The 69,870-nt window shown below is 52.6% G+C and overlaps 3 protein-coding genes and 2 pseudogenes across 5 annotated transcripts; 2 read left to right on the top strand and 3 right to left on the bottom strand.

Moving 5' to 3' along the window:
* Positions 1-9,396: 9,396 nt before the first annotated feature.
* On the bottom strand, positions 9,397-10,326 carry LOC309603663 (olfactory receptor 14A16-like; the record flags this gene model as incomplete). Its single annotated transcript, XM_082338606.1, has 1 exon — positions 9,397-10,326. The coding sequence occupies one exon, from the start codon at positions 10,324-10,326 to the stop codon at positions 9,397-9,399; it is 930 nt and encodes a 309-aa protein (XP_082194732.1).
* A 30,713-nt stretch (positions 10,327-41,039) lies between these two features.
* LOC309603662 (olfactory receptor 14J1-like) lies at positions 41,040-41,975 on the bottom strand (annotated as a pseudogene). The gene has a single exon. The product of its transcript is annotated as an olfactory receptor 14J1-like (transcript).
* A 9,398-nt stretch (positions 41,976-51,373) lies between these two features.
* Positions 51,374-52,309, top strand: LOC309603661 (olfactory receptor 14J1-like; the record flags this gene model as incomplete). Its single annotated transcript, XM_082338605.1, has 1 exon — positions 51,374-52,309. One exon carries the CDS (start codon positions 51,374-51,376, stop codon positions 52,307-52,309), a length of 936 nt encoding a protein of 311 aa, XP_082194731.1.
* A 7,356-nt stretch (positions 52,310-59,665) lies between these two features.
* On the bottom strand, positions 59,666-60,612 carry LOC309603660 (olfactory receptor 6T1-like; annotated as a pseudogene). Its single transcript has one exon. The product of its transcript is annotated as an olfactory receptor 6T1-like (transcript).
* Positions 60,613-67,222: 6,610 nt separating this feature from the next.
* Positions 67,223-68,152, top strand: LOC309603659 (olfactory receptor 14A16-like; the record flags this gene model as incomplete). Its single annotated transcript, XM_082338604.1, has 1 exon — positions 67,223-68,152. The coding sequence occupies one exon, from the start codon at positions 67,223-67,225 to the stop codon at positions 68,150-68,152; it is 930 nt and encodes a 309-aa protein (XP_082194730.1).
* Between the last annotated feature and the right edge of the window lie 1,718 nt (positions 68,153-69,870).

Below are 69,870 nucleotides of genomic sequence, written 5' to 3'. Positions count from 1 at the left end.
GGGATATGTGCTTCTAAACTCACCTCTGCCGGTGTCTCTGACAGGCCAGCAGAAGGCACCTGGTTGGCACATTGGCTGGGAGACCCCCTCTGCCGAAGGACCTAGGCTCAGTGCAGGAAGGGGGCTTCTATTTTGGCTGTCCTGTCTCTTCTGCCTGAGTACAGGATGGGACAGCCACAGGCACGCAGCTTGGTCGTGTCTATCCGAGAAGCTGAAAGGCTCTCAGACTTGGAAGTTCATGGTGAGGTTACTTCTGTCTGGTCAGATGAAGGGCTGCAAGAAGGCTGATGGGTTTGGATGCCTGTTTACAAGGGTGGTTTCCCAGATGCTGGAACTTTCCCTGGATGTAGGAAAGAGCAGGAGAGAGAAACAGTGCCACACAGTGCAGCTTGGATGGTGGAGATTGGACATGAGGAGGAAGAAATGCCACTCAGAGGGTGGTGCTGTGGTAGATGAAGTCCTCCAGAAGGAGTATGAGATCAGTCCATCTCCTGGTGTTCGAAGGAACAAAGTGTGAGGGTGGACAGCCATCGGTGAATGTATGGAAATGGCAGGGTGAGAGCAAGGTGAGGAAGCGAGATGGGTGAATGCAGCCTGCAGGGCAAAAGAAGCAGCTGTGGGACAGCGTAGGACAAGCTGTGGTGGAGATGGCAAAGAGCACTAGCAAGGCTGGAAGTGGCCAAGAGAAGCCAAGGCTGTTCCCTTTAACTATGGCAATCGTCTCTGCCACCAAGGCCTATGAGGAGACATGTTGTCCTAAGGCACTGGGGGGGCCTCGTTGCCTCCTTGCACACCCCCAGTAAGGCTGGGAGCTGTCATAGCCTTGTCCTGCACTCAGCATCACCCCCCCACACACATCCCACTGCCCCAGGAAGAGCCCTGAGCAATGCGTGAGGGACAGGACCTGCCTTCCCCGCGGCTGGGGGTCAGAGCTTGGCCTTGCTGCTTCATAAAACAAAGGCAGGGTTTCCTCAGCATCTGAGCTGCCTGCACATTCCCTTTGCCTGCCTGCAATCATGGCCTCCAATTCTCTGCTCTAACGAGTCCCTGGGGAGGCTTTGCCAGTAATGGCCCTCAGTGGGGCTTATGAATACTTCAAGGTACTTTGGGTTTTGCTTTTGATGTTGACTCTTGGAGAGGTTTGTGCAATCTCCTCTCAGTGCCTGAGGTTCAAGGACTTGGCACAAAATACACCATGGGGCTCATTAAAATAAAGCAAGCCCTAACGAGCTATGTCTCTTCCTGTCATTTTCTTCAAGTCTTCAAGAGTTGTACAGATAATTAGAGCTGTTTCCTAGCATAGTTAGGCGGAAAGATTTCAAAGAGCTTCTAACAAAAATGAGGTTTTATTTCCAAGGGTGTAGTTTATTACTTTTCAGTTTAGAGAAGAGGTGACGGCAGCATTCTCCAATAGATATTGATGCAGGGTGTCTCCTCAGGAGGTCTGGACTGCTAGGAGAAGCTGTCCCTTGAGCTCTGACAACCTCCCACCTCACCTCCCCAACCCCACCATTACTCTCCTTGCCCACCTGGGACTTTTCCTTACAGCAGACTTCTTCACTGATCTCTGCAGCTGGATGGTACAGCTCCTTTGCACCATCTCCCCCCTGCTCTCCTTAGAGACCTGGCTGCACACAGGCACAGGAGGGTTTTTCCTATTTGCAAGCAAAGGAAAAGTCAAGCATGGTCAAGTTCCATAAAGAAAACCGACTCTGCAAGCATCTGCGAAGTGCAAGCTGCCTCTAATGAGGTTGCCTTTCTACAGGGGATAATCTTAGGAGAACTATTTCTAGGTAGGGAGATACAAAGAAGAGAGATATAAACATAATTAAAGAGTTGGCTAAGGAGACAATTAGACTGCTGCAAGACAGGCAAACTTTTAAACCCCTGATGTCAAAGCAGCAACTGGATGGGTGAGAGGAATCTGAATGAACCAAGAGTAAGGGGAGCAGAACACTGGAGAATAAGGGAAAGGGCTTTTGTCTAGGCAGTCTGCCCGTGAAAAGATGACGTTAGAAATGGTTCTTCTACCAAGAGAGGTGAAAAGATATAACAGATAAAAATTAAATTAATATAAATCATTTTAATTTCTTTTAATAATGTAAATTTAAACTTAATTTAAATATAAATTCAATACACTGTATAACAGGCAGAACAGTGGTAATGAAGTGACACTGGAAGATCGATATTTCATTGGAATATCCCTTTTGAAAGGTCATGGGATTGGTAGAGGTCTCTTGGGAGTGAGGACAAGCCAATGTTTCACCCATCATTGAAAGAGGCCAAAAGTGCAACCCCGGGAACGCCAGGCTGTACAAGCTCACTTGGGGGAGGAGCGAGCCTTCCCATGAGTGCTCTTGGGTGACATTGCTGGGCACCTCAAAGAGCAGAAGGTGTCCAAATGCAGTCAGCATGGATTAGCCAAGGGTAAATCCTGCCTCACCAACCTGATGGCCTTCCTGATGAAGGAACTGCTTTTATGCACGAGGGGAGAACAGTGGATGTCCTTTACCTCCGCTCCAGCAAGACTTTTGGCATGGTCTCCCTCAATAGCCTTGTACCCACATTGGGCCATTACAGTCTGGATGGGTCAACAAACAGATGGGTGAAACCCCATTGGAGGATGAGGCTGAGAGAGCAGTGGAGAAGGGGTCATGCCCTACCTGGAGGCCGGTGGGACATACTGGGGCATTGTGGGGCAGCACAGGGAACTCTCCTGAGCCCTGTGCAGTTTAACACCTGTATCCATGACCCAGAGGAGGCAACTGTCACCACGTTTGTGGATGGCACTAAATTGGGAGGACCGTTCCTGTGCCCTAGGGATGCCATTCAGGGCAAACCTGACAGGCAGAAGGACTGTCCTGTCAGGAACTTCAGGAGACAGAAGACGGACAAAGGCCAGGTCTTACACCTGGGACAGCCTAACAGCCTGCAGTTGCAGGGCCTGGGGACAGCCTGGCTGGGGAGCAGCTCTGCAGAAAAGGCCCTGGTGGTGGTGGGGGACAGAAGGCAAAACATGACCCAGCAGTGAGGCCTGGTAGCCAAGGCAGCCAGCAGAGTCCTGGAGTCTCAGCAAAAGAGCGAGGGCAGTGATTGTCTCCCCCTGCTCATCGCTCCTTAGACCACCTGTACACAACCGTGTCCATTTTTCGGCCCCCACTGGGGAAGGGGAGGAGGGAGGGAGCGCCTGTGGGGCTGCTGGGCTTTTGGCCAGAGATCACCACCACAGCGAGGGAGGTGTTGGTAACTGGCAGGGAGTTGAGTGGAGAGTCATCGAGCTGCTGAGGGGCTGGAGCACTTGCCTGGGAGGAGAAAGTGGAGGAAAGGGCCTCGTTCAGCCTGCAGAAGGGAAGGCATTGAGAACCTTACAGTGACCTGCCAGTCCCCATGGGGAGGTTTTCAGGAATATGAAACTGGTCTTGTACCCATATTGCTTGGCAGGAGAATAATAGGCAATCGTCAGATGCTGAAATGAGGAAGTTTCTGGATAGAGATAAGGCAATGAGATATCTGCAGAGCATGGGGTGCTTTGGGTTGTAAACAGAAGTTAAACCAGTCCTCTGACTTTGGATCTCACTCAATGGAAATGTTCAATATTTGTCATAACTAGGCCATGAGCACGTGATCTAGCTGGAGCTGTCTGAGAATGGGCTTGGCTGAGAGACCAACTGTGGCAAGAGCTGTGGGACTTGGTGTGTAATGAGTGTCAGGAGGTAACTCGTTTCCTTTTGATAAATAATGCCAGTGGAGCTGGGTATCACTGAGCCCCAGAGGACGATGTCAGTGACCATGCAGCAAAGCTCCTTCCTCAGAGCTGGGATGTATGGCCAGAGATGGAAATGGCTGGTGGGTGGGACTGGTCTGGGACAAATTTTCCTGGGGTAGCTTCCCTGGGGTGTTCAGGGAACATGGCGCAGGACTCAGTCCCTACAGCAGTAGGTAAATAGGAAGAGTACATAGCTGACAAGACCAGCTTGGGTGAAGAGGGAACTCATGAGGAAGCTCCATAGGTAATGGAATCAGAGAGGAGGAGGGTGCAGAGAGTCACTTCAGAAGGAGGAATTTAGAAATAGGAGTGCCTTTTTTTTTTCTTTTTTTTAAGAACAATTTTGGAAAGCAGGGTGGGTTGAGTTGCAGGAGCACAGATGCCCGGTGTCACCCTCCATCTGCAGTTTTCATTGGAGGGTCCAGGTCTCTCACAGTCCCTGGTGGTCACTCCCAGTCCCAGGTGAGTGTATCAGGCACACCAGGACCTCCTGAAGTGGCACTGGAGGCTTCTGGTCAGGAACTGAGCTCGGCCTGCAAAGAATTTTTCTCAACATGTATGTAGGACGGGCATATTTTCATCAGCTGAAATGTTTGAATACTTTTCAGAGAGAGAGAATGTTTTCCTGTGCTGCCATCATGAAACTCTCCAGGATGTGTACTGCTCTCGGGAGAAGAAACCTTGATCTTCCCGGCACTTGCTTGACCACTGCTCTGTGCAGTATGGAGTGTACTGAATCTCACTAATCTTCTAGGTATTCCCACATGTCTTGATTCAACTGACCATTTCTCAAGTCATCTTCTCCAGCAGACTGTCTGCACAGATGCCTTTTTGAGTGTTCATCTGGTTTTCCTCCTCCCATTACTCTCCATTCCCTCAGACCCTTCCCAAGTACCCAGGTGCTGCTTGGAGCTTCAGGCAGTTGAAAGCTTGCTGCTCCTGTCTCCTGACTGTCTCTGTAGCCAACGCCTTCATTGCCTTTCTCTCTGCCCTTTCCTACTAATCTCACTGCAGATTTTCCCCTCAAAAGTACAAGTGGGATTTAGTGGAGGCAACTTGGACTTCATGGACAGCTGATGAATATATTTTATTCTTTACTGAACTACTCTTGTTTTTTCTTTCTTTTTGCTTTTGTTCTTGTTAACTAAGAGAAATGCTGTGTGTCTGTGCAGCCACTTCTCCAAGGAAAGCAGAAGGAAATGGAGGCTGAGACATTCAGCTCCAGCCTGAGTGGGAAAAGCTTCAATTTTAACATGAGTGATGTGAGTTTCAGGTGACCGGTGAGAGAAATGGCAGGTTGGTGTTGGGTGGGTGGGATGAAGAGTGTCTGACAGAAAGGGTCTTGCTTTGCCCGCATGTTCATACTTCATCATGAGACCCTCGGGATCTATATGACTTGGAGATTGTCTATATTGTTTATTCTGTAAGCAGGAAAATAATGAAAATGCATAAATCTTTTACAAATGTTATTTCTTTTTGACATCTTCTCATTTAGACTATACTCCTGAACTCTCCCTAATGAACCACACAAGAAGGGAGGCATTAAAGAAAACTGCAGAGGGCCATGGCATGTTAGGGTATCTGCATTTCCATGAGCCCTCTGCTGCCAAGTTCCTGAACTGCAGATACTGCAAGGAGATTGAACAAGCCGCTGAAGAAGCCTTTAAAATGTGATTCAAATCTCCAGGACTCTGAGGGTGTCAGTGGGCCCCCTGAGAGCCATCACAGCTGAAGCCATGAAGGGAAGCACAGGTGGAGGTACCCCTCCCTGGGGGCTGCCTTAAACTGGCAAGAGGTCAGCACTGGTTCCAGGTGACCAAGGCAATGTGCAGGTGGCTCTGCTGCCACGTCAGCCCTTGATGGGTTTCATCCAGAAGGATGGGCAAGCTCTGATCCCTGGCACCTGGGAAGGGTGATCCTTTTCCTCCTGCATTGCTCAGGGCTCTTGATGGAGCAGTGTGATGTGGGGGTGTGTGATGACGAGTTCAGGACAGCCCTAGGACTGCCTCGACTCTAGGGGGGGATGAGGAGGCACCAAGGCCATGGGGCTGTAAGAAATGGTGTCCCCTCGTGGCTCTTGGTGGCAGTGATTATATTCACAGCTGAGAGGAGAGAGGCCTTGGTTGTGTTGGGCAAGTCCCAGACCCACTAAGGCCCTCAGTCATCCCCAGCATGGGCTCTCCCATGCTGCCCCATGCCTGCAGCAGTTCTCCTGCAGACTTTGGCCACCCCCCAGACTCCCCACCTTACTCTGAACCCAGGATCTCCCAGGCTTTACAAATGTCTTTTTGTGCTGCCTGCCTTTTGCTTCTAACACAAAGCTGTGGTTTTGTGGGGATTTGCCAAAGCTGTGAATCCCCAAGCAACACATCCAGCTGCTTTCAAAGCTAATGCTCCTCAGTCACCTAAGATATCCCAGCACTGTATTTACTTATCACAGAATCATAGAAAGAATCGTAGAATGGTTTGGGTTGGAAGGAATTGTTAAAGGTCATCTAATCCAACCCCCCCTTCAGTGAGCAGGGCCATCTTCAACTAGATCAGGTTGCTCAGAGGCCCGTCTAACCTGACCTTGAATGGTTCCAGGGATGGGACATCTACCACCTCTCTGGGCAACCTGTGCCAGTGTTTCACCACCCTCATTGTAAAAAAGTTCTTCCTTATATCTAGTCTGAATCTACCCTCCCTTAGTTTGAAACCATTACCCCTTGTCCTATCACTACAGGCCCTACTAAAAAGTCTGTTCCCATCTTGCTTCTAAGCCCCCTTTAATTACCGAAAGGCAGCAATAAGTCCTTCCCAGAGCCTTTTGTTCTCCAGGCTGAACAACCCCAACTCTCTCAGCCTTTCCTCACAGCAGAGGTGTTCCATCCCTCTGATCATATTTATGGCGCTCCCTAGATTCACTCCAACAGCTCCATGTCTATCCTCTACTGAGCGCTCCAGAGAAAACTTAGAAAAAAACCCATATTTTTTTTCACTAATTTTCCAGGAGAAAACATTGCTTGGCGGGTATTACGAATGTGCATAAATAGCTGAAGGGAAGGAATGAAGACAAGGGAGCCAAACTCTTCTCAGTAGTTCCCACTGACAAGACAAAGGCTGATGGACACAGATAAAAACACATGTCATTCTATTTGAATGCAAGAAGACACTTTTTCACGGTGAGGGTGGTCAAGCACTGGAACAGGTTGCCCAGAGAGGCTGAGGAGCCTCCATCCATGATGGTATTTCAAACCCACCTAGACAAGATCCTGAGCAACCTGCTCTAGCTGACCGTGTCTCAGCTGGGGAGTTGCACTTGATGAACTCCAGAGGTGCCTTCCAATCTCAACATCTCTGTCATTCTGTGAGTGTGAAGGAGAAAAGTAAGATGGAAAGAAAGGAACAACACACAGCCTTGATGGCAAACACAGTGGGATCCTGTGGAGAGGACCCACGCTGGAGCAGGGGAGAAGTGTGAGGAGGAAGGAGTGGCAGAGATGTTCTGTGCTGACCGTAAGCCCCATTCACCATCCCCCCTGCTCCTCTTGGGGTTGGGGTGGGTAGAAGAACTGGTAGCAATAGAATAATTTGAGCCTGGGAAGAAGGAGTGGGGTGGGGAAGTGGTCTTGAATATTTTTCCTATCCTTTATATGAATCTCTTTTAATTGGCAATAAATTCAATTGATCTTCCCCAAGTCAACTCTTCTTTGCCCATGACAGTAATGAGTAAGTGATCTCCCTGTCTTTATCTTGACGCATGAGCTAGTCCACCTTATGTTCTCCCTTTGTCCTTTTGAGCTGGGGGTGTGAGTGAGCAGCTGGGTGGGTGTCTGGCTGCTGGCCAAGGCTAACCCACTACAGGACCACCACAGCAGGACTGCTGTGTCCAGCCTGGGGCTCAGCAGCACAAGGAAGATCCTGACAGACTGAAGCAAGTCCTGCAGAGGCCGGAAGGATGGCTGGGGCCTGGATCACATAATGGACAAGGAGAGGCTGAGAAAGCTGGGTTTATACGAACTCTCTCAGAGCCAAACACCGGAGCAAAGACCCAGGCCAGCTGGTAAAAACTCAGTTAATGGAGATTTTAAAAATCAGTCGAGACAAGCACCTGATTGAGCTGGACCTGCCTGAGAAGAGGCTTGGCTGAGAGACCAGCTGTGGCAAGAGCTGTGGGACTTGGTGTGTAATGGCTGTCAGTAGGAAAATGGTTCCCTTTTTATTAATAATGGCACTGGAGCTGGGTATGATTGAGCCCCATAGGAGGATGGTGGTGACCATGCAGCAAAGGTCCCTCCTCAGGGCTGGGGTGTATGACCGCAGATGGAAATGGCCGGTGGGTGGGACTGGTCTGCGACAATTTTCCTGGGGCAGCTTCCCCAGGGCATCCTGGAAACATGGCACAGACCAGGCCCCTCTCTTCTACACCTTTGGTGCCTTGCTTTCTTCACCATGACACCTGGCTCTGCACTGGGAGTGCTGGCTGCCCCTGCCCTGCACACTCACACACCTTAGCTCTACACTGGCCTTTTTCTCTCCCGGGCTCTTTCCAGCCCAGCCCAGACCCTCCCCACCTCTCCCCACCTCCCCTGCCCTCTCCCCAGCCCAGCGCAGCCCAGCAGAGCAGCCCAGCCTGGGCTGGCTCCATGGCACTGCCCAGCGCAGGCTGCTGCAGAGCTCTGGGCACTCACCCCACAGCCCCAGCCCCTCTGAAGGCCACAGCAGCTGCTGGGGGGCAGACAGCGGGGTTCAGGCTCCCCATCAGCCCCAGGGCTGGTGCTGGCCACAAGGGCATGAGGAAACAGAGGCTAGGCACTCTCTGGCTCTCCTCAATTCATCTTGTAAGTGATCCCCAACCCTGACTGAATTTGCCCCCTCCTCTGCACCCACCAGCCCCACTCCCCAGGACAGCCCCAGAGTCCTGGCCCTGGGGGTCCTCAGGCAGCTCCTGCAGCTCTCCACTCTCCCTTCCCTGTGCCTGTCGAGTCCCCTCTGACTCCCATGGCACTGCAGAGTCTTCCTTAGTGAATATGTCAGTTTAGTGCTTTACTTTTGGGGGACTTCACCTTTGAGGGTGTTCCATCTTCCGCATTTCCATTCATTCCAATCCCACATCAGTTATGTGGTGAGGCCCCATCCTCTCCTGTCCCCTCCAAATTCATTTCCAGAGAGTCTGGTACATGCCATCAGTCCTCTCATACATGAAGCAAACTGAGGAAACAACGGGGAGCTCATGGACCATCTCCCCTGCCACTGGACACCAAGAAGAGAGCCTTTAAAACCAGAACACTGGGTCCAGTGGAACCCAACATTACCATGACCTTATTCCCAAAACCACTGAGAACAAAAGCAGAACAGAAACTTTAAAAGACCAATTCCTTGGACATTTTCTTGGAATGAACTTTGGAAGAAGAGCCCAGCCTTCAGGCACTTCACCCAGGAGGTGCCCTTTTATTGAAGAGCTACAATTTGATGGGCCACATCTTACACAGTGTTGTGCAAGGGTCAGACACAACAGAATCAAACTTCCACAGGAGTATAAAACCAGAAAACTATCCCTAAGTAGAATTATCACAGGATAAAAAAAGGAAACTTGTGGCTTAAGATAAACTTGGGGAAACATGCAGAGGAGGGGAGGCAGGTTATTGTCAGTGAAACGGCATCCATTGGATCAGTTTCCATAAGGCATCCCTGAGCTCCTTGTTCCTCATGCTGTAGATGAGGGGGTTCACTGCTGGAGGCACCACTGAGTACAGCACTGCCACCACCAGATCCAGGGATGGAGAGGAGATGGAGGGGGGCTTCAGGTAGGCAAACATGCCAGTGCTGAGAAACAGGGAGACCACAGCCAGGTGAGGGAGGCACGTGGAAAAGGCTTTGTGGCGTCCCTGCTCAGAGGGGATTCTCAGCACAGACCTGAAGATCTGCACGTAGGACAGCACAATGAAAACAAAACACCCAAAGTCCACAAAGACACTAACCACAATAAGCCCAACTTCCCTGAGGTAGGAGTGTGAGCAGGAGAGCTTGAGGATCTGGGGGATTTCACAAAAAAAGTGATCTACAGCATTGCCTCTGCAGAGGGGTAGTGAAAATGTATTCACAGTGTGAAGGAGAGAATAGAAGAATCCACTGCCCCAGGCAGCTGCTGCCATGTGGACACAAGCTCTGCTGCCCAGGAGGGTCCCATAGTGCAGGGGTTTGCAGATGGCAATGTAGCGGTCATAGGCCATGACAGTGAGAAGATACAACTCAGCTGCAATAAAAAAGAGAAACAGAAAGACTTGTGCAGTGCAACCATAGTACGGAATGGCCCTGTTGTTCCAGAAGGAATTGGCCATGGATTTGGGGACAGTGGTGGAGATGCAGCCCAGGTCGAGGAGAGAGAGGTTGAGGAGGAAGAAGTACATGGGGGTGTGGAGGCGATGGTCGCAGGCGATGGCAGTGATGATGAGGCCGTTGCCCAGGAGGGCAGCCAGGTAGATGGCCAGGAAGAGCCAGAAGTGCAAGAGCTGCAGCTCCCGCGTGTCTCTGAATGCCAGGAGGAGGAACTGGGTGATGGAGCTGCTGTTGGACATCTGCTGCCTCGGGGCATGGGGCACTGCCAAGGAGGAAAGGACAGCGACAAGTTAGGGGAGACTTCTCTGAGGATAATCAAAGCCAGTTCTCATGGAAACCCCTCTGCACACTGTCTCACTCCATTCAGGAAGACCTTTGGCAGCTCCCTGTCACAAGCTCTGGTTGGTGCTGGCTGAGGGTGCCCCAGGGAGCAGGAGGCTCTGCTGGGGGCTCTGCAGGATTCAGCCCTGCCCTACGGCAATAGGTAAATAGGAACACGGGGTGATCTCAGATTAAATCCGCTCGTGATATCAAAGAGCTTTTCAGCATTGTCACTCCCAATTCACCTGACTGCAGAGCAGAGCTGTGGGGGTTTTGGTCTGTGCCTTCTGCTCTAGTTGCCCCAGCACAGCTGAGGAGTGGTTTGAATGCAGCAATGCCTGGCATTTCTGCTGCACTGCAAGGGAAACCTTGTGGGTGCTGAGATTGAGCACAGGGACTGTCCCTTAGTGCAGAGTGAGGACAGCCGCTCTGTGCATCAGCCCTGCTCTCAGCTGCCCTGTGCTGGCAGCTCTTCCACCTGGAGGACTATCGCACTCGGGTGTTGCCCCCAAAAGAAAGAGGCCACTGCTGGGAGCAGAGGAATGCAATTTCCCAGTGCACATCTCCAAACCCCTCACCCCATCTCATCGCACCTGAGGAGCATCTCAGCTCTGCCCTCCCAGCCAGGGGCACAGAGGGCTCATTACAGCTGCCCACATGCAGCCACCCAGCAGCATTTCAATGGCCTTAGCACCAAGGTCTTTTCCATTGCACTCCTGCAAAACACAGAGATGCCCTGGGAGGGCTGTGCCTTACGGGAGGGCAGCCTGCAGCCCAGCAGGACCTCCCAAGGACAGAGTCAACTCTCCTGAATTTGTTACGTCCTGAAGGGAGGGTGAGATCCCTGCCAGCCGCACACACTGCAGTACCCAGAGCCCCACATGTGAACAGGGTGTGAGCTGGATGCTTTTCCTCCGTGGCCATATGTGCATGACAGCACATGCAGCGTTGGTGTCTGAGCTGCACTTGAATCCTCACCCCCCCACATCTGTCTCCCTTCCTGCCCATGTCTCTGCTGCCTGGAGCTCTTCTTTGCCACGACCTCTTTCTCTGTCCCCACGTCTCCTCCCTCTCCATGCTCACAGACCCCATCCCTACTGCTGTGTGCTCAGCTCTGATCTGCAGGCACCTCCTGGCAGCAGGGCACTGCCCAGGGGCATCTCTGTGTGTGCAGGGGCTAAGGAGCAGCTCAGACAAGTCCTAGTGAGAACTGGGGTCTCATTGCCTTCTGCAGAGCAGAGAAATAAATTCCCATCTCCCACTACCCACCCAGCCAACCAAGAGGAGAAAACTCAAAACACGTACTCCTTCCCTTTCAGACAATCCCCTACCTTGACAACCATCTTAAAATGACCCTCTTCAAATGTCCTCTGGGTGATGTAGAAGTCTGAGCAGCCCTGACCCACACAGCAGCATCTCAACAGCAGAAGGACCCTGCCTTGCTGGGGATCACTCTTTCCACCCACAGCTTTTCCCTGCAGAACCATGGGGAGCTCCGTGGTCTGGCTGAATGCTGACTCTGGCAGGCAGCAGGGTCCCTGCCCCAGGACACAGTGCCCTGCTGAGCAGGGACCCTGCTCTGAAGGACAGCCCTGGGCACCCCTGGATGCACACCCAGCATCACATCCCTGCAGCTGAGAGAAGGCACCCATCATGTCCTGTCCTCTGAGAGTGTGGCAGGGTATCCCTCTTTTGGAGCATGTTCCTGAGAGCAGTCCTGCCAATTGCTGTCTGCAGCACGATGTGCCATGTCTAGGAGACACCTCCAAGACACTCATGTGCATTTCCCTACTGCCAGAGACTTACTGTGTTAAGGGCTGTGAAGATTTCTCCCATAGTGAGCTCTCAGCATCATTCCACCTCATGCAGCCTGTAACATCCCTCTTACTTCTCCCATCTCCCCTCGCTGCCTGCAGGCAGTGCCCTCAGCCCTGCTGCACTTCGCAGAGGAGCTGCTCCTGGGCAGAGCTGTCTCTCTGCAGTGCTGCCCACATGCCAGCAGCTCCCTCCATCCCAGGAGCCCAGCCCAGCTCAGCAGCAGAGGACCAGCCCAAGACACCACTTTCTCTGCCCCTCTGGGCTCCCTCCAGGTGTCCCTGGGGCTCCAGGGGAACCTGCTCTGACACAGCTGAAGGCATCACTGATGTTCCCTCTCTCAGCTGGGGAGAGATGCTTACTTGCATCAGAGGCACTTCCCGCAGTGTCATTTCTCCTATCAGGAAAAGACTTGGCATGAACATCCCCTTCTTTCTGTCCCATCATTAGACGGGGCACCCAAGAAGGTGACAAGGAAAGATCTAATTTCTTCAAGATGGGGACAGGAGGGGCAGCATCGCAGGGAGCTGAGTGAGCAGAACAATGTCACAGCGAGGCCACTCTCCAGCATCTTTCAAAGGTCATGGAATCTGTGGGAACGCCCTGACAATGGGGAAAATGTAAACGTTGCAGGCACCTTTCAAAATGCCCAAAGGGTGCGCAGAGGAGCAAATGGCTGTGCCCCAGAATGTGTTCACTCGGATCCCATTTCTGGGTGTCTGAAAGAGAAGGGGACTGGATTTACCCAGGGGAGCTTGTCTCTCGCCATCCCCTTTGCTTTCTGCACTGAAAGGACAGGATTGCTGGACCCAGGGAGGGCAGTGGTTGTCTTTTGACCTAGAAGTCAGTGAACTTTTCAACATTACCCCTCCACAATATTCTCATGCCCAAATTAGGATATTCTTGTCTGCCTGGCTGGATAAGTAGATGCATAAATAACCAGATGGATGGTCAGGCTCAGAGGGACGTGGTCACTGTGTGGTACTCTGCCTGGAGTCATCTAGCTAGTAGAGTCCTGCAGGGGTCTGTGCTGCCACCTGCCCTGTTTAACATGTATTAATGACCCGGAGGAGATGAGAGAGTGCTTTTTCATAACATTTGTAGAAGAAACCACATTGAGGAGAGCAGACCACTGGAGGGCAGGGTGGCCATCTCAAAGGACAAAGACAAGCTGGAGTGATGGGCCAATAGGAACCTCAGGATAGGCAGTAAGTTGTGCCCTTGAGGTCAACTAAGCCCATGCAGTGACACGGACCAGGGACTGCCCAGGTGGGCAGCAGCTCTGTGGAAAGGCTTTGGTGGTCCTTGGGTTCCATTAGGCAAAAGAGGAGCAATCAGGAAAGAAGGCCAACAGCATCCTGGGCTGTATGAGCCTGAGCACAGACAGTCTGCTCAGCACTTTTCACACCATAGCCAGAATATTCTCCTATTTCCATCCCACAATTCCAGAGAGACCTGGGCAAACTGGAGCCAGTTCAGTGGAGGGCCACCAAGGTCAGTGGTGTGGGGGAACTTGTACTGTGAGAAGAGGCTTAGAGAGCTGGGCTTGTTCAGACAGGAGTAGAGAAGATCTTGTGGGAAACATGTAGCAGCATTGCAGGGTCCCCAGGAAGATGGAGTCAGGCTCATGTCCATGACACAAGGACAAGAGGCAATGGGCTGAAACAAGAGAGGGTCAGGCTAGAGAGAGGGAGAAACTTTCCCAGCATAAGGACGGTCAAGTGCTGGAAGCTGTTTCCCAGGGAGCGTGCACTGGCTCTATCCTGGACTGTGACCAATATGTGTTTGGATAAAGGCCTGAGTACTCTGTCTGACCCTGCTTTGAGCAGGAGGTTGGTCCAGACACCTCCCGAGGTCCCCTCCAGCCTGAATGATGCTGTCCTTCCTTCGCCTTCATGTTTTCCAATTTGGGAGAGCTCTCAGGTTCTCCCTGACCCCAGAAGTCATTCACATCAGGTTGAGGGCTGCTTCACAGGTGTCCCCAAACAGCCCTCACCACATCCTTTGCTTCCCCTTTCCTTTGCCCAAAGCCAGCTTCTTCTCTTTTCCTATCCTTATACCCTCCAAAAATATCAGCCTACTGTGTTAATCCTTTCAGAGCCAGTTGCTCAAGAAATGACGGCATCCACATACAGAGTATACAAATGAGCCAGGCATTGAAGCCAACATTGTGGAAAAAGAGGAGAGACATTTGACCAGCTCTCTGAATCCAGGAATCGGTATGTGATGCCTCCTGAGAGTCCTGGGAACACCTGAACTTTAAGTGTAGAGAAGTGTACGTCTTTTTGCTTTTGCTACCCATCCCTGCAACTCTCAAGCCTATGGGAGCTTTCACTTATATACAAGGGTAAAGGCTTCTAAATAGCAAATCTATGAAGGTAGATGGTTTTTGTGAACTCACATGCATTGGGACATCTCCAGAAAACCACAGCTTTGTCATTCAAGAAACAGAATCTGCCACCAACCTGCCTCTGGCCCCTGCCACAGCCCCCACTCAAGTCCAGAGAATCGGCCACCAGGGAAGCCGTCCGAACTCCATACATTACCCCCAGAGCATGAGGTGTCTTTCAGCCATACCCAATGTTTCTTTTGGCTCTTTCCAGCAAGCTCTTGATTCAGAACATTGGCTTACATCACTGCTCTCCAATAGTTTAATTTTCTTCATTGATAGCACCAGCCATCCATCCAGGTGACTCATTAGGTGGTCTTACTCATCCTGTGTCATGTGTCATGTGGATCTATGACATCCATAACAGCATGTAGGTGCCTCAGTCTCCTTATGTTAATTTGAGGGTTTGCACCGCTTGGTTAATAATCTTCATGAGTAAAATTCACCTCTTCTTCACAGATGTCCGTAGGACAGCTGTTTATGTTGGATGATGCCTTTCTAGACTCCCTATTCCTTAAAAAGAGAGGCACATGGTATCTGAACACTTTCAAAAAATCCTGCTTGGTAGCAAAACTAACCTGGATTAAACTTTTGATAGTAGGACAAAATGCAGCTGTGTGTGGACTGCAAAAGCAGTGACAAACCCTCTCCTTTCTTCCTTTCTCCCCATCACTTGCTCAGGTCTTGGGAGGAGAAGAAATGAATAAAGGTGACATTCCTGGCTGCCAGTGACTGAATTCTGCTCCCATGAGTGCCTGATGTCGAGACTCTCAGCTTCAGCTGAATCTCTTCTCTTTGGGAATACTGCAAGGCAGTGGCTCCGATGTCATGGTATGTGTGCAGATGCCTGACACTCTGACAAGATAGCAACATGAGCAATTGCAGGACAGTAAAGGTAATGTAAGGGGTGACCTGTTTCATGGATTTGCTGCCCAAGGTAGAAAGTGGCACAGCAACCATCTCAGCAACACCACAGGAGGATCTAAAAGAAGACAAGCATGGCCAATGTGGAAAGGATTAACTAGCATGGTGGATTGACCCCAGCAAGAAACTAATCAGCCACCCAGTCACTCGGTCACTCCCCCAACAGCAGCCTGGGGAAGAGAATTGGAAAGGTAAAAGTGAGAAAAACTCATGGGTTGGAATTAAGGAAGTTTCATAAGTGAAGCAAAGCTGCCTTCACAAGCAAAGCAAAAAACGAATTCAGGCCATTGGCAGGGAAATGTTCAGCCATTTCCAGGAAACCTTCCAGGCCTTCATCTCATGTAAAAGTGACTTGGGAAGGCAAATGTCATAACCACAAATGTCCCCCCTTCCTGCTCCTTTCCCTGGGCTTTTATTGCTGAGCGTGATATCCTGTGATATGGAATATCCCTTTGGTCATTTGAGGTCAGCTGTCCTGGCTGCGTCCCCTCACAGCTTCTTGCCCAGCCCACTCATTGGAAGGGCAGCATGAAAAACAGAGAAGGCCTTCCTGTTGTTTAAGCACTGTTCAGCAATAGCTAAAAGAGTTTTGGTCACAAATCCGAAACATGGAACCCTATGGAATGCTATGAAGACAATGAACTCCCTCCCAGCCAGCCAGGGTAGGCTGGCCTTTTTGGTGTGAGAATGAGAACAGTGAAGAATTTGAGAGGGGGAAAAGGGAAGCAGTAACTTAAAGATGAGGCCAGGAATGGCATCAGGACTGCTTGGGGTGCCTGTGCTGCTGCCTTGTACCTGATGTGAATTATTTCCACAGTCAGAGGGAACCTGAGGGCTTTCCCTCATGCTGAGGATGTGAAGGGTGAGGAATGAGAGTGTCATTCAGGCTGGTAGGGACCCGGCTAGGTATCTGTAGAAAACATCCTCCTCAAAGCAGGGTCACACCAGGTTGCTCATGGTTTTACCCAGATGGGTCTGAGAAACTTCCAGGGATGGAGGCAGCGCACAGTCTCTGGGGAATGGCTTCCCATGTCTGGCTGTCCTCACCTTGCAAAAGTTTCTCCCTATATTGAGCCTGACCCCCTCGTGTTTCAGCTCATTGTCTCCTGTGTTCCTGCCTTGCACCACAGTGTCTTCTTGGGAACCTCACTATAGGCAATGCAAGTCTCTTCCATCCTCCCCACAAAGCCCTCCATTCTCCAGGGTGAACAAGCGCAGCTCCCTCGGCCTCTCCTAACAGGACAAGTGCTCCAACCTTGGCCATCTCTGTGACCCTCCACTGAAATTTGTGGACCCTCCACCTTGCCAATGTCTCTCTGGCACTGTGGGGAAAGAAAACCTGGGAAAGTATTCTGGATGCAGTGCAGAAGTGCTGAGCAGAGGGAGAGAATCACTTGCCCTGGCTTTGCTCCTGCTCACACAGCCCAGGCTGTTTTTGGCCATCTTTGCTGATGGCTCATCTTTTGCCTAATGGAACCCAAAGACCAGCAGACCCTTTCCTGCGGAGCTGCTACCCGCCTAGACACTCCCTGTCCTAGGACATTTCAGAGCCTACATCCACTTTAGGAGCAGGACTTTGAATCTTTACTGGATATCATGAGTATCCTATTGGCCCATCCCCCTAGACTGTCTGTGTCCTTTGGGATGGCAGCCCTGCCCTCCAGCCCTGCCCTCCAGCCCTGCCCTGCTCTCCTCAATGGGATGTCTTCTACAAATGGTATCAAAAAGTACTCTCTCCTATCCTCCAGGTCACTCAAAAGATGTGAAACAGGGCAGGTTGCAAGCTAGACCCCTGCAGGACCCTACTAGCTAGATGCCTCCACATGCACCACGCATGTACTACACTCCTCCAAGCCCAACTGCTCTCCAGCAGGTTTTCTACTGAATGACTTATCCAACTGTGCCGCCCATACTGTCCTGACTTGGACACAAGAAATTTCTGGAGGGATGATGCTGAAAGCCTTGATGACTTCCAGGTAAAAGACCATCTCTGCTCTCCCTGCATCCAGCAATCCTGTCCTTTCATCACAGAAAGCAAAAAGGATGGCCAGGAACAACCTACCCTGGGTAAATCCAGTCGCCTTCTGTTTCAGACACCCAGAAAAGGGATCCGAGTGGACATGCTATGAGGCACAGCCTTTCATTTCCCTGCTTATAATTTGGGCATTTTGGAAAGGTGCATGTAATGTGTGGGTGCTGCCTGTCATCAGGGAGTCCCCAGAGTCTCCTTTCAAAAATGATGGAGAGTGGCCTCACTGTGACATTGGCCTGCTCACTCAGCTCCCTGGGATGCCACTGCTCCAGTCCCATGCACTGGTAAAAGATGGTTTGGTCAAGTGACCCCTGACTTGATCCCCATCCACCGCTGGCTGTTCACCTCCAGAGTCCTGCCCTGAGTCACAGACGCCTGAAGACCTTGCTGGTGAAGTCTGAGGCAAAGAGGACACCGAGAATCTCACATCTATCTACACCTGCTCTTATTAAATTCAGCACTGGCCACACAGGATCTTTGTTTCTTCTTTAACTGTTCCTGAAGCAGTAAACACTCCTTATGGTGCCCTTCAATTGCCTTTCAAGTTTAGACTGAGTTTCCATCTGGACCCTTGCTGAGCTTGGAGGATGCTGTCCTTGAAGACCAGCTGTCCTGAACTCTGCCACCACACCTTGGCAGTTTATTCCATCAGTATCACAGCTCTGTCTCTAACATTAACGGCTCCCACTCATCCTGTCTGTGCCCCTGGCTGACGACACTGTCACGCATTTGGGCTGAAGCAACACAGCTGTGGAAACAGGCAAGCTCATATTTGCCATAAGAAACCCTGGTACCAAGTGTCCAAGACCCCGTGTGTGCAAAAGCAGAGATATGGCATGGGCAAAAGAGAGCTGCATGTCTTACTAGCCCCAGGTCCAAGGACCCAGGATGAAATACCTAAATTCACTCAACAGAACATATCCTCCCAGCCTGAAGAAATTAGATCCTTCCCTGTCACCTTCCATGTGTCCTGTCTAAGGATGGGACAAAAAAAAAAAAAAAAAAGTAATTCTCATGCCCAACTATTTTTCTAATAGAAGTAATGACACTGCAGGGGAGAAGTTGAGGGAGGGAACATCAGAGGACATCAGGAACATCAGCCTGTTTCACAGCAGGTTCCCCTGGAGCCCCAGGGACACCTGGAGGGAGCCCAGAGGGGCAGAGAAAGTGGTGCCTTGGGCTGGGCCTCTGCTGCTGAGCTGGGCTGGGCTCCTGGGATGGAGGGAGCTCCTGGCAAGTGGGCAGCCCTGCAGAGAGACAGCTCTGCCCAGGAGCAGCTCCTCTCATAATACATGAAGTCCTCCAGAAGGAATATGTGGTCTGTCCATCTCCTTGTGTTTCAAGGAACAGAGTGTGAGGATGGAGAGCCGTCGATGTATGTATGGAAATGGCAGGGTGAGAGCAAGGTGAGGAAGCGAAATGGGTGTCTGCCGCCTGCAGGGCAAAAGAAGCAGCTGTGGGACAGCGTAGGACAAGCTGTGGTGGAGACGGCAAAGATCATTAGCAAGGCTGGAAGCGGCCAAGAGAACCCAAGGCTTTGTCCCCCTGGGTACAGCAGTCATCCCTGCCACCAAGGCCTATGAGGAGACATGTTGTCCTAAGGCATTGGTGGCCTCATTGCCTCCTTGCACACCCCCAGTAAGGCTGGGAGCTGTCATAGCCTTGTCCTGCACTCAGCATCACCCCCCCACATCCCACTGCCCCGGGAAGAGCCCTGAGCAATGCGTGAGGGACAGGACCTGCCTTCCCTCCGGCTTGGGGTCAGAGCTTGGCCTTTCTGCTTCATAAAACAAAGGCAGGGTTTTCTCAGCATCTGAGCTGCCTGCACATTCCCTTTGCCTGCCTGCAATCAGCGCCTCCAATTCTCTGCTCCCTTGAGCTCTGACAACCTCCCACCTCACCTCCCCAACCCCACCATTACTCTCCTTGCCCACCTGGGACTTTTCCTTACAGCAGACTTCTCCACTGATCTCTGCAGCTGGATGGTACAGCTCCTTTGCACCATCTCCCCCCTGCTCTCCTTAGAGACCTGGCTGCACACAGGCACAGAAGGGTTTCTCCTATTTGCAAGCAAAGGAAAAGTCAAGCATGGTCAAGTTCCATAAAGAAAACAGACTCTGCAAGCATCTGCTAAGTACAAGCTGCCTCTAATGAGGTTGCCTTTCTACAGGGGATAATCTTAGGAGAGCTATTTCAGGTAGGGAGATACAAAGAAGAGATATGTAAACATAATTAAAGAGTTGGCTAAGGAGACAATTAGACTGCTGCAAGACAGGCAAACTTTTAACTCCCTGATGTCAGAGCAGCAACTGGATGGGTGAGAGGAATCTGAATGAACCAAGAGTAAGGGGAGGAGAACACTGGAGAATAAGGGAAAGGGCTTTTGTCTAGGCAGTCTGCCCGTGAAAACATGACGTTAGAAATGGCTCTTCTATCAAGAGAGCTGAAAACATGTGAAAGATAAAACTTATATTTATATAAATACTATTAATTTCTTTTAATAATTTAAATTTAATTGTAATTTAAATTTAAATTCCATACACGGTATAACAGGCAGAATAGTGGTGGTAATGAAGTTACAGGGGAAGATTGATATTTCTTTGGAATATCCCTTTTGAAAGGTCACGGGATTGGCAGAGCTCTCTTGGGAGTGAGGGCAAGCCAATGTTGCAGCCATCTTTGAAGAGGCCAAAAGTGCAGCCCTGGGAACCCCAGGCTGTACACGCTCACTTGGGCGAGGAGTGAGCCTTCCCACGAGTGCTCTTGGGTGACATTGCTGGGCACCTCAAAGAGCAGAAGGTGTCCAAATGCAGTCAGCATGGATTAGCCAAGGGTAAATCATGCCTCACCAACCTGATGGCCTTCCTGATGAAGGAACTGCTTTTATGCACGAGGGGAGAACAGTGGATGGCATGGTCTCCCTTGATAGCCTTGTACCCACATTACGCCATTACAGTCTGGATGGGTCGACAAACAGATGGGTAAAACAGCAGTTGGAGGATGAGGCTGAGAGAGCAGTGGAGAAGGGGTCATACCCCACCTGGAGGCCAGTGGGCCATACTGGGGCATTGTGGGGCAGCGCAGGGGACTCAGCTGGGCCCTGTGCAGTTTAACACCTGTATCCATGACCCGGAGGAGGCAACTGTCACCACGTTTGTCGATGGCACTAAATTGGGAGGACCATTCCTGTGCCCTAGGGATGCCATTCAGGGCAAACCTGACAGGCAGAAGGACTGTCCTGTCAGGAACTTCATGAGACAGAAGACGGACAAAGGCCAGGTCTTACACCTGGGACAGCCTAACAGCCTGCAGTTGCAGGGCCTGGGGACAGCCTGGCTGGGGAGCAGCTCTGCAGAAAAGGCCCTGGTGGTGGTGGGGGACAGAAGGCAAAACATGACCCAGCAGCGAGACCTGGTAGCCAAGGCAGCCAGCAGAGTCCTGGAGTCTCAGCAAAAGAGCGAGGGCAGTGATTGTCTCCCCCTGCTCATCGCTCCTTAGACCACCTGTACACAACCGTGTCCATTTTTGGGCCCCCACTGGGGAAGGGGAGGAGGGAGTGAGCACCTGTGGGGCTGCTGGGCTCTTGGCCAGAGATCACCACCACAGCGAGGGAGGTGTTGGTAACTGGCAGGGAGTTGAGTGGAGAGTCATCGAGCTGCTGAGGGGCTGGAGCACTTGCCTGGGAGGAGAAAGTGGAGGAAAGAGCCTTGTTCAACCTGCAGAAGGGAAGGTCTTGGGAACTTCATAGTGACCTGCCAGTCCATGTGGGGAGGTTTTCAGGAAGGTGAAACTTCTATTATAACTGTATTGCTTGGCAGGAGAATAATAGGCAATCGTCAGATGCTGAAATGAGGAAGTTTCTGGCCAGAGATAAGGCAATGAGATATCTGCAGAGCATGGGGTGCTTTGGGCTGTAAACAGAATGTAAACAAATCCCCTGACTTGGGATCTCACTCAATGGAAATGTTCAATATTTGTCATAACCAGGCCATGAGCAGCTGATCTAGCTGGAGCTGTCTGAGAACAGGCTTGGCTGAGAGACCACCTGTGGCAAGAGCTGTGGGATTTGGTATTTACTGAGTGTCAGTAGGAAATTGGTTCCCTTTTTATTAATAATGGCAATGGATTTGGGTATGACTGAGACCCAGAGGAGGATGGTGGTGACCATGCAGCAAAGGTTCCTCCTCAGGGCTGGGGTGTATGGCCAGAGATGGAAATGGCCGGTGGGTGGGACTGGTCGGGGACAGTTTTCCTGCGGCAGCTTTCCCAGCCTGTTCAGGGCACATGGCACAGACCAGGCCCCTCTCTTCTGCCCATTTGATGCCTTGCTTCCTTCACCATGACACCTGGCTCTGCACTGGGAGTGCTGGCTACCCCGACCCTGCACACTCACACACCTTAGCTCTGCACTGGCCTTTTTCTCTCCCGGGCTCTTTCCAGCCCAGCCCAGCTCCTCCCCAGTACTCCCAAACTCCCCTGCTCTCTCTCCAGCCCAGGCCAGGCATGAGGGCATGAGGAAACAGAGGCTAGGCACTCTCTGGCTCTCCTGAATTCATCCTGTAGCTGATTCCCAAGCCCAACTGAATTTGTCCCCTCCTCTGCTGCCACCAGCCCCACTCCCCAGGACAGCACCAGAGTCCTGGCCCTGGGGGTCCTCAGGCAGCTCCTGCAGCTCTCCACTCTCCCTCCCTGTGCCTGCTGAGTCCCCTCTGACTCCCAAGGCACTGCAGAGTCCTTCTTCGTGGATATGTTGATTTAGTGCTTTACTTTTGTGGGACTTCACCTCTGAGTCTCCATTCATTCCAAACCCAGGGCATGTGGTGATTTGCTATCCTCTCCTGTCCCCTCCAAATTCGTTTCCAGAGAGTCTGGTACATGCCATCAGACCTGTCAGACATGAAGCAACCGAAGAAATAATAGTAGTCACGGACCATCTCCCCTGCCATTGGACACCAAGAAGAGAGTCTTTAAAACCTGAACACTTGATCCAATGGAATAATGTTGGGATGTTACCATGAGCTTAACACTCTCAGCGAGGCATCGGGCACGCAGGCGAGCTGTACGTAGGAGCTGCGTTGGAGAGGCTGGTCTGATTCCAGCAAGGCGCTGTCGTTCCTCTCCAAGATATTTCTATAGTGTTGGTGAACCAGGAGCCGCTTAATATGGCGCACGTGGGCCTCAGGGCCCAGCTGGGTGGCTCCCATCACCACGTGGTGATGTGCCTGGAAGGCAGATGGAGAGAGGCATCAGAGTGCCTATTCCCTAGGGATCCTGGCTGGGCATCTCTGCCCCCCACGCCACGCCACGCCACATGCCGTGGTGAGCAGCCATGGACCGCAGCCCGCAGGTCCCTCTGCAACCAGAAACTCCTTACTGTCCTGCTCGATGTCTTGCTGCTGTTGAGGCTGAAGGTCGGGCGTCTTCCCTCCCCACATGGCGCTGCATGGACAGCAGGGCCAGGGAGCCCCATGGGGTGTGCGTCCGTCCGTCTCTGTTTCTGCTTGAACCCTGTAGATGAGTTGTGCCAGCAGCCTGGGTGCTGGCAGGGAACTGAGGCTCCCACATGGGGTTTGGGAAGCTGTGGCGTGGCCACGTGGGACAAGCGGGCACCCTCCAGTGAACCCCATAATGGTTGCCCCAGCTCCCTCCCAGAGCCTTGGGCCACTTACCCACAGCTGTCCCATGTGCTGTGCGCAGGCCAGCACGTGGCCAGCAGGATGAGGAGGGGGAGCGAATTCATGGCTGCCATCGGCATGTGGCAATGGAGGGCTTGTCGCCACCGGTGCAGCAGCCGACGTAGCGCCCGCAGTAGTCACATTGCCTGCGATGGCCTCGGCCCCGGGGCTGATGTCACGGAGTCGCTGGGCATGGTGGCCTCTTGGGGTGGGGCAACGTGGTGGGGTTCCAAGCAGGAGGGGAGGCAGAAGCTGGGATCGGACACCCCCAACAGCCCCCCGCTGAGTGCTCCGCTTGCGGGATGAGGTGCGATGGATGCGCTCGACCCCTTGACCAGGCTGCTGGTGGTTTGGTGCGGGCTCCAGAAGACGTTAAGGCCTGAGCCGTAGCCGGGCCGTGAACTCCTCATGTTTCAATCCGTTCTCTGAAACCCCACCAAGGAGCAGAGCGACACCGTGAGTGTCGATGCACACGGGCTTGGAACACCGACCGTGCAGTTGACGCATGGCTTTTCCAAGACTCATTTATCAAGGAACAAAGAAAGTTGAGGGTACAAGGAGCCTCCTGCAGACTTTTTCCGTCGCCTGTAATTTGACCACGAGCCAACCACTTTATCCTATAAATACGGCAGCCTCAGTGAGCCACCTTCGAGCTCTCCCTGCTCGGCAGCGTGGCGGCACGGCGGTGATCTCCCCTGGAGCTGGGACACCTCGCAAGGTTGCTCGTCGAGGCAGAGAGACCCTTTGCCAACGACAGATCTTTGGTGAGCAACCGATACCATGCCTAACCTTGTAGTACGGTAACTTTGATTTTGTCTTGGTGACTTTGCACGCTGAACTGATGCTAATGAACCATTACATAAACTTTGCATGTACAATCCCTTAGACATAAACCGTTCTCCAAGTCTGAGACTAAGACTGGACCTAGCCACACTTAAGCTCCTTCAGGAGTTTAGAAAGCAAGGGGGTCTACTCTGAACCTCATCACTCAACGGGAGGGTCTTCCTCACTCTTTGCATCTCCGATCTCTCTAACTCGAGCATAACTCAGTTTTCTTTTCTATGATTCTTCCCGGCAGTCATTAATAGAGGGAACCTTGCCATCGATCTCTAAGTCTGCTTTTACAGCGTCGTATTAAACCCACTTTTGCTCTCTGCTTTTGGAGAGGGACTTTTTACAAGGGCGCGTAGTGACAGGACAAGGGGTAATGGCTTTAAAGCAGAAAAGGGGAGATTTAGATTAGATCTAAGGAAGAAATTCTGTACGATGAGGGCGGTGAGGCACAGGTTGCCTGGAGAAGCTGTGGATGCCCCATCCGTGGAAGTGTCCAAGGCCAGGTTGGATGGGGCTTCAAGCAACCTGGGCTGGTGGAAGGTGTCCGTGCCCGTGGCAAAGGGTTGGAACCAGATCATCTTTAAGGTCCCTTCCAACCCAACCCATTCTTGGATTCGATGATAATACCTTGGTCGGTGATTCCTTAAGCGTTCTAAATCACCCATTCATCACGCTCTGTGCCACTGAACTATTTTCTCCTCTCTTCATTTAAAACCTAGATCTCATCGAATGCTTCCCGGCTGTCGAGTCCTGGGCCAGTAAAGCCCTGTGGCAAGTCGGCACTCTTCCAGTTGGCCAAGGTTACACCCATTAGCATCACGATGGGAAGATGTGTGTATCTTTTCCCCCCCAAAAAATATGAACTGTGTAAGGGTTGCTCTAGTATCAAATTTAGAGTTTCTAGAAGTGTAAATTAGTAAATAATGGAAGAATAAGAGAATCAGGCAGTAGCGATGGCCCCGGGGACCTAGCTTTTCTTTATACACTTGTTCATGTGCAGTTGAAGACCGCACAGAAAAAGTTATGATTCTTTTTAGAAAAATAAGCCTTATAATAAAAACAACGCTCTGCAAAGACAAGAGACAACGGCATTCTTCTTCTGGAGGAGCTGGATAGCAGGGTTCAAAAAATAAAGGCAGTCCCGGGCAGTTTGTGGGCGCGTGCTGGATGTCAGCAGTGCCTCTGCAAGGGTGATGACACCCAGCTAGGATCAGCGATCCATAAGGGCATTTGACTCCTGCAGCCCTGGGACAGCAGAAAGGCCGGTAACACTTTGGGACGCCAGAAGCTTCCGAGGTGTCCTCTTGCAGGATGGCAGCAGGCTTTGCGTAGTGCTGTTAAAGCTGTTGCTGAGTCCAGCCTGACTTTTGGAAGCCAGGATGAAAAGTTGCAACGGGACCGTGAAGCTTGCGGAGGTCTCGTTTGGGGGAAGGAGAGGTGCTTGTCCACAGGAGCGCGGAGTTTGCGCTGCTGTTGGCGGAAAAGGCGAAGCCGAGTCTGTTGGCCTGACGTTGGCGTGTTGGGCAGGTTTCCAGAATCTCTCTCTCAGTGATTGCTCAAATGGCTTCCTACAAGCCTAATTTAATATGCAAAATGAATGTTAAAGGCTCTGATTCAAACTGAGAAAAGCATGGCAGACATGCTGAGAATGTCCTCCTTATCTCTAGCTCTAGTAGTACCCGAGTGCCGTTGATTTTTTTCCAATTTTGGAGACCGCTGTAATGTGGGATTGGAATCGGATACAAGCTGGATGAAAAGGACCACCTTCATCAGGGTTACCCCAGGCTTGAGCAGGCCTGCCCGTCGCTCTTGGTGGAACCGCGACACAACAGGCACCCAGTTCCCAGAACACCGCCATGATGCTGTGCTGAAGAATCTTCCCCTTTCCTCTTTCTAGAGGATCTTGCTGAGAAGCATCTCCTTCGTCAAGCAAGGCTTTCTCCAGAGTGGTCACCAGCAATGACTGTGAAGTCGGAGCAGCGTCGGAGAGCTGAGAGGAGTGAGCCTCCTACCAGGATCAGGGTGACCCCGTGCTCTTGTCGCCGTGGGAGTGAGATGTTTCTCGGGAACACAGAGGCTAGACGAACTCTAAGTGCTGTTATCCACGTCCCACTAACCAATGGTTTCTTGGTGGACAGCACGTTTCTTGTAGCTTCTTGGGAGGCTCTGCTGGCAGCATCATTTCTTTCTTTGCTCCTGCTGTGCAGATGTGCTGAGTAACTAACTGCAAATGCTCCTTGCGGGAGCGGAAGGTCTTTTTGGCTTTCCTTCAGATTGAAACGACCCCGACCTTTCTCTTGGCTGAGGACAGCGTTCTGCTGTTAGGTACTGCAGAGGATTCCTCTGATTAACCCGAAGCCTCTTCTATGCCAACGCCCATCTTATGGCCTGGAAAAGAGAAAAGCCAAAGAGAGCTCAGTGGCAGGATTGCTTTTCGCATGGGGTCGCATCCTCCTCCTTTTGACACCATGTCCCCAGTGCCCAACCTACTCGTAGAGCCCGTGAGCACTCTCTATTTCTGACCGCTGAGGAGGCAGACTTCAGTGCGCTAACCTGGAGGGCGCAGTGGTATCTCCGGGCGTAGGCCCCCGTTGCTCTCGTTGCTGCAGCAAGAGAAGGCCTAGACCTGGGCGTCCTGAGTCTTCGGGGGGCTGTTGGGCACATCCGAGTCTGACGGCTTGGGGTCTTCGCTGTCTCCGTGGACTTGATCCCAAGGAGGCAAGCAGAGCGCATTCTGCTGCAGAAGCAAGCGCGCCACTTGGAAGCACGAGATGCAGAACCAGCTGCTCCTGCCCACGCACCCTGTTGCATCTTTGCAAGCAGCTACCAGCCAGCCAGGGGAGCTCCTTGAAGGCAAAGGAGGGAAAAGAGAACCTAATTCCTCTGGAGAAACCCAGAACAGTAGACTTCATTGCCAGAACCATTGAGAGGAGACAGAAGGTACCTGACACGGGCTGCCGCAGCAAGCGTGTCGGACAGGACCGTAGAGAAGCATCGCTCCGTGCATGCCGATTCTCACAAGATTCGTCACCGTGTGTTCACGGGACCACTGCCGAGTTGCTTTGGTGCTTACTTGAAGAGAGGCGGGTTACTCTGTCCTTTGAGAATAGACTTTTCACTTCCATTGGCCTCATGAAACACACCCGAAGACCTTGTGGATGTTTCTGTCGGCAACTGACTGCAAGGCTTGTCGGGGATAACCAGGGGCCCGGCGGTCGCTTAACTGCCTGGTCATTAGAGCCTGGGTCTTTGGTGGAGCCTGCAGGAACCTGGGAGCAAAGCAGCGTGGAGAGAAAGGCAGAGGAGAAGGGGCAGAAGGGAGGGTAGGCATGAAACCAGGTCAGCCCTCTGCAGGGGCTGTTGTCTTTTGGTCTCCCTGTAGAATAAACGCTCAAAGAGGAAGGAGAAGCTTCCAGAAACACGTCCAGAAATACTGGGAGAAAGAGAAAAAGAAGCTGGCAGAAGAGAAAAAAAGGCCAGTGCAGGAGCCTTTCCCCACGGACACACCAGGCCCTGCGGGAGGTGGCGACGTGCATCCTGGGGCAGGTCGCCCACTTGGGAGCCCCCATTGCAGAGCGGTCTCCCTGTGCTCACACCGCCTCCTCCCGCCGTGTGTCTGCAGCGAGCTGGCAGTGCTGCAGCGGCATCGGTCGGGGAAAGGGGCACGCAGCAGCCACCAACTGCGGGAAGCTGGACCCCAACCCGCACCCCCTGCTAGGCCAGGGAAGAGGAGGGCAGGACCGGTACGTGGCACGGGCTCCTGGGGGCACTGTGTCGTATCCACCTGTAGAAAAGCATATACACATGCGACTTGTTTCAAGCGTGTGCTTAGCTGACAGCTGAAGCACTTCTCCTGAGGCTTTCTGGAGAAGCAGCAGATTGTTTTTTCCATTCAGAAGGCAGCCTTCGCTTCTGTCACCTCCCGAAACACCCACAGACTTGATGTGGTGGTGTTTGCAATGCCGATGGCACCTCCAGGCTTATCTGGGGTAGCAAGCAGCTGGGTTGCTTTCAGCCCCGCGGTCGCTTGGCTCAGGGCTCGTCGCAGAAGCGGGTCTGTGAGGGCTGCGAGCAAAGCAGGGCTGATGGAGAGGCTGAAAAGAAGGGGCAGGAGGGAGGGGGAGAGCTCAAACCCCCCCAGCCCTCCGCCGGGGAGACTAACGCTGCCAGCTGCTGCATTGTCGTGGCCCTGCAGGCGCAGCCCTGCACGTGCACGGAGGAGGAAGGACGCAAGCGCAAGAAGTTGCAGCAGAAGGCGAGGGCAAAAATGGCAGCCCCGAAGGCTTGGAAAGAAGAGCGAGAGCAACAGCAGGCCCAGGCGGTGAAAAATGCTTAGGAAAAGGGCATTCCTCTCCTGCCGGGGAGCCAAGGTGGGAAGGTCCCTAAGCCTTAGGAGCATGGGGGCTGACTGTCCTGCGTGGGGCCGTACCAGCTCGAGGCGCCTTCCCCGCTGCCCAGCGGCATCTCCTGTGCTCACCCCTCTCTGTGCAGGGATCCTGCGTTCGCGGCACTGCAGAGTGGTGGGGAGAGGGATGAAAAGAGTCCTCCGTGGAGGATGAGGAGAGCCCAGAGGATGAGTTGAGTCTTTGCCTTTTGGAGCCCTCACCTCTGAAAAGGTTAGTGTGGGCCAGCTTGAGGCCAGATCGGGCCAGCTGGGGGCTGGTGGCCCAGCTGGGGGTGAGGGAAGAAAATCCCAGCGCCACGGGGCTGGACACGGACAGCATCCCCTCCTTTCTCATGCCATGGGAATGGCGGGGGTCAGTCCTCGGTGCCAGGTGCCTCTCTGCAGCCCTGAGCACAACCAGCACTGGGTTGGGGCAATTGGGAGAGGAGAGAGGCAGGAGGGTCTCGGTCGAGATGTGGGACTTTGTCCTTGCCGCGGTAGGAGCCTTTCCCCAAGGACGCAGTGGGCTTTGCGAGGAGCAGCGACCCGCCTCCTCGAGAAGGCAGAGGGAAGAGCCCATTGCTGTGGTGGTGAGGAGCAGATCTAGTCCACATCGGCGAGTGCCGGGAGAGCCTGTCCCGAGGGAGATGTCCAGCAAGAGCCTCCTCCAGCAGGGCGAGGGCCAGGCTGTTAACACCAAGGCTTCGTTCTCTCCAGTAAAGCCCCGTCTGCAAACGACGGGGTCTGGCACTGGGGGTCTTTCCTCGGTGGCTGTGAAATCTGCGCTTGGCAGTGGGTGAGCTTTGGTGGGGCGGGAGAAGGAGGAGGGAAGAAGAGGAGGAGGAAGGAGAAAGAGGAAGAGGAGGAGAAGGAGGAGGAGGGAGGCGGGAGGAGGAGGAAGGAGGGAGGAGGAGGGAAGAAGAGGAGGAAGAGGAAGGAGGAGGGAGGAGGAAGGAGGAAGGAGGAGGTGGAGGAGGAGGAGGAGGAGGAGGGAGGTAGAAGGAAGAGGAGGAGGAGGAGGAGGAGGAGAAGGAGGAGGAGGAGGAGGAGGGAGGTAGAAGGAAGAGGAGGAGGAGGAGGAGGAGGAGAAGGAGGAGGAGGAGGAGGAGGGAGGTAGAAGGAAGAGGAGGAGGAGGAGGAGGAGAAGGAGGAGGAGGAGGAGGAGGGAGGTAGAAGGAAGAGGAGGAGGAGGAGGAGGAGGAGAAGGAGGAGGAGGAGGAGGAGGAGGAAGAGGAGGAGGAGGAGGAAGAGGAGGAGGAGGAGGAGGAGACGGAGGAGGAGGAGAAGGAGGGAGGAGGAGAACGAGGAGGAGGAGGAAGAGGAGGAGGAGGAGGAGGGAGAAAGAGGAGGAGGAAGAGCAGGAGGAGGAGGAGGGAAGAGGGAGAAAGAAGAGGAGGAGGAGGAGGAAGAGGAGGATGAGAAGGATGAGGAGGGAGGAGGGAGGAGGGAGGAGGAGGAGGAGGAGGAGGAGGAGGAGGAGGAGGAGGGGGAGAAGGAGAAGGAGAAGGAGGAGAAGGAGGAGGAGGAGGGGGAGGAAGGAGGAAGAGGAGGAGGAAGAGGAGGAAGAGAAGGAGGAGGAGTAGGAGGAGGGAGGAGGAGGATTTCTTCCATGTGATGCCAGGGACCTCAGACTCCCATTTTAGTCTGTTTTGACACAGAGGATCCCATTTCTTTGGGTCACCAAGAGACAGAAAACTGCAGTCGTTAAAACGTTCTCCTGCCCCAGCCGCTGCCCTACGTCGGGAGCTGGGGTTGGGGGCAGCAGGGGGCCGGGCCAGCACCGGGTCCCCATGGTCCAGCCTGGGCCATGGCAGCTCTCTGGGGACTGCGGGGCCATGGGGATGCTCGAACCACCCCAGGATGGACTTCAGGAAGAGTGGCCTCTGCAGCAGCAGCTCGTTTTGGAGGCAGAGGACACGGGCAGCCTGGTCGCTATCAGTCTCCAGCTCCCGTGCATTCTGGGCCTCACACCTTTGCTGCTCTTTGGTCACCACTTCTGCCAGTTTTGGTGCTGCCCGAGCTTCCTCCCAAGCTCCGTCGCCAAATGCTCTCTCCCCTGATGGTTAACTTGGTCTTTCCTTCAAGTTGTGTTCTCAGACTTCATGGGCGCTGGGTTTTTCAACTGGTCCCACTCTGTCTTTTGCCAACGTGGTAGCTTCTTCTTTCTCCTCCTCCTTCACGGTAGATGAGCCACCATATTTTACATCCCATTTGCTGGAAGTAAAGATTGAAAAAATCCACGTGTAAGGTTGACAAGTGGTGAAAAAGAACGGCTTGCACTCTGTTAGATGAATCTAAGCAGGTAAGGAATATATTGAATGTTGACCCTTGATAAACTACAATCTTCTCAGGAAATTGTATAGCGTCTGTTACGAAGATGGGTTTTGATCAATTCTCTAGTGAGAGCAGGGATTTTAAATCCTTTTCACCATTCCTCTGTAGCTTGACGATCTTTTTTTACACTATAAATGCAATGAGGAAAGCTTTTAAAAAAGTCTTAGCAAAGGGCAAGCAAGAATAGTGAGAGCTGTTAGCAGGTAAACCGAAATAAGAGGTTCCAACTTTTTCTCGTGCCATGGATTGGGGTTTTTCCGAGGGAGCGGTGTGGGTGTGGGTTTTTTGTCGTGATTGTTGCTGGGTTTGGGAGGTTTTATAGTCCAGACATTACGCGAGGTGTTACCACGCTCCCCGAAGGAGATGCATCTGTAAGAGACTGAAGTGTTAAGAACAATTGTCTCAAAGCTTGCTTGTGTGTGTTTATCTGAAAAGACCAGACAGTAGACCACTCTTTTGTCTGACAAGACCCGAGGGCAGACCACTCTTTGGCTTATCAAGTACCACCATCTGGCAAGGAAACTTTTGCAAACTTGCTGAAGCAGCAGGCCATTCTTTGGCTTATCGGGCACCACCAAGAATAGGACACCAACTGGTATCCGGTCAGGCCACTTGCCCCACCAGTAGATGTGCATGTGTTGGGTACGTGATGTTGCCCTGGGTAACCAAACGGAAACGAGAGGGCAAACTCCCTCTCCAACACCAGATAAAAGATGGCACAAGGAAACCTGAGTGGCCATCCACCACCGAAAAACTGAAGACAGGACCAACGGGACGCTGCTGGATCCATGGTGGTGACTATCCTTTGCTTCTCTCTGGATGCTTGCTTAATTTCCTCCTAATATTTCCTGCCTTTCCTATCGCTTTACTCTTTTATATTTACCCAATAAAACTTGGTTTTGATTGGTGGCATATGACCTCGTTTGTGTCTTAATTTCGCCCTTGGGATCATTACAAACCTTCCCCGAGCCTGACAATCAGACCGGGACTTAACAGCATCAGACTTCGGTGGCTGGGCAGGCAGGCTTCAGCCAGGAGGTGAAGGGTGGGGGTCCGCTGCCGCGTGTGCCGGGCTTATCTGAAGCCTTGAGCACTGGGTCTGGTTCTAGGCTCCCCATACCTGCTAGGGAGAGTCCATCAAAGGGCCCCAAAGATGATGAAGGGACTGGAGCATCTGTCCCATGAGGACGCTGAGAGAGCTGGGACTGCTCAGCCTGGAGAAGAGGAGGCTCAGGGGGTACCTCCTCAATGTGTCTCAACCCAAGGGTGCAAAGTGGATGGAGACAGGCTCTTTCCAGTGCTCCCCAGTGCAGGACCAGAGGCAACAGGCACAAACCCAAACACAGGAGGTTCCCTCTGAACATCAGAACACACTTCTTTGACCGTGTGGGTGACTGAGCCCTTCCAACCTCAACCATTCTGTGGTTTGGTGATCCATGAGAGGAGACATCATCAAATAGCGTTTGTCCTCTCTGCTGCCCACCTTAGGAACCTCTAGAAATCTCTCAGGGTGCAGATAAGGAGCAGCTGAGATGCTGTTCAAATCAGCCAACTTTTATTTGGATGCCAGTGAGATCCGTATGTTTAAAGAAGACATTTCTGAGCTGCCCTTCAAGCTCTCTGCCTCTTGGGCTGTAGATGAGGGGATGGATTGCAAATGCCAAGACAGTTTAGAAAAGAGAGCATATTTTGCTCAGGTTTCCTATTCTGACAGCATCTGCATCGTGGTTGAACCCCAGCCAGCGACTAAGCCCCGCGCAGCTGCTCCACAACGGGATGGGGAGAGAATCGGAAGGGTCAAAGTGAGAAAATTCATGGGTTGAGATAAAGACAGTTTAATAGGTAAAGCAAAAGCCGCACACGCAAGCAAAGCAAGGGATTCATTGACTCCTTCCCATGGGCAGACGGGGGTTCAGCCATCCCCAGGAAAGCAGGGCTCCGTCATGCCCAATGCTTAGCGATTCCACGATTCTGTGATTCTACGTTAACGTTCTGTCGACAGTTGTAATACCCAACACCGTTCGGAGGAGAGAGGCAAGTGGAAACATCTTTGTGCTGAAAGAGATTTTCAGAATGGCGGGGAAGGCGTGAATTGTAAGATGCCAGAAATTGCAGAAATGTGAAGAGAGCATCTCGTCCCGTCTGTGGTGAACTCTGCATGGCAGGCAGTGTCGTGTCCTCACGGGAATGATGAAAGCTTAGCATGAGATTGCCAAAGAATTGGTAAATGTCATTAGCAACATCAAAAGGCAGTTGGGAGAGAAACACTCGGTCAGGATACTCGCCTTCCCTTTTGTTATCTGGCTCCGAGCTTAAAGCAGGAGGGGTTCTCGATCACGGACCAAAACCAGACCAAGAAAAAACCAGCAATCTCCATTTCTGAAAGGTTCCCTCAAAGGGCAAATGCAGGGGAAGATGCTTCATTTTCCTCTTCACTGCATGAGCTCTTGTGTTTGGTAGGAGGAAGAGAAGAGCTGAAGCAACAAAACCTCGGACTTGTGTGAAGCTTGACTGAATGTCAGACGTAATATTGCCAGGGGGAGAGGCAGGGCTCTGGAGCGGCCTGAAGGGAAGGGAAGGTCCTGGGGACGTGTGAAGACGGGGCTCTGGGAGAGCTGGAGAGCAAGAGGGAGGTCTGCAGGGAGCAGGAGGGCAACTGTGGGGCTTGGGGCACCCCAAGAGGACCCAAGTGCCCTGGGGCAAGTGGGCCTGGTGACCCCCTAAGAGGATACCCTGCCCCTCCTGGCCTGGGTGGCGGGTTTGGAAAATACCTGCAGCCTTCTGAGAAGAGAGACGTCGTCCTGGTGGCCATTGCGGCCATGAGAGACTCCAGTGTCTATGACAAGAGGGAGGCGAGCAGCATCCTGGATGTGGCCACGAGAGAACCTGCCTCCTGGCTGACAGAGGTAAGCGGCCTGTGGCTGCCCTGCCCTTGAGCCTTTGCAGGCGATGTTCTTCCATTACGTCCCTCCATAACCCAGGTGCCTCAGGCACCTTGAAGCCATTTGAAGCCAGCAGAGGAGGATGGGAAGGGCAGCAGGTTGAGAGGCAGCTGAGGACATGGCTGCAGCCCAGTGGCAGCACCATCCTCACCTGTGTGCCCTCCAGGTGCCAAGCATCGTGAGGTGCATCCATGAAAACATGGCGTGCGTCTGCACAGCGTCCGCCCGGCAGAGCCTGGACTTGCTGCTTCTCCTGATGATGGAGCAGTGCCCTGGGGAAGTGGTCACGAGCGTCTTGAAGCTTGAAGTGACAGGTACTGACCCCAGCAGCCCCCAGGGGCTTGGGCCGTGTGGGGAGAGGGGCCTGGAGACCTTCTGGCTGCCAGACCCATGGGCAACTGCAGGACAGACTGGGTCCTGCAGGGCTGGCCCGGGCACACAGTGTGGTGGCCGAGATAGCCCTGCTGACAGAGCGCTCTGGGCCTGGTCAAGGGAAGCCATGTTGGCTTGTTTGTTGCACGAGCCGTGGGGGTCTGCAGAGCGCTGCCTGGTGGTGGCCACCTGCGGAGATTTCCAAGCCCAGAGGGTTACCAAGCCTTCTGCCCATTCGGGCCAGTCAGGAAAGGGGGTGGCTGAGCAGGGCACACGTGCTCTCCCCGTGTCTCCATCAGCGTGCCCAGGGTCACCGCCTGTCAGGAGGCTGCTGCAGGGATTCCTGTGCCACCTGGGTGAGCATTTTTGCCAGGGTGATCATTCGCCTCTTCACAAAAAGGCAATTCTCTGCTTCCTACAGGCAAGAAAAATGCTGGTCCTGCTGCCGGACATCATGGTGACCCAGGAGAACGCCAACACGGACAACAAGATGAAGGCCCTGCTGGTCTTCAGAAATGTGCTGGGTCATACGAGGAGGGAGGAAGCCAGCCTCACTGCTCTGCAGCTGGTGGAGAAGCTCCTGACGCTCTTTGATGATGGGAGGCCGCTGTGGGAGCATCTCCCCTCACATCAGCCCCGCTGACGCCCTTGCTCAGAGAAGTCCTCCTGTCCTCCTCCCTGCCAGGAGTCCAGCCAGCTGCGAGAGCTCTCCATCTGCCTCTTCCAAGACATGCTAGAGATGGTGGTGGGGAAGGACAAGCGGCAGGTGAAGGAGAACGTGCAGAGAAGCCTGCTCCCGCTCTTCTTCTGCATGAGGGACCAGATGGAGAGCGTGGCCAAGGTACAGATTTCCAACGCGACCAGTGATGCGGGGAAGGGCGTGCTGCCAGCCCAGGGGTGGGCTGGACATCAGGGAGGGCAAGGGCTGCTGGCAGTTGGCCTCTTGGTGTCTGTCTCCCCCCATGCTCCAACTGTCCGAGTCACTGAGGACAGGGCAGAGCTGCCCTCCTTCCCCGCCCCGGTCCCACCACTGCTGTGGAGGGCAACTGGGGAGGGTCTGGGCCAGCCCCCTGCCCTTGCGCTCTCTCCAGCTGGTGCAGGACAGGAGCAGAGTTGAAGACTACCTGAGTCAGGGCCTGCCATATTTGAAGGATGCTCAGGTCCCCTTGCGAGAGGCGGCCATGAGGTTCATCGGTGAGCCACAGCCCCTGGGGTCCCTCTTTTGGCAGCCTGGCCCCAGTCCCAGCCGCTGCACTGGCAGCGAGGGGCAACCGTGTGGCTACCAGAGCACCCAGCTGCCCCGTGCCTCCCTCTCCCAGCCCTGCCCACGCAGGAGGGCTTGGTAGCCACCTTGCTCAGTCCTGAGCAGCAGCTTCCAGCTGATCCCCTTGTCCCACCTGCTCCTCCTGGCCAGGGAAAGGAACCGGTGGGGCTGGCATGGTGGAGGGGATCCCTGGGGGTCTCTGCAGATCGGTGGGTTTCAGCTCTGTCCTCTTTCCTCCTCTTGCAGCGCTCCAGCTTTTGGAGAAAGACACCGAGCTCTCGGTCTCGTCCCTGGCAGCTCAGACCATGCTGATCCCGAGAGCTCCCAGGAAGAAGCCAACATGGGGATGGACCCTGTGGGCGCTCTGCTGGTGGCCCTGCAAAGCCAGGCAGAAGTGAAGCTCTCTCCAAGACAATAGATTAAAGCTGGAAGCACAAGCCCAAGGCCAGGGTGTCCTTCAGCCGGAAAGCACCCTGAGCATGCTGAGGTGTGCTTCTGCCCCCGACACGTCCCTCTCGCCACTGCAACAGCATTGGCCAGACCCCTAATCCCAGCCTGCATCAGCCCCAGACCAAGGTGGGACCCAACGCGAGGCACAAGAGGTTCAAGACAGCGATAGATTTGATGTGGTGGTAGCCCTTGGGCTCAGGAACATGGGTGCTGCCTCTGGCCCTGGAGGAGGTTTTGAGCCTGCGCTCTCTGGAGCAGCGCAGCCTGGGCTGTGGGGATGGGGGTAGCTGGAGGGCTGCAGGCTGCACCCTCTGCCGCCGGCGTTTTCCATGGGCTGTCCTCGGCTCTTGCAGCAGAAGGATGAAGCCTGTGAGCTGCAGGCGTAGCCCGATAGTACGTTCCCCCGACAGCTTTCATTTCGGAGATGTTGCGGTGGTTGGGGAACTGCTTCTGGTTCTTCTGGTGAGGGTAGAGGGCGTTGAAAATGCCTTGGGCAGAACTGAGCTCTGTTATGGACGGTCTCTCGGCCAGGGCTGCAGTGACCGATGCGTGTTGGCTCCCACCAGAGGAGAGAACCAACTGTGTTTGGTTTCTGTGGGTTTGGTCGGGTTTTCCCTGATTTTTTGTGTTGAATTCAGCATGCGATTAAGAGTTGCTCGTTGCGACATGCGGCTGATGCAGCTTCCAAGTCCCAGCGCACTCTGCCTGGCGTAAAGGCATCATTGTGGCAGAGCACCTGCCTAAAACAGTCCTCGCAGCTGCAGGGGTTTAATTTTTCCTTGTCCCTTGGCTAATTTTGTGGGTGTAAAAGTGAAATGTCGTAGACGTTCTGCTCCCGCTCTTTTTAATCTATTTGGTTTGGCATGAATAGCTCTTTCCAAGTGAGCTCCGTGGTGAAACACGGTCTTCGACACAGACGAAGCAGAGACGCTGAATGCTTTCTTCGCCTCGCTCTTCAACACCGATGATGGGCTCTGGGCTGGAGAACCACGACTGCGAGAAGGACAAAATCCCAGCCAACCCCGAACTTGTGCGGGATTTGCTGCTCCAGCTGGATCCCGGTAAGTCAATGGGGCCCGATGGGATTCATCTGAGGGTTCTTCAAGAGCTGGCTGATGTCATAGCGAGACCTCTCTCAATGATTTGTCAATGCTCTTGGGAAGCTGGGGAGGTCCCAGTTGACTGGAAGCTGGCAAATGTTGTCCCAGTCTTCAAGAAAAGCAACAGGGATGACCCCGGGAACCACAGGCCTGTCAGTCTCACCTCTGGGCCCGGCAAAATCATGGAGAAGATTCTTCTGGTAGTTATTGAGAAACACCTGGAAGACAACACAGCCATTGGCCCCAGCCAGCACGGCTTCATGAGGGGAAAGTCCTGCTTCACAACCTTAATTTCCTTCTATGACAAGGTTACCCACCGAGTTTACCAAGGGAATCCAGTCGAAGTCATCTTTTTGGACTTCAGGAAAGACTTCCATACCGTCTCTTACAGAATCCTCCTGGACAAAATGTCCAGCATCCAGCTAGATAAACCCATAATGACATGGATGAGCAATTGGCTGATGGGTCGGGCACAAAGGGTTGTAGAAAATGGGGTTACATCGGGCTGGCGACCAGTCACTAGCAGGGTTCCCCAGGGATCCATCTTGGGGCCAGTGTTCTTCAATATCTTCATAAAGGACTTGGATGCAGGACTGGAAGGTTCGTTATCCAAGTTTGCCGATGACTCAAAACTAGGAGGAGCCGTTGACGCTCTTGGGGGCAGAGAGGCCCTGCAGAGAGATGTGGACAAATCAGAGAGCTGGGCAACCACCAACCGTATGAAGTTGAACAAGGGCAAGTGCCAGGTTTTGCACCTGAGACATGGCAACCCTGGATGTACCTACAGCCTGGGGAACGAGAGATCTGGGGGTCTTGGTCAACAGCAAGTTGAAGATGAGCCAACAGTGAGCCCTGGTAGCCAAGAGGACCAACCGTGTCCTGGGGCGCATCAAGCACTGGATTGCTCGCCAGGCGGGGGAGGGGATTGTCCAGCTCTACACTGCACTGGTGCGGCCTCATCTGAGCATGGTGTGCAGTTCTGGGCACCGCGGTACAAAAAGGACACGAAGCTACTGGAGAGCGTCCAGAGGAGAGCCACGAAGATGGCGAAGGGTTTAGGGATGAAGCCATACAAAGAGTGGCTGAAGGCACTTGGTCAGTTCAGCCTGGAGAAGGGGAGACTGAGGGGAGACCTCGTCATGGTCTGCAGCTTCCTCATGAGGGAAGGAGGAGGAGCAGGCGCTGATCTGTTCTCCCTGAGGACCAACGACAGGACCCGAGGGAACGGCAGGAAGATCTGCCAGGGGAGGGTTAGGTTGGACATTAGGAAAAGGTTCTTCAGCCCGAGGGTGGTGGAGCACTGGAACGGGCTCCCCCTGTGGTCGTCACAACGCCATGCCTGAGAGCATTTAAGAAGCATTTGGACAACGCCCTCAGCCACGTGGTGTGAATTTTGGTGTTGTCCTACGCAGGGAGAGGAGTTGGACTCGATGATCCTTGTGGGTCCCTTCCAACTCAAGACATTCTGTGATTCTATGAACTCCCTGAAGCCTAAAGCAGAAACCAGAAAGTTGAGAGGCATCTGGATGACCCAAGCATAGGAGGAAACCTGATAAGAATGGGAAGGGCGTACATCCAGAGAATCTGCTGAGAAGATGTCCTTAGGCATGGCCACTTACTCAGGAGAGGTGGAAACACATGACTGATGAGGGAGATGAGATACTAGACAGAGCAGTGGTAAGACAAGTCCAGGGGAAGATCAATAATTCTTCTCCTGCCATTAGGCCACTTCCAGGAAATTCCTATTCTGTCATGGTGGGAAAACATTGCCCTTTCTTGAAAGTACCCCAACAATTCAGCTGGATTTTTTCTCTCTTTTGATATAAACACACAGAGATCAGTCCCTTGGTCTATGGGCCATCCCTCTAAAATGTCTGCTGAGTTCCTTTGGTCCATGACTTTGGGCTCGACCTGGCATAACAGTCCTTCAGGGCAGGAGAGATGGTGAGTGGTGTTGGATTGTTGCATGCTGAAGCCAGTTCTGGTTCCGTTATCGCTGTCAAGTTAAACCACAACAGACTGAAAAAAAGCTGAGAAATGTGTTGACACCTTTCTTTTTGCTTTGGATCTTTCTCTTCAGTTCTTCTTGCTTCCATTTTCATTGACATGAACTGACATCTGACAGGCCTACAGGCATTAAAACAAGATCCTTTTGTGTCTTGCACAGAGCCCCATGTCCCCAGAACCTTCCCTGCCCAGGACTCCTCAGTCTTTGCACAGAGCGAGTCACACTGAGGTGTCGACCTCTCTTCACTGCTCTAGATGTTGGGTTAGATGGTCACTTACAGTGTGGGAGGATTCATGTCCCATAAACATCTGCTCTGCTCCAGTTAGAAACAGGGCCCAGCTTCATAGGTTCGTAAGAGAACTGAGGTTGAAGGGACCTCAGGAAGGCTGCAGCCCACCCTCTCAGAAGCAGGATCAGACCCAAGCCGTTCAAGGCTTGATTCAGTCCGAGTTTGAAAACCCGCAAGGACAGAGACTGCAGAACCTCTCTGGGTGACCTGTTCCAGCACTTGGCTGAGCTCATGGGGAAAAAAGGTTTCCTTATGTCCTGGCTGAACCTCTTCTCTTTCACCTTCCTCCCATTGTCTTTTGTCTTCCCACCATGCACCATGGTGAAGACCCTGGCTCTGTATTCTCCATGACCTCCTCGTAGGGACTGGCAGGCCAGGATGAGCTCCCCCTCAGCCTTCCCTTCTCAAGGATGGACAAGCCCAGCTCCCTCAGCCTCTCCTCACCGGCAAAGTGCTCCAGTCCCTGGCTGTCCTCAGGGACCTTTGCTAAAACCGCTCCAGCTTGCCAGTATTGTTCCTGAATTGGGGATCTGAAATTTGGATGGAATATTCCAGAGAATCCCTTCCCTCCACCTCCTGGCCATGCTCCTGATCACACAGCCCAGGATGCTGGTGGCCTCCCTTGCTGCCAGGGCACACGACCGCCTCCTGTCCAACTCGCTGACAACCAAGACGTTTCCCACAGGGCTTCTCACAGCCACGCAGCCCCTAGCCTGTGCCATTGCCAGGGTGAGTCCCCTGCAGGGGCAGAAACTGGCATTTGTCCTTGCGGGATTTCATAAGGTTCCTGCCAATATGTGCTCTCCTCCTCCTTGAACCCCTTCATTGAGCACAGAGGCCTGGGAGTAAAGACTCAGGCACAGAAGGCCTTGAGTCCCTCAGCCCCATTGCTGGCTCCTGTTTATTAGATCACTGTTGTTGTTTTTCAGCAGCAGCCCTGCATTTGCCTTGTTCAGCCTCAGTCTCTAACACAGCAATGGACGCTCTTCTCTTTGCTCTTGACTTCTCTTGCAGCCCCCAACTCCAGGTGGTCACCCCCTGGCAGCGGCTTCGTGGCCCCTGTCAGTGCCCTGTTGGCACTGGGGAGCAAAGGCTGTATTCGGTGCGAGGAACAGTTTCTCTTGCATGATCTCCATGACATCCCTTTGTGCCCTGTTCCCTTTCTGTTCCTCCTATTTGAGACAGCCTCCACCATGTCCTGGAACCTAACCAGCCCTATCTGCATCCCATGTGGGGTTTCACAGACATCCCTGCTCCGGGGTCTGCCAGAGTCTGGACAAGGAGAGAGGTCGAGCAGGGCTGGCCATTCCCCCAGTGCAGGCCCTGAGCCCAGCAGGAGGAGGCAAAAATGGCCGTGCAGCAAAAGTCACCCATAAACCTGTGCAGAGTGGAGAGTGCTGCAAGTGGACAAATAGGGAGGCTCACTCCAGTAACTGAAAGCTCCCTCCAGTCCCATTCCCGAACACATCGCGCTGAGCCCTACTGCCCTCAGCCCATGGAGAAACCAAGCACAGCAGAACAGACCCACGGGGGCAATGGTTTATCCTGTTCCTGACCTCCGCTTTGGAAGAAGAGCCCAACCTCCAGACACCAGCATTGAGGAAATCCCCTTTTATTACAGAGGTGTGACATGGGAGGCCAGCTCTACCATCGGGCCAGGCACATATGCTTTAGGTCAGCCAGACTGGGTTTATGCCTCTGGAGAAGTGGACTGCATGCATACATTCCTGGACAAAAAGAATTCTCACAGATAAAATGCCCAAAGCACAGGAGATTCCTCAGATACATTGGAAATCATTTGTGAAGAGACATGGGCAGCTTATTGCTGCTGGAAGACTACTGATTGAATGAGCTTCTTCAGTGCGTCTTTGAGCTCCTGGTTCCTCATGCTGTACATGAGGGGGTTTGCTGCTGGAGGTACCATAGAATACAAAACAGCCACCACCAGATCCAAGGATGGGGAGGAGATGGCGGGGGGCTTCAGGTAGGAAAACATGCCACTGCTGATAAACAGGGAGACCACGGCCAGGTGAGGGAGGCACGTGGAAAAGGCTTTGTGCCTTCCTTGCTCAGAGGGGATCCTCAGCACGGCCCTGAAGATCTACACATAGGACAGCACGATGAAAACAAAACACCCTGAGTTCACTAAGATACTAACAACAAGAAGCCCAATCTCCCTGAGGCAGGAGTGTGAGCAGGAGAGCTTGAGGATCTGGGGGATTTCACAGAAAAATTGATCCAGAGTATTGCCCTTGCAGAGGGGTAGTGAAAATGTATTGGCCGTGTGCAGGAGAGAACTGAGAAATGCACTGCCCCAGGCAGCTGCTGCCATGTGGACACAAGCTCTGCTGCTCAAGAGGATTCCATAGTGCAGGGGTTTGCAGATGGCAACGTAGCGGTCATAGGCCATGATGGTGAGAAGGTAACACTCTGCTGCTACCAAGAAGGCAAAGAGAAAGAGCTCGTAAGCACATCTCATGTAGGAGATGTCCCTGGTGTCCCAGAGGGAATTGGCCATGGCTGTGGGGACAGTGGTGGAGATGGATGCCAGGTCGAGCAGGGCGAGGTTGAGGAGGAAGAAGTACATGGGGGTGTGGAGGCGGTGGTCACAGGCTATGGCAGTGATGATGAGGCCGTTGCCCAGGAGGGCAGCCAGGTAGATGGCCAGGAAGAGGCAGAAGTGCAAGAGCTGCAGCTCCCGCCTGTCTGTGAATGCCAGGAGGAGGAAGTGGGTGATGGAGCTGGTGTTGGACATCTGCTGCCTCTGTGCACGGGGTCCTGTTCCTACATGAAGAGTCAATGAAGCGTTAGGGGAGACTTCTCTGAGCAAAATCTAAGCCTTTCTCATACACCTTCACCCTGCTATACCACAGCCTCCACCCCACCTACTCCTTTTCCAGGAGACCTTCCTTCAGCTCAGTGGCTGCAGCCCTGGCTGAGCATAGTGTGGGGAGCAGGGCCTCTGCCCGCTGGCTGCTGAGGAGTCAGCCCTGCTCTGCAGCAGTGAGATCATGGGAACGGTCAGGGCAGGGGCCAGTCCTGGTGTTCAACTTTGTCAGATGAAACTGCTCCTAACGCAGAAGGGCCTGTCAGCATCTGCACTCCCAGTGCTAAGGAATGGGGATAGTGGATGGCAGTTTGAGAGTGTTTGGGGTTTTTTAATACTCCCCCCATCTCACCTGAGGAGTTTTCTTGGATGCCAGAAACCCTCAGCATTTCTGCTTCACTCAGGGAGAGCAGAGGGAGTCCTGCGAGGCAAAAAGATTGTCTGTGGCTTAGTGGAGACTGAGGGGAGCTGGTCTGTCCCTCTGACTTGTTCCCTCCAAGCTGCCTTGGGCTTGTTCTTGAGATGGGGGTGATCTCACTCTTGTGTTACCCTGAAAAAAAAAACAGACACTGCTGTGAGCAGAGGGATCCAGTGCAGACCACTAAATATCTCACCTTTTCTCAAGGTCTCAGCACCCCACTTCCACCCAAGGACACACATGGCTCATTTCACAAACCCAAAAGAACGTTCTCTGTCATAGCATCTCTGCACTTCTCCATGGGGATTTCAGATAACACAAAGGTGCTATAGGACAGGATTGCAACCTGGAGGGAAGTTGGGAAGGAAACCTCAGGGAGATAGCCAAGTCTCCTAATGATGGCATCTGATCAAGGGAAAACCAGCTTATTCTCCAGTCCCACACACTGCATTGCACACAGCCACAAAGGTTAGAGGAAAGCTGGGACACTTGTTCCCATGGACACACCTGCATGAAAGGACCCACAAAATCAGTGTGTGACTTTGCAGATGAAACTCCACTGCCCAAGGGATCCTGGCAGCAAGAATGACATAACAATCATAAAGACAAGTGGAGAAACAAGGAAAAATATACATTGAGGATCTGCCTGAGAGAGGCCAGGGCAGAGGCATTGGGGCACTCAGACAGCGTTCCCCTTCCCCAGCTGTGCACGCCACCTCCCAGACACCACCATTGCCGCGCAGCTGCTCTCAGCCCCTGTGCTCTGCAGAGGGAACTGGGCCCGTGGCTGCAGAGCTGCACCACGGCTCTGCTGGAGCTCTGGCTGCAGAGGAGGTGGTTCACACCTTGGAGCCCCCAGCCCTGAGGGCAGAGGCTTTGGTGGGTGGGAGAGGAGGCAAGGGGACTTGCTCAGAGGAAGGGGTCTGCACTGGAAGGGATCAAATGGAGTTTTCTGCGTTCTGCCTCCTACATACTTCTGGTTTTAGTTTCCTCTCATTCCCTCATCATATCCTTGCTGCCTGAAGATTCTCACCCTGGGAAGTGTTTCCCTGTCCCACGTCTTTTCCCTGTCAGTGCTCACAGACCCCATCCCAGACTCTGTGCACTCACCCTGGCCCTCCAGAAACCTGCCTGTTTGCAGGGCACTGGCTGGGTGCGTGTTCCTGTTTGCAGGTGGAAAAGGGCAGGTGAGAAGAACCCTGATGGGTCCAGCAGAGGTGATGCTGGTGCTGTCCATAGGCAGAGGAGTGGCTGAAGGCATGTTACGTGGCTTCTGACAGATCTACTGATCACTCAGTATTGCAGTTCAGGAGTCTCAGTGACTTATTAAAACTTCAGAGATCCTTTTCCATTGATCTTTTTCTCTCCCCTTCCCTACCCCCTGGAATAGGAAACTCAAAAGACACACTCAGAAAATCTCCTTATCGTTCTACTAATCCCTGCCTTGATCTTCTCCTTGAGACATCCCCTTGGAAATATTCTGGGGGTGATCTGGGCCTGTGAGCAGCCCTGACCCATGCAGCATCGTCTCAACAGCAGAAGGACCCTGCCTTGCTGGGGGTCACTCTTTCCACCCACAGCTTCTCCCTGCAGCACCGTGGTGAATTCCTCGGACAGGCTGCGTGCTGACCCTGGCAGGCGGCAGAGTCCCTGCCCCAGCACACAGCCCCCTGGGCTGCAGGGACCCTGCTCGGAAGGACAGCCCTGGGCACCCCTTGCTGCACACCCACCTTCACACCCCTGCAGCCATCCCTGGGAGAAGGCAGCCATCCTGCTCTTTCCCTCTGATGGTGCAGCAGGGAGTCCCTGCTCTGGAGCACATCCTCTGCCTCTACACCAGAGAATCTCTGAGAGTGGTACTTACAAATCTTGCAGCCTGTGCGACATGCCAGCTTTAGGAGATCCCACCAGGATCTGCAGATGCAATGCCCTGCAGCCACAGACTTTCTGTCTGTGAAGATTTCTCTCCTGGTGAGCTCTCAGCGTCTTCCCACTCCCAAATGCCTTTAACCTCTCTCTGCCTTGCTCCTCTCCCCTCGGTGCCTGCAGGCAGTGCCCTCAGCCCTGCTGCGCTTTGCAGAGGAGCTGCTCCTGGGCAGAGCTGTCTCTCTGCAGGGCTGCCCACTTGCCAGCAGCTCCCTCCGTCCCAGGAGCCCAGCCCAGCTCAGCAGCAGAGGCCCAGCCCAAGGCACCACTTTCTCTGCCCCTCTAGGCTCCCTCCAGGTGTCCCTGGGGCTCCAGGGGAACCTGCTGTGAAACAGGCTGAAGGCATCACTCATGTTCCCTCTCTCAGCTGAGGGGAGACAAGTATTCCTAGCACTGTCATTTCTCCTATGAGGAAAAGATTTGGGCATGAGAATCACCTTTCCTTGTCCCATCATTAGACAGGACACCTAGACAGTGACAGAAAAATTTACACTTTCTGAAAGAAGGAATTCACAGAGTCAATCGAGGCATCTCAATCAGGATCTGTAGTGCTGGTGGTGGAAAGGGACTCAGCTCCCTCCCATGCCTGCCACAAACCCAGAGGAGGTGGGATTCCTCTTGCCTCATTTCAGCTGTGCAGAACACAAGCACCTACATGTGAGTGTCCTGTCTCTGCACCCATGCTCATCATTGGAGAGGGATGCGAGGAGTGAGATGCAAATGTCTGGTGACATTTGAGGTGCCAGGGGTGGTCCAAGACATGGGCAGGGAACTGTAAACTGAAATGGAGCCGCTCATACAGACAGGGCAGGATCTGGGGGCATCCTCTTGGAGGCTGTTGAGAATTTCCTTTGGCCTTTTGAAAGGAGAGCTGATGCCCAAAAGAAGGGCAGTTGAACTTATTATGTTCAGGGCAGCTTACAGAGTTATTCATCTGAACAATTGGAGGGATGCGCCATAGGGAGAGCTCAGTCTCCCTCTTCTCCTTCCGCTGTATTTACCAGGTCTCCAGTAACTACACTGCCAGTTGTCTCAGGTTCAGCCCCACATTGCCTAACAGAATTTAGGGCAGCAACGCAATTTCCTGTTCAAATCCAGGCCCACAGAGCTACAGGAGATGCCAGGACTTGCAGGAACAGCAGAGGACCTCCAGGAAAGCAATTCCCATTCAGGGTGGGTGTGTGACAGACAGCCCAGATGGCATTGCAGGGAGTGCGATTTGCTGCCTGTGTGCCATTGACTGATGCCATCCGTCAGAGGTATCAGCCGTCAGATGCCATCAGAGAGGCAAGGTCTGCTCCTCCTCTACCCAGCAGCTGCAGGCATTGTGTGAACACAAAGAACATCACACCCATGATGGTACAGCCAAGGAACAGACCGCTCATTTTCACAATGTGCCTGGATACACCTTGTCTTCAAGGACAGCATCCTTCAAGCACAGCAATGATCCTCACAAAAACTCAGTTGAACCTGGAAAGGGAATGCAACGGGAACCAAGATGAGCTGTTGCTGCATCAGCAACGCTTAAAGAAGAAACAGAGAGAATGGGGGACCACTGCTGAATTTAGTAAGAGTAGGTGTAGATAGATCTATGTCCTCCTTGCCTGAGTTTCCACCAGCAAGGTCTCCCAGGCCTTTGAGCTTTGAGGCAGGACTCTGGAAAGGAACAGCCACTGGTAGATGGGGATCAAGCCAGGGGTTGCTTTGGCAAACCACACCCTTACCAGTCCATGGGACTGGAGAGGTTGTACCCAAGGGTGCTGGTCAGCAAGGTCAGCTCATGTGGATGACTGAGCACAGCCACCCCCCGCAGTGGGCATTCCCCATCTGCCAGCCTGAGGCATGCACACAAGATGGAAATGTCTGTATCATCCCTGCTTGGCACAGGAGGGACCTTCCTTCCTGCTTTATTCCCAGGACAATCCTCCTCCTCCTCCTCTTTCACCTGCAGACATCCACTGCTTTCCATTTTTGGGCTCACACATGGTTGTAAGGATCTGCTAACACCATCAGCCATCAGCCTGTTTCTCCCTGAAATCCCCCCGACCCCGTGTCCTAGACCTACACATGGCCAATCACTGCTGCTCAGGGCCACTCACTCTTCAGAAGAGGCCTTGAGCTTCCTGGATCTTCCTGGTGAATATTACAATCCTCCTAGCTCCCTCCAGAGCTCATGGTGAGCTTTCTTGGCAATAACTGGGCCTTTATGACCATCACATATGAAACTGTTGTCTTGTTATGACCTTCTGGGCAGAAAGTGTAGTCACAGAAAAGCACAAAATCAATTAAAATGGATGCCAAGTGAATTTCCAGTAAGCTCCCCCCATGGCTGTGGCTTCCTGGCAAGGAATCTGGCCTGAGAAGGGGATCCAGCCTCTGCCACTCTCTGGAGAGGGAAACCAACAGTGTCCATGCCAGTAGGGGACACAGAGGGTGACTTTTGCAAGACCACCCTTCATCTGAACCCCTTCAAACCTGTGGACTGGGGATCATGCTGTCTATTGCAAATACTGATCCCATTGGCGTTGCCCAGAGGGGCTACCACAGATGCACATTGCTCCCCTGCAGATATTGATATTTAGGCAGAGTAATGTTTTTGTCATTGTTGTTGTAGATGCTGATCTTCTTAGGGAAATCACACAAACACTTGAAGGAGAATTGGGGGATTACCACCTCAGTGGTCCTCCAGTGAACTGGTTCCTGTTTGCCATTGTCTTACTGCCATTGTGCAGGGTGTGGGGTAAAAGGCGCTGGGCAGAGGGGGAGAATCACTTTTTCTGGCTCTGCTCCTGCTCATACCGCCCAGCATGCTGTTGGCCGCCTTTGCTGCTGGCTCCTGTCTTGCCTGATGAAACTCAGGGAGCAGCAGAGTCATTTCCACAGAGCTGCTGCCCAGCCACGCAGCTCCTGGCCTCCGTCACTGCAGCCTATAGTTCCTCTGCTCAGCCCTTGGGTCTTTTGAGAAGCTGTATGCTACATTTGCTTTTGGCTTTCTCCAGTCCTGATGACCTTCCAAAATGTATCAGAGTAGCCCTGCTATGACATCGCCCTGGTCTCTCAACAGCCTTGGATTCATCCCATTTGCTCCAATGGACTACTAAGGGTTGAGGTTACCCACGTAACTCCTGACTTGGTCTCTGTCCACTGCTGGGTTTCTGGGGTTCTGCCTCTTAGGCACGTGAAAGTGAGAGACCTTGCTGGCGAAGATAAAGGCCAAGAGTGCCTCACACCTATCTGCACCTACTCTTAGCAAATTCAGCAGTGCCCACACATGAGCTTCATTTCTTCTTTCACTGTTCCTGAAGTAGTACCAGCTCATCGTTGTGCCCTTGAACTCCCTTGCAAGTGTCAGCGCTATGGGAGCTCTGGTTTTTCTCAAACCAACCGTATTTCTGAATTCCTCCTTTGTTTTCATCCTAGCATCCACCTCTTGGATGCTTCCTTTTTTGCTGTGGAGCTTCCCCATGAGTTTCCTGTTTCCCCAAGCTTCTCTCCTGATAGCTCTGCTTGTTTTCCTGACTATTGGTATGCACAGGCTGGTACGTGAAAGACACTGTCCTTGAAGACCAGCTGTACTGAGCTCTGCTGCCCTTCTGTGCTGCTCACATGGACTCCCCCACTAGAAGTCGCAAGACTAGGCCAAAGTCTGCTCCTCTGAGCTCTAGCATCTGCCTTCTTCTGTTCTCCTTCCCCTGGGGAGGTGAGACCCCACTATTTCATGGTCGTGACAGCCAAGGCTGACACTGGCTTTCATATCCATGTCCACCGCTTCCTTCTACAGAGTAACAGATGCATCTTGGACCACTTCCTGAACCCCAAATGTCACCAGGTGTTTGTGTCTGAACTGCTCACTCCTGGTCTCCATCTCCATTAGCACCATGGGAGCTGAGACAAGGAGCTCACATGCAGGTGCCCATTTTGTGCCCACCTGAACTGAGGCAAGAGGAATCCCAGCTTCTGTGGGTCTCCGGTCTGCATGGGAGTGACCTGAGAGCCTTTCCAGTCCCAGGACTACAGACCCAGGATGAGATGCCTCAGCTGACTCTGCTGAACCCCCTCCCTCAGCAGAGGTAAAGGAAATCCCTCCCTGTGACTGTCTGGGTGTCCTGTCTAATGCTGAGACAAGGAAAAGTGATTATAGGACCTAAACCTGACTCTGGAAAGAGAAATGACAGTGCTGGGAATAATTGTCTCCCCTCAGCTGAGAGAGGGAACATCAGTGATGCCTTCAGCCAGTTTCACAGCAGGTTCCCCTGGAGCCCCAGGGACACCTGGAGGGAGCCCAGAGGGGCAGAGAAAGTGCTGCCTTGGGCAGGGCCTCTGCTGCTGAGCTGGGCTGGGCTCCTGGGATGGAGGGAGCTGCTGGCAAGTGGGCAGCGCTGCAGAGAGACAGCTCTGCCCAGGAGCAGCTCCTCTGCAAAGGGCAGCAGGGCTGAGGACACTGCCTGCAGGCACCGAGGGGAGAGGAGTGAGGCAGAGAGAGTTTAAAAAAAAAACTGGAGTGGGAAGACGCTGAGAGCTCACCAGGAGAGAAATCTTCACAGATAGAAAGTCTGTGGCTGCAGGGCATTGCATCTGCAGATCCTGGAGGGATCTCCTAAAGCCGGCATGTCGCACAGGCTGCAAGATTTGTAAGTACCACTCTCAGAGATTCTCTGGTGTAGAGGCAGAGGATGTGCTCCAGAGCAGGGACTCCCTGCTGCACCATCAGAGGGAAAGAGCAGGATGGCTGCCTTCTCCCAGGGATGGCTGCAGGGGTGTGAAGGTGGGTGTGCAGCAAGGGGTTCCCAGGGCTGTCCTTGCGAGCAGGGTCCCTGCAGCCCAGGGGGCTGTGTGCTGGGGCAGGGACTCTGCCTGCCAGGGTCAGCACTCAGCCTGTCAGAGGAATTCACCACGGTGCTGCAGGGAGAAGCTGTGGGTGGAAGGAGCAGCCCCCAGCAAGGCAGGGTCCTTCTGCTGTTGAGTGGGTGCTGCATGGGTCAGGGCTGCTCACAGGCCCAGATCAACCCCAGAATATTTCCAAGGGGATATCTCAAGGAGAAGATCAAGGCAGGGATTAGTAGAACGATAAGGAGATTTCCTGAGTGTGTCTTTTGAGTTTCCTATTCCAGGGGGTAGGGAAGGGGAGAGAAAAAGATCAATGGAAAAGGATCTCTGAAGTTTTAATAAGTCACTGAGACTCCTGAACTGCAATACTGAGTGATCAGTAGGTCTGTCAGAAGCCACGTAACATGCCTTCAGCCACTGCTCTGCCTATGGACAGCACCAGCATCACCTCTGCTGGACCCATCAGGGTTCTTCTGACCTGCCCTTTTCCACCTGCAAACAGGAACATGCACCCAGCCAGTGCCCTGCAAACAGGCAGGTTTCTGGAGGGCCAGGATGAGTGCACAGAGGTTGGGATGGGGTCTGTGAGCACTGACAGGGAAAAGACATGGGACAGGGAAGCACCTCCCAGCAGGAAAATCTCCAGGCAGCAAGGATATGATCTGGGAATGAGAGGAAACTAAAACCAGAAGTATGTAGGAGGCGGAACGCAGAAAACTCCATTTGATCCCTTCCAGTGCAGACCCCTTCCTCTGAGCAAGCCCCCTTGCCTCCTCTCCCACCCACCAAAGCCTCTACCCTCAGGGCTGGGGGCTCCAAGGCATGAACCACCTCCTCTGCAGCCAGAGCTCCAGCAGAGCCGTGGTGCAGCTCTGCAGCCACGGGCCCAGTTCCCTCTGCAGAGCACAGGGGCTGAGAGCAGCTGTCGGGCAATGGTGGTGTCTGGGAGGTGGCGTGCACAGCTGGGGAAGGGGAACGCTGTCTGAGTGCCCCAATGCCTCTGCCCTGGCCTCTCTCAGGCAGATCCTCAATGTATATTTTTCCTTGTTTCTCCACTTGTCTTTATGATTGTTATGTCATTCTTGCTGCCAGGATCCCTGGGGCGGTGGAGCTTCAGCTGCAGAGTCACACACTGATTTTGTGGGTCCTTTCATGCATTTGTGTCCATGGGAACAAGTGTCCCAGCTTTCCTCTAACCTTTGTCGCTGTGTGCAATGCAGTGTGTGGGACTGGAGAATAAGCTGGTTTTCCCTTGATCAGATGGTGTCATTAGGACACTTGGCTATCTCCCTGAGGTTTCCTTCCCAACTTCCCTCCAGGTTGCAATCCTGTCCTATAGCACCTTTGTGTTATCTGAAATCCCCATGGAGAAGTGCAGAGATGCTATGACAGAGAACGTTCTTTTGGGTTTGTGAAATGAGCCCTTTGTGTCCTTGGGTGGAAGTGGGGTGCTGAGACCTTGAGAAAAGGTGAGACATTTAGTGGTCTGTGCTGGATCCCTCTGCTCACAGCAGTGTCTGTTGTTTTTTTTTTCAGGGTAACACAAGAGTGAGATCACCCCCATCTCAAGAACAAGCCCACGGCAGCTTGGAGGGAACAAGTCAGAGGGACAGAGCAGCTCCCCTCAGTCTCCACTAAGCCCCAGGCAATCCTTTTGCCTTGCAGGACTCCCTCTGCTCTCCCTGAGTGAAGCAGAAATGCTGAGGGTTTCTGGCATCCAAGAAAACTCCTCAGGTGAGATGGGGGGAGCTTTAAAAACCCCAAACATTTCAAACTGCCACCCGCTATCCCCGTTCCTTAGCACTGGGAGTGCAGTTGCTGACAGGCCCTTCTGCGTTAGGAGCAGTTTCATCTGACAAAGTTGAACACCAGGACTGGCCCCTGCCCCACCGTTCCCATGATCTCACTGCGGCAGAGCAGGGCTGACTCCTCAGCAGCCAGCAGGCAGAGGCCTTGCTCCCCACACTGTGCTCAGCCAGAGCTGCAGCCACTGAGCTGAAGGAAGGTCTCCTGGAAAATGAGTAGGCGGGGTGGAGGCTGTGGTAGAGCAGGGTGAAAGTGTATGAGAAAGGCTTAGATTTTGCTCAGAGAAGTCTCCCCTAATGCTTCATTGACTCTTCCTGTAGGAACAGGACCCCGTGCACAGAGGCAGCAGATGTCCAACAGCAGCTCCATCATCCAGTTCTTCCTCCTGGCATTCGCAGACACACGGGAGCTGCAGCTCTTGCACTTCTGGCTCTTCCTGGCCATCTACCTGGCTGCCCTCCTGGGCAACGGACTCATCATCACTGCCATAGCCTGTGACCACCACCTCCACACCCCCATGTACTTCTTCCTCCTCAACCTCGCCCTGCTCGACCTGGCATCCATCTCCACCACTGTCCCCAAAGCCATGGCCAATTCCCTCTGGGACACCAGGGACATCTCCTACATGAGATGTGCTTACCAGCTCTTTCTCTTTGCCTTCTTGGTAGTAGCAGAGTGTTACCTTCTCACTATCATGGTCTATGACCGCTACGTTGCCATCTGCAAACCCCTGCACTACGGAATCGTCTTGAGCAGCAGAGCTTGTGTCCACATGGCAGCAGCTGCCTGGGGCAGTGCATTTCTCAGTTCTCTCCTGCACACGGCCAATACATTTTCACTACCCCTCTGCAAGGGCAATGCTGTGGACCAGTTCTTCTGTGAAATCCCCCACATCCTCAAGCTCTCCTGCTCACATTCCTACCTCAGGGAGGCTGGGCTTCTTGTGGTTAGTGTCTTTGTGGCCTTTGTGTGTTTTGTTTTCATCGTGCTGTCCTATGTGCAGATCTTCAGGGCCGTGCTGAGGATCCCCTCCGAGCAGGGGCGCCACAAAGCCTTTTCCACGTGCCTCCCTCACCTGGCCGTAGTCTCCCTGTTTGTCAGTACTGGCATCTTTGCCTACCTGAAGCCCCCTTCCATCTCCTCCCCATCCTTGGATCTGATGGTGGCTGTTTCCTACTCAGTGGTGCCTCCAGCAGTGAACCCCCTCATCTACAGCATGAGGAACCAGGAGCTCAAAGATGCTCTGAAGAAGCTCATTCAATCCGTAGTCTTTCAGCAGCAATAAGCTGCCCATGTCTCCTCACAAGTGATCTCCAGCGTATCTGGGGAATCTCCTGTGCTTTGGTCGTTTTATCTGTGAGAATTCTTTTTGTCCAGGAATGTCTGCATGCAGTCCACTTCTCCAGAGGCATGAACCCAGTCTGGCTGACCTAAAGCACATGTGCGTGGCCCGATGGTAGAGCTGGCCTCCCATGTCACACCTCTGTAATAAAAGGGGATTTCCTCAGTGCTGGTGTCTGGAGGTTGGGCTCTTCTTCCAAAGCTGAGGTCAGGAACAGGATAAACCATTGCCCCCGTGAGTCTGTTCTGCTGTGCTTGGTTTCTCCATGGGCTGAGGGCAGTAGGGCTCAGGGCAATGTGTTAGGGAATGGGACTGGAGGGAGCTTTCAGTTACTGGAGTGAGCCTCCCTATTTGTCCACTTGCAGCACTCTCCACTCTGCACAGGTTTATGGGTGACTTTTGCTGCACGGCCATTTTTGCCTCCTCCTGCTGGGCTCAGGGCCTGCGCTGGGGGAATGGCCAGCCCTGCTCGACCTCTCTCCTTGTCCAGACCCTGGCAGACCCCGGAGCAGGGATGTCTGCAAAACCCCACATGGTGTGCAGATAGGGCTGATTATGTTCCAGGACCTGGGGGAAGCTGTCTGAAATAGGAGGAACAGAAGGGGGACAGGGCACAAAGGGACGTCATGGAGATCATGCAAGAGAAGCTGTTCCTCACACTGAATACACCCTTTGCTCCCCAGTGCCAACAAGGCACTGACAGGGGCCATGAAGCAGGTGCCAGGGGGTGACCTCCTGGAGTTTGGGGCTGCAAGAAAAGTCAAGAGCAAATAGAAGAGCGTCCATTGCTGTGTTAGAGACCACGGCTGAACAAGGCAAATGCAGGGCTGCTGCTGAACAACAACAGTGATCTAATAAACAGGAGACACCAATGGGGCTGAGGGACTCAAGGCCTTCTGTGCCTGAGTCTTTACTCCCAGGTCTCTGTGCTCAATGAAGGGGTTCAAGGAGGAGAGCACGTATTGGCAGGAACCTCATGAAATCCCGCAAGGACAAATGCCAGTTTCTGCCCCTGCAGGGGACTCACCCTGGCAATGGCACAGGCTGGGGGCTGCCTGGCTGGGAGCAGCCCTGTGGGAAAGGTCCTGGTGGTCAGCGAGCTGGACAGGAGGAGGTCGTGTGCCCTGGCAGCAAGGGAGGCCACGAGCATCCTGGGCTGTGTGATCAGGAGCATGGCCAGGAGATGGAGGGAAGGGATTCTCTGGAATATTCCATCCAAATTTCAGATCCTCAATTCAGGAACAATACTGGCAAGCTGGAGTGGTTTTAGCAAAGGTCCCTGAGGACAGCCAGGGACTGGAGCACTTTGCCGGTGAGGAGAGGCTGAGGGAGCTGGGCTTGTCCATCCTTGAGAAGGGAAGGCTGAGGGGGAGCTCATCCTGGCCTGCCAGTCCCTACAAGGAGGATATGGAGAATACAGAGCCGGGGTCTTCACCATGGTGCATGGTGGGAAGACAAAAGACAATGGGAGGAAGGTGAAAGAGAAGAGGTTCAGCCAGGACATAAGGAAACCTTTTTTCCCCATGAGCTCAGCCAAGTGCTGGAACAGGTTACCCAGAGAGGTTCTGCAGTCTCTGTCCTTGCGGGTTTTCAAACTTGGACTGAATCAAGCCTTGAACGGCTTGGGTCTGATCCTGCTTCTGAGAGGGTGGGCTGCAGCCTTCCTGAGGTCCCTTCAACCTCAGTTCTCTTACAAACCTATGAAGCTGGGCCCTGTTTCTAACTGGAGCAGAGCAGATGTTTATGGGACATGAATCCTCCCGCGCTGTAAGTGACCATCTAACCCAACATCTAGGGCAGTGAAGAGAGGTCGACACCTCAGTGTGACTCGCTCTGTGCAAAGACTGAGGAGTCCTGGGCAGGGAAGGTTCTGGGGACATGGGGCTCTGTGCAAGACACAAAAGGATCTTCTTTTAATGCCTGTAGGCCTGTCAGATGTCAGTTAATGTCAATGAAAATGGAAGCAAGAAGAACTGAAGAGAAAGATCCAAAGCAAAGAAAGATGTCAACACATTTCTCAGCTTTTCTTCAGTCTGTTGTGGTTTAACCCAGCAGCGATAATGGAACCAGAGCTGGCTTCAGCATGCAACGATCCAACACCACTCACCATCTCTCCTGCCCTGAAGGACTGTTATGCCAGGTCGAGCCCAAAGTCATGGACCAAAGGAACTCAGCAGACACTTTAGAGGGATGGCCCATAGACCAAGGGACTGATCTCTGTGTGTTTATATCAAAAGAGAGGAAAAGTGGTGGTGATTCATTGGAATGTATTGGAAAGTGTGGGACCTGGGCATGAGGTATATGGTATAGAATATGGGGTGGATACTGTCCTTGGTTTGGCTGGCATAGAGTTAATTTTATTGGGTTTTTTTTCCTGGTATCTGGTATAGTGCTGTGTTTTGGATTTAGTATGAGAATAATGTTGAGAACACAGTGATGTTTTAGTTGTTGCTGAGTAATGCTTACACTAGTCAAGGACTTTTTAGCTTCTCGTGCTCTGCCAGCGAGAAGCTGGGAGGGGACACAGCCAGGACAGCTGACCCAAACTGGTCAAGGGGATATTCCATACCATATGACATCATGCTCAGTATATAAACTGGGGGGAGCTGGCCAGGGAGGGAACCATTGCTCAGGAACTGGACGAGCATCAGTCAGTGGGTGGTGAACAATTGCATTATGCATCACTTTTTTTGTATATTCTTTTATCATTACTATTATTCTTGTTATTATTATGATGATTTTCTCTTCCTTTTCTGTCTTATTAAACTGTCTTTATCTCAAGCCATTAATTTTACTTTTTTTTTTTTTTTTTCCCCTCTATTCTCTCCCCCATCCTGCTGGGGAGGGTGAGGAGTGAGCCAACACCTGTGTGGTGTTTAGCTGCCTGCTGGGTTAAATCACGACAGTGTCTTTGGAGGGGATTTCTTTTTTTTTTGAAAGGAAGGTGTTTTCCAGAACTGGGAATGGACGTAGGACACAAATGTCTTCAGCTACAGGGACACAGACACCTGGTGCCAGTAGAGATGCCCTGGGAACCCCTGCCCAGCCTCCACCTGCAGCCTGCAAGGTGCTCTGGTCTCCCCCAGGCCCTCTGGGATAGATGCCAATCCCAGGCCAGCACCTCAGCTACACTGAGACCCCTGAAAGTGGCACTGCCTTTTTGTGGTCCGACAACTGATGTCTGCCTGGAAAGGTGCACAATTCTTTTTTTTTTTTATAATTAAAAAAAAAAAAAAATACGAGCACATTTGCATCAGCTGAATCACTGGAGTACTTTCAAGAAACAACAATGTTTTCCCACCATGACAGGATAGGAATTTCCTGGAAGTGTACTAATGGCAGGAGAAGAAATATTGATCTTCGCCTGGACTTGTCTTACCACTACTCTGTCTAGTATCTCATCTCCCTCATCATTCAGGTGTTTCCACCTCTCCTGAGTAAGTGGCCATGCCTAAGGACATCTTCTCAGCAGACTCTCTGGATGCATGCCCTTCCCATTGTTGTCAGGTTTCCTCCTCCGCTTGCTCTTGGATCATTCAGATGCCTCTCAACTTTTTGGTTTCTGCTTTGAGCTTTAGGGAGTTAGAGACTTGCCCCATTTTTCAGGAGTCTAATTAACTCTTTAGTCAACACCTTAATCATGTGTTTATATCTTTGCTTTCTTATCTGTCTAAAAGTGTTCTTGTACAGAAATCCCTTGTAAAAGGCGGACCACGTTAGCTGCTGCTTGGACTCAGCAGACAGCTGAGGAGAGAGTTTTCAAGCTGATTAAATGGCATCATGTTTAACTTTTGTTTGTTGGCAATGAAGAGAAACCTTTCAGTGGCTGTGTGCAGCCCAGTTCTCTAAGGAAAGCAGGTGGGAGCTGGTGCAAAGGAGCTGTAACATCCATCTGCAGAGCTCAGTCGAGAAGTCTGGTATGAGGAAAGGGATGCAAGTCCCAGGTGGCCGATGAGGGAACTGGTGGGCTTGGGGAGGTGAGGAGCAAGGTCGTCCAGGCAGACCTCAAGGGACTACTTTTCCTTCCCTTCCAGACCTCCTGACGAATCATCTTAGATCAATATCCACTGGAGCATGCTGCTTCTTCAGTAGGCTGAAAAATTAGACAAAATACCCTTAAGAAGCAAAACTCGTTTTTTTTACTGAACTCTTCCTCTTTGCCTACCCCACTGAAACAGCTCCAAGTAGCTGTACAAGACATGAAGACTTGAAAAAAAGTGCAGGAACAGCAAGGCACAGTAGGGCTTTCTGCATTGTAATGAGCCCCAGGGTGCATTTGGTGCTGAGTCCTTGAGCCTGAGATACTGAGGGGAGATTTGCACAAACCTTTCCAGAAGTCAAAGTCAGAAGCAAAACCCAAAGTACCCTGAAGCATTAAGGGGTCCCTCTGAGGGCCATTACTGACAAGGCCTCCCCATGGACTCGTTAGAGCAGAAAATTGGAGGCAGTGCTGGCAGGCAGGCAAAGGCAGAGTGCAAGCGGCTCTGATGCTTTCTCAAGCCTTGATGTGTTTCTCAAGCCAAACCCCAAGCCCTGACCCTTGATCGTGTCCCTCATGTGTGGCTCAGGGCTCTTCCTGGGGCACTGGGATGTGGGCTGTGCAGTGCCAAGTAAAGGACAACGGTATCACACTGCCTGGCCTCTCTGCCAGCGTGCAAGGAGGCAAGGAGGCTCCGGTGGCATGAGGACAATGTGTCTCCTCACAGGCCTTGGTGTCAGAGGCATCAGCCATAGCCCAGGGGACCAAGGCCTCCGTTCTGTCAGGGACTTCTCAGCACCCTTGGCCATCTCTACCGCAGGCTGTCATAGGCTGTCCCACGCCTATGGCTGTTTCTCTTCACGCTGTAGACACCCAACCCGCTTCCACGCTGCAGCATCTTCCTCCCTGTACTGATGTCTCTCTGTCCTCACTGGTGACTCTTCTTTGAAACAGACTCATTTCCTGATCCAGACTCCCTCTGGGTGACCTCTTGCACCACAGCACTGCCCTTGGAGTGACATTGCTTTCTTCCTCATGTCCAGTCTGGACCTCCCAAACTGCAGGTTTTGCTGGTTTTCATTCTTCAAGCTCTTTCCCAGGTGCCACCACCTCTGAAAGCAACTTTCAAGCTGTCGTGACCTACATGATCCCACACTCCCCAGATCTTCCGATTCACTAGGCCTAAGAAGCCCAGGTCTCTCAGTCTCTCTACACATGGCCCCTAACCCCAACTTGGCAGACCTCTGGATCATCTTCAGTTTCTTGCCATTCCTCCAGAATGGGGAGCCCCACACTGGGACACACTATTCCAGATGTGGCCACACCAGTGCTGAGGCAAGACGGATGACAACTCCCTTTGTCTGATGGCCATGCTTCTCCCAGTGCGGCCCAATATGCACATGGGTATGTTCACGTTTAGCACCATCACTGGCTGCAATGGCACCCCTTGTAATGCCCAGGCCCTTTTCTTTGAGGTTGCTCCTCATCCAGCCGAGTCTGAGCCTGCCTTGATGAGGACATACTAGTGAAATGAAATTGCAAGCCAAGACAGGTATTACCACGGAGGGCATCCCAGAAATACCACATGAGGGTACAAAGCAAGACAAACCATATCTGATGAGAAAAGGGTAACCAGAGGTGGACTATTTGTATGGGAGGGCATGAGCATGATCAAAGGGAAGAACTTGGGAGGGGCAAAAGAGGGAAAAAGAAAATACAAGGTGAAGGCAAGGACATGGCCAGGGCTGTTCAGGGGTACCTGCCAAGCAGCCCTTCACCTGCAACAGGCTGATTGGAGTGGGACAAGAAAGCTGCACTTGCTCTGACCATAGTTATGCCTGACTGACTTCCATGGTCATGGGGAACTTGAGTGCTTTCCCTCAAATCCTCAAGAGAAAAGCCATGGTGGCTGGAAACACGGAATCGTTCAGGCTGCAAGTGACCTCCGGAGGTTTCCAGTCCACCTCCTGCTGACAGCAGGGTCACCCGTGGGGTCACACCAGGTTGCACAGGACTTCATTCACGTTGGGCTTCAAACCCACCAAAGATGGAGATGGCACCTCCTCTCTGGGAAACCTTGATCATTGGCCCTCATCATCCCATCATGCACAACAGGGAAGAGCCTGACTCTTCCGGATCACCTCCTGGTGGGTGTGGGAAGGCTGTTCCAATGGTCTCCCCAAAGCCTTCTTTTTTTCCACTGAGTCAACAAATCCAGCTTTCTTAATCTAGGAAAATTGCAAAATGACAACACTGTGACAGCGATTAGAGGAGATGTTTCTGTTTACTTTTGGAGAGACCTTAAGGTACAGTTTTAACCCTCATGTCTTCAAAGGATGGCCCCCGTTGAGCAAGAGTCCCTCGCTTGTGCAAATCACCAGACGTTGCCCAGCACGTGGGTCAGTGCACCTGGCATTAGGTATTGAAAAGTTAAGCTGCTGAGCCTGTGTTAAGTACAATTCCCTGAAGTGCCATAGATGACTATAGGAGGAGATGACACCATCCTCTGTACTGCTCCTTCCTCCTCGCTGTCAAAGGAGACCAGGCAATAAACTCATCTTTTTAGACATTGCAGTCATAAAAGTCTATGTTGGAATAAGTTAATTCCCCTGAATTTGCTAGATCAGCTGAAGTATTGGGTGTGGGAGCATTGTGTCAAGGACTGGACATTTACTTCAGCAGACCTGATCTGCAGACAGCTGCCTTGTTACTCAAAACTACATTTCTGACCAATATTCAAGATTTTATACCAAAGTAGAAGAGAGGTAATTTGAGGCAGTTAAGTTGGACTTTATTTCAGGCATGTTTTTGTTCTAACCAGGAGGTTAATGGAGATGTGTCACTTGATAGAGAAATAAAGCCATTATTGTTCTTTTGATTGTCTTCCACCTATTTTCTGTCATTTCCTAAAGGCTAAGAGGTTCAACAAAGATCTGCCACCAAAATAATCAGGAAACCAGGTTTAGAAGCAAGGAGAAGTTGCATCAGAACTGGAGGAGGGTGAAGCTTGTTGAGACTTGGGTGTGCCATGGAGACATGAAGCCCTCTGCTTGTTGCTTTCTGTCTCGGTTTCCACACGTAGAAAATGCCATAGTGGTATTCACCAGGGTTTGTAAAGTGCTTGTAGGTCATTTGAAAGGCATTGCTAGGTAAGGCCTTCTTATGGTGATGTATTGCAGGAGAGAACCTGGTGTGATATTCATTTCAGGATTCTTTACACTGCTAAGAAAGAAAGGTTGCATTCCTGCAAATGTATCATCATCATGTGTTTGCCCTCCCCACCCCTGTCCCCTTCCAAAATCCACCTACAAAAACTCTTGTCAGGTGGAAAAGTGTTGCCTGAAGGTGATCACCCTTCTCTTCAAGCGTGCCTTGAGGGCATCTTTCATCATCTGGTTCCTCAGGCTGAAAAGAAAGGGACTCATCAAAGGAGTTACCACTGTGTTGAGAAGGGCCGCTGCCTTGTTGTAGGACATGTGGTGACCTGAAGGCTGGGCATACATGGATATGCAGCTGCCGTAGCCCAAGATGACAAAGGTGAAGTGAGAGGAGCATGTAGAGAATGCCTTGTGCCGTGAGGAAGCTGAGGGCAACCTAAGTATGGTGTTAATGATATAAAGGTAGGGCACTGCTGTCATGCCCAGTGAGCCAAGTAGGATGATGGATGAGGCCATGAAGGTGATCAGCTCAACAATCTGTGTTTGTGCCCAGGACAACTTGATCAAAAGCACACTGTCACAGAAGAAGTGGTCAATACGATTGGCATTGCAGAAGGGCATCCTGGCAACCAGGACAGTGGAGACAATGGTGGCCAGGAAGCCTGCAGCCCACGAGCCCAAGAGGAGCTGAAGGCAAAGCTGACCGTTCATGAGCATGGGGTACTGCAGAGGGTGGCATATGGCCACATAGCGGTCATAGGACATGAGAGCCAGAAGGACAAACTCGATGTAGCCCAGAAGGGAGTAGAAGTAGCCCTGAGTTAAGCAGCCTGGGAAGGAAATGGCTTTGCTGCCCATCAGCAAGTTTCCTATGGCTTTGGGTATGATGGATGTAGTGATGAAGATGTCCAAGCAGGAGAGGTTACAGAGGAAAAAGTACATGGGCCTGTAGAGGTCTCTTCCAGGCAGAACGAGGGCAATGATCAGCAAGTTTCCCACTAAGATCACCAGGTACGAAGCAGGAGAGGGATTGCCATTAGGCGCTGCTGATGGTGGCGGGAGGGGAAGCCCAAGAGAAGGAACTCTGTGACAGGTGTGTGGTTCAACATTTCTGCATTGGAGCTGCAGTGAGCAAGGGCAGATGGTCAGTGGAGGAAACAACGCTTGAGGAGGTTACAAGAAGATGAGTCAGAGCGAAAGAATGTAGAAGGATGAGAAAAGGTATACACGGAGATATTCATGCAAAGGCTGGAAGGAAAACAGAAGAGAGGAGAGAAGAATCAAGCTAGAGCAAGAAGGCCCCATTTTACGCACTAGGAGCAAATGTAGTACGGGGGTTAGAGCAGGGATCCACTATAAACATGATGCAAGTTATTGTATTTGAGCTCTTTACCCAACAGTCCCTTTACAGGCAGTGGGGAAAAAATAGATGTTTCTCAACTGGTTTTATTCTAATCTATTTAAAGGTATCCTTTAGGATGAGCTACAATGCATTCTAGTGCAAGAATAAAACAGCTCAGCCAAGTGCCTTTAACCTTTTGATTAGGACAGAAGCAGAGAGAAGGCGGCATGAAGATGGTGACAAATGCGGAGGCGTGTGGGAAGGAAAGGTAAGAAGGCGAGTGAGAGAAGAGGAAAGTTTTATTCCCTGGGAAAGGTTTGGTTTTCAGGGAAAACCAAAGCCAAAGAGGGAGAAGACAAACATTCAGTGTTTAAAACTAGTCCATTTTCAGGACTGTCCTTCCATCCACGCTTGAACTTTGTCGGGTAGAACAGAAAGCTTTATAAACAGATTCCTCCTCTGTCACTGACAACTTTCCTGCTGAAAAACAGTTTTGATAAACCTTTCTGGCTGTCGGAGGGAAAAAGAAAAGAAGATTTGAAAAGCAGCAGAGAAGAGGGGAATAAACAAAGGAAAAACCTTTGAAACAAGGAAAAAAAAAGAGCATAACAGGATTGAAAAAGATGGGGGGGTAGGGAGGCGGAGAAGGGAAATTCATTCAGTTGGGGGATAAAAATTACCTTGTAGAGCAAACAAATAAAGAAACTAAATAAACTAATAGGAAATTGAGCCTTCTCCCTCCTGTGGTGTTTGGTTCTTTGTTTCTTTTTCTGTTTTTCTTTTCTTTCCTGTGGAATGAAGCCTGGTTTGGTAAGGAGTTCATCCTTACCAAGTCAAGAATTTATTATCTGAGGGCTTGGAACGTTTGAATTCCTGGTGCAGCGCTTCTTTCCAAACAGCCTTCCCCTATGCGGGCCATCTCCTTCCTGTCCTGCTGGTTTTGCTCACAAAACCTACACAAGCCTGAAAACCTCAGACCCATCGGGCTCTGTGCAGCTTAGCTGAGATGGGCCAACAAGCCCACATCAAAGGAAGGGGCAGAGATCCTGACACAGGTCTCGCTTCCCAAGAAATATCACAGGGAAAGGAGGAATGTCAAAGGAGGGTAGCAGGTAAGAAGGCAGGCAGGCCAGGAATTAAAAACAGCCAAATCAATGAAAACCGAGGTGAAATGTGACAAACCACTGACATGAATCTATGATGTGCTGGGAGCATTAGCGGGGGGAAAGAGAAGCCCAGCAGACTTTGTGTGAAGCACCATCTCCTTTCCTCCCACAACCCCTAAAGAACAGTCTATCAGGGCTCCTTTCAAGGCCCTTGTAAAGCCTTTGTGGGTCAGCTGGGAATGCCATTTGTGCTGAGGCACTTCCTCCAGACTGAAGGAGTCTCCCATTTTTCTTCCCCTGTTGTGGAGAACATTTCTAAGGCCTTCGGTATGTTCCCTGAGGATTCATGGCCTTGGGTGCTAAAGGGTTCCTCAGCAGAGCAGCTCTGAGAGGGTGAGGGGAGATTAATGACAATGATAGCTGGTAGCTCGGTGACCTAATCCCTGCAGAAGTCAAGACCCATTCTGAAAAGTATTCTGTGAGGGAGAAGCACCAAATCTTAAAAGGTGCTGTCAAGAGATGTTTAACGGTGAAAGCAGCTTCTGTGGAGTGACTTCCATGCTACCCGCCTTGTCTTTATAATGTTGGACACCTAAAGGATAGGTGGTTTTTAGTGTCAGAGTAATCTCCTTAGTTTTCCTTGGGTTTGTCAATGAAGTTCAGGACACAGTTCAACTTATTGCAGAAATGGATTTCTAAAGGTAGAGGAGAGGAGCGGATTCCTCTTCTGCACTTGCAAGGGGAGCCCTGACTGACCAATCGACACCTGGCCTCTTCATTGCAGACCTCTGGGAGATTTGCAGAGATCATTCATTGCTGCCTAAGGGCCACCTGACTGTCTCCTTCCAGTCCAGAAGGAAGCCGGTGTCCTGAGGGTTTGGTGCTAAAACTGGAACCACTGTGAAGGCCTCTCAGCCCATCTTAGTGCATGTCAAAAAAGGACAAGGTATCTCTCTTTGGGTGGAATTGTTCCCCTAAAGCTGAGAGAGAGGAATCTCATTCTTCAAGGCTTTGGGAGTCTCCTCCTTGATGACATGGAAGAAGACTTTCCTTCTCCCTGAGTACAGACAGGCTCTTAGTCCCTCTTTCTCCACAGGGCTCATGAAAATAGGACCTCCTTTGCACTCCATGTCGGCAGGCCAGCCCCATCCTCTGGCACTCTCTGGCAGAGCACAAACCTCTGCCCATGGACTTCTTCCTGATCTCCCGACTTCACAGTGGACTGGCTGACCCTGCACTTGTCTAAACTGGGCCCCAGATCACTTCTCCTTTCAACCCCTTTCTTCCTTTCCCAGTGCAGGCAGGGGGTGTAGAGCAGGGGCTGATAGAACCCACTGCTCCCTCCATTTCCTCACAAGTCTTCCAGGAAAGATGGACCCATGCCTTTGCACTTCCAGCCAACGCGCCACTTTGTGACGAGCTGGCACACAGAGATGTTTAGCCAGTCTTCCCGCACCTCGAGACCCATTTTGACCACAGCACTTTGTTTGCAATGGGTTGGCAGTCGGGGGAAGTGAAGAATGCAGAGAGTGTGATGTGAGTAATTGTCCATATTACACACATCCACCCGGACTGGAAGAGTGAAACCATGTGCACCACCGAGGGTGATGGTTAATTCACAAGCAGGGTGGCTCCTCTTCTGTGTGAGGCCAGATTGCAGGGACGAGGGGCCCATGAGCGTCCATCACTCAAGACCCAAATGCAGGACCCGAGACTTAGCCCTGTTGGACCTCCTACAGTTGGCCTCGGCCCATCGACCCAGCCTGTCCAGATCCCTCTGTAGGGCCTTCCTACCCTCCAGCAGATCAACACTCCTGCCCAACTTGGTGTCGTCTGCAAACTGACTGAGGGTGCACTCGATCCCCTCATCCAGTCATTGATAAAGATAATAAACAGAACTGGTCCCAATACTGAGCCCTGGGGAACACCACTTGTAACCAGCTGCAAACTGCATTGAACTCCATTCACCACCACTCTTTGGGCCTGGCCATCCAGATAGTTTTTTACCCAGCAGAGAGTACACCCATCCAAGCCATGAGCAGCCAGTTTCTCCAGAATGCTGTGGGAAAGAAAATCAAATGGTGCCAAACACGCAGTTGTGCTGGAGAGCCCTGGCATCTTGCATAGCACTACAGGCCTGTATTTGGCCATTGAGTAGCTGCCCTGAATTAGGTTAGGCAACGTAGGGATGTCCACGGGCGTTGTGCCATTACAGTCCATGGTGATCTAGTATATGCAGCTGATGGAGAAGATGGCTGATGGCTATGGCAATGGCTACATCTGCCCCCCTGACTACCTCAATAGGCTGCCCTGAACATAAGGGGTAGGGAAAAGTTCAGATGTCCTAAACATGGGCATCTGCTGTTGGCCAAAGGAAGTCCCCTCTAAGCTCAAGCATGATGCCTCCAGATACTGCCCTCTCTGTGAACCGCTGCATAACAGCTTGTAGTTACCTGCACATACCTCGGACCACCTCTGACACCTCAGATGTCACCAGGTGTTTGAGTCTGAACAGCACACTCCTTGCCTCCATCCCCAGCAATTACCATGGGAGCTGAGACAAGAGGCTCCCAGGCACCAGGTTCCTATTTCGTGTCCACCTGAACGGATGCAAGAGGAATACCACCTCCTGTGGGTTTGTGGCAGCCATAGATGAGAGCTGAGGTCCCTTCCAGCCCCAGGACTACAAACAAAGGATGAGGAGCCTCAATTGACTCAGCTGAATCCCTTCCCGCAGCAGGGGTAAAGGAGCTCTGTCACTGTCCAGGTTTTCTGTCCCATACCAGAAGTAAGGAACGGTGATTCTCATGCCCAATTCTCTCTCTGATAGGAGAAATTGCATTGCTGGAAAGAAGTATCTCTCCAGAGGTGGGAGAGGGGCCACAAGTTATTACTTCAGTCTGTTTCACAGCAGGTTTCCCAGGAGCCCCAGGGACACCTGGAGGGAGCCCAGAGGGGCAGAGAAAGTGGTGCCTTGGGCTGGGCCTCTGCTGCTGAGCTGGGCTGGGCTCCTGGGATGGAGGCAGCTGATGGCAACCAGGCAGTGCTGCTGAGAGACAGCTCTGCCCAGGAGCAGCTCCTCTGCAAAGTGCGGCAGGGCTGAGGGCACTGCCTGCAAGTGCTGAGAGGAGATGAGTGAGGCAGAGAGACTACAAAGGCAGCCTGGAGTGGGAAGATGCTGAGAGCTCACTGCATGGGAGAGATCTTCACATCCCTGTATATGGTAAGTCCCTGGTTGCAGGACAATGTAACTGGTGTTCCTGGAGGGATCTCCAAAAGCTGCTACATCCCACAGCCTATGGGATTTTCAGGATGACTCTCAGAGTTTCTCTAACGTAGAGGATGAGGACGTGCTGCAGAGGAGGACTTCCCTGCTGCACCATCAGAAAGAAAAGGCAATACAGCTGCCTTCCTCTGGGGTTTTGAGGATCAGTGCGCACCTGTGGGTGCCCAGGGCTGTCCTTCAGAGCAGGGTCACTGCACCCCAGTGGGCTGTGCACCAGGGCAGGGACTCTGCCGTCTGACCGGGTCAGCACTCAGCCTGCCCAGGGAGCGCCCTTCAAAGCTGCGGGGAGAACCTGTGGGTGGAAGCAGGGCAGGATCCCTCTGCTGCCCAGAGGGTGCAGCGTGGGTCAGGGCTGCTCAGACTTCTACATCACCCAAAGGACATTTGCAGAGGGTCATTCTAAAGAGGGATGTCAAGGTAGGGGATTGCCTGAAAGGGAAGAAATCCCTGCTTTGAGTTTTTCCACTCTTGGTTGTCTGGGTGGGCAGTAGGAGATGGGAATTTATGTCTCTGCTCTGGAGTAGGCAATGAGACCCCAGTTCTCACTAGGACTTGTCTGAGCTGTTGCTTAGCCCCTGCACACACAGAGATGCCCCTGGGCAATGCCCTGCTGCCAGGAGGTGCCTGCAGGGCAGAGCTTAGCACACAGCAGGTGGGATGGCCTCTGTGAGCATGAAAAGGGAGAAGATGTGGGTATCAGGCATCTCCCTGCCATCCCCTGCAGTACAGATGCTTTCCTTTGAGCAACCCCCTGGTCTCCTCACTCACACAGCAGAGCCTCTGCCCTTAATGGCACAGAGACATGCTCATGATTTACCTTCCCAAGCAGCCTGACCACCAAAGAGAGTTAAAACTCAAGGGTCTCTCTCTGTCTCCCTCTCCTGCCTCCCTTGGCAGGGCTCCTTTGGCATGTTCTCCTCTTCTCCCTGACGCCCTTCTCACTGTTACACTCACTGGTGTGGGGGGTGAGGATTCACGTGCAGCTCAGACACCAACGCTGTGTGTGCTGTCATGCACATACGGCCATGGAGGAAAAGCATCCAGCTCGCACCCTGTTCACCTGTGGGGCTCTGGGTACTGCAGTGTGTGTGGCTGGCAGTGATCTCACCCTCCCTTCAGGACATAACAAATTCAGGACAGTTGATTCTGTCCTTGGGAGGTCCTGCTGGGCTGCAGGCTGCCCTCCCGTGGGGCACAGCTCTCCCAGGGCATCTCTATGTTTTGCAGGAGCCCCATGGAGAATGCTGCTGGGTGGCTGCATGTGGGCAGCTGTAATGAGCCCTCTGTGTCCCTGGTTGGGAGGGCAGAGCTGAGATCCTCCTCAGGTACGGTGAGATGGAGTGAGGGCGTTGGAGATCTGCACTGGGAAACTGGATTCCTCTGCTCCCAGCACTGGCTTCTTTCTTTTGGGGGGAACATCCAAGTGCGATAGTCCTCCAGGTGGAAGAGCTGCCAGCACAGGGCAGCTGAGAGCAGGGCTGATGGACAGAGCAGCTGTCCTCACTCTGCACTAAGGGACAGTCCCTTTGCCCAATCTCAGGACCCACAAGGTTTCCCTTGCAGTGCAGCAGAAATGCCAGGCATTGCTGCATTCAAACCACTCCTCAGCTGTGCTGGGGCAACTAGAACAGAAGGCACAACCCAAACTCCCCACAGCTCTGCTCTACAGTCAGGTGAATCGAGAGCCACAATGCTGAGAAGTTTTCTTATATCACAAGCAGATTTAATCTGAGATCACTCCGAGTTCCTATTTACCTACTGCTGTAGGGCAGGACTGAATCCTGCAGAGTCCCCAGCAGAGCCTCCTGCTCCCTGGGGCACCCTCAGCCAGCACCAACCAGAGCTCACCAAAGGTCTTCTGGAGAAGTGAAAGGCAGTTTGGGGGCTTTCTATAAGAAAGTGAGTAGATTTTTCACAAACCAGTCTGCCCTAACTTCTCCCTTCTTTTACCTCCTTGAACAGATCCCCATGGGCAGAGGGACACAATGTCCAACGGCAGCTCCATCACCCACTTCCTCCTCCTGGCCTTCGCGGACACACGGGAGCTGCAGCTCTTGCACTTCTGGCTCTTCCTGGCCATCTACCTGGCTGCCCTCCTGGGCAACGGCCTCATCATCACCGGCGTAGCCTGTGACCACTGCCTCCACACCCCCATGTACTTCTTCCTCCTTAACCTCTCCCTCCTCGACCTTGGCTGCATCTCCACCACTCTCCCCAAAGCCATGGCCAGTTTCCTCTGGGACACCAGGGCTATCTCTTACTTGGGATGTGCTGCCCAGCTCTTTCTGTTTGTATTTTTGATTTCAGCAGAGTATTTTATTCTCACCATCATGGCCTATGACCGCTACGTGGCCATCTGCAAACCCCTGCACTACGGGACCCTGCTGGGCAGCAGAGCTTGTGTCCACATGGCAGCAGCTGCCTGGGGCAGTGGGTTTCTCCATGCTCTCTTGCACACTGCCAATACATTTTCCCTCCCCCTCTGCCAAGGCAATGCTGTGGACCAGTTCTTCTGTGAAATCCCACAGATCCTCAAGCTCTCCTGCTCACACTCCTACCTCAGGGAAGTTGGGCTTCTTGTGGTCAGTGTCTTTGTGGACTTTGGGTGTTTTGTTTTCATTGTGCTGTCCTATGTGCAGATCTTCAGGGCCGTGCTGAGGATCCCCTCACAGCAGGGACGCCACAAAGCCTTTTCCACGTGCCTCCCTCACCTGGCCGTGGTCTCCCTGTTTCTCAGCACTGGCGTGTTTGCTCAACTGAAGCCCCCCTCCATCTCCTCCCCATCCCTGGATCTGGTGGTGGCAGTGATGTACTCATTGGTACCTCCAACAGTGAACCCCCTAATCTACAGCATGAGGAACCAGGAGCTCAAGGATGCCTTATGGAAACTGATCCAGTGGATGCCGTTTCACTGACAATAACCTGTCTTCCCTCCTCTGCCTGTTTCCCTGAGTGTATCTTAGGCCACAAGTTTACTTTTTTTATCCTGTGATAATTCTACTTAGGGATAGTTTTCTGGTTTTATACTCCTGTGGAAGTTTGATCCTGTTGTGTCTGACCCTTGCAGAACACCATGTCAGATGTGGCCCATCAAATTGTAGCTCTTCAAGAAAAGGGCACCTCCTGGGTGCAGTGCCTGAAGGCTGGGCTCTTCTTCCAAAGTTCCTTCCAAGAAAATGTCCAAGGAATTGGTCTTTTAATGTTTCCGGTCTCCTTGTGTTCTCAGTCATTTTGGGGTTAAGCTCATGGTAACGTTGGTTTCCATTGAATAAAATGGTCTGGTTTTAAAGGCTCTCTTCTTGGTGTCCAATGGCAGGGGAGACGGTCCATGAGCTCCCCATTATCTCCTCAGGTTCCTTCGTGTCTGACAGGACTGATGGTATATACCAGACTTTTTGGAAATGAATTTGGAGGCGTGAGGAGAGGATGGGGACTCAGCACATGCTCTGGTGTTGGAATGAATGGAGACTCAGAGGTGAAACACCCTCAGAGGTGAAGTCCCCCAAATGTAAAGCACTAAATTCATGTATCCACGAAGAAGGGCTAAGGCAGTGCCATAGGAGTCAGTGGGAACCCAGCAGGCACAGGGAAGGGAGGGTGGGGAGAGCTGCAGAAGCTGCCTGAGGACCCCCAGGGCCAGGACTCTGGGGCTGTCCTGGGGAGTGGGGCTGGCGCGAGTAGAGGAGGGGGCAAATTCAGTCAGGTTTGGCGATCACCTACAAGATGAATTGAGGAGAGCCAGAGAGTGCCTAGCCTCTGGTTCCTCATGCCCTTGTGGCCAGCACCAGCCGTGGGGCTGATGGGGAGCCTGAACCCCGCTGCCTGCCCCCCAGCAGCTGCTGTGGCCTTCAGAGGGGCTGGGGCTGTGGGGTGAGTGCCCAGAGCTCTGCAGCAGCCTGCCCTGGGCAGTGCCATGGAGCCAGCCCAGGCTGGGCTGCTCTGGTGGGCTGGGCTGGAGAGAGGGCAGGGGAGGTGGGGAGAGGTGGGGAGGGGCTGGGCTGGGCTGGAAAGAGCCCGGGAGAGAAAAACGCCAGTGCAGAGCTAAGGTGTGTGAGTGTGCGGGGTAGGGGCAGCCAGCACTCCCAGTGCAGAGCCAGGTGTCATGGTGAAGAAAGCAAGGCATCAAAGGTGCAGAAGAGAGGGGCGTTGTCTGCGCCATGTTTCCAGGACACCCTGGGGAAGCTGCCCCAGGAAATTTGTCCCAGACCAGTCCCACCCACCGGCCATTTCCATCTCTGGCCATCCACCCCAGCCCTGAGGAGGATCCTTTGCTGCATGGTCACCACCATCCTCCTATGGGGCTCAGTCATACCCAGCTCCACTGCCATTATTAATCAAAAGGGATGCAGTTTCCTACTGACAGCCATTACACACCAAGTCCCACAGCTCTTGCCACAGCTGGACTCTCAGCCAAGCCTCTTCTCAGACACCTCCAGCTCAATCAGGTGCTTGTCTCGACTGATTTTTAAAATCTCCATTAACTGAGTTTTTACCAGCAGGCCTGGGTCTTTGCTCCGATGTTTGGCTCTGAGAGAGTTCGTATAAACTCAGCTTTCTCAGCCTCTCCTTGTCCATTATGTGATCCAGGCCCCAACCTTCCTTCCGGCCTCTGCAGCACTTGCTTCAGTCTGTC

Source organism: Platalea leucorodia, assembly GCF_965183815.1.
Source record: "Platalea leucorodia genome assembly, contig: HAP1_HAP1_SCAFFOLD_162, whole genome shotgun sequence".
Lineage (NCBI taxonomy): Eukaryota > Metazoa > Chordata > Aves > Pelecaniformes > Threskiornithidae > Platalea > Platalea leucorodia.
Note: the sequence above shows the minus strand (reverse complement) of the source record. Positions and strands in the feature narration are given on the sequence as shown.